Source organism: Acomys russatus, chromosome 25 (assembly GCF_903995435.1).
Source record: "Acomys russatus chromosome 25, mAcoRus1.1, whole genome shotgun sequence".
In the NCBI taxonomy this organism is placed as follows: domain Eukaryota; kingdom Metazoa; phylum Chordata; class Mammalia; order Rodentia; family Muridae; genus Acomys; species Acomys russatus.
The window spans coordinates 47,725,879-47,796,446 of NC_067161.1; the positions used below are offsets into that span (position 1 = coordinate 47,725,879).

Below are 70,568 nucleotides of genomic sequence, written 5' to 3' on the forward strand. Positions count from 1 at the left end.
CGCATCAGCTAGTTTCTATCCGTGTAACGCAACGTCACACAACGCTCGCGAGAGGAGCTCACGAGCAGAGGAGACAATATATACCTTCTGAGATGACTGGATGACTACGGAATGACTTGAAAATAGAGGTTAGTTCAGAAACAGCACAGAACAAGAAATAAAGTTTAAGGAAGATGTCTGTGGGGAACAGAAATAAAAAAAAGAGAATAATAATAATAAAAAAAAGATCAGCCATTCATAATGTCTGTGTGATAAAAACCCACAGCATGGCTCCCCAAAGCAGAACTGCTCGGCCAGTGTGACCCAGCCTCAAAAAAGTTACAGACACAGTGTGGAATCCACTCAGTGTTAGAGGAGCAGCTGGGACATGACCTTGGGGCAGCCTGTAGCTGTGAGATAACTGGACCAGGGTCCCTTGAGAGTATCCCGGGCTTTGCTGGAGTTTGGCTGTGCTCTAGTCCCATAGACGAGCACAATGGTGTCTTTGGCCATGTGTTCCATGGAACCAGGAAGGCCTTCAGCAGCCAGATGAAAGTGTGATGGGCCCTGCCTTTGTCAAGAGACCCCTGTAATTGCTGGAAAGCTTATGTTCCAGGATGCCTGGGTCAGGGCACAATGCCCAGAAGGCAGCTAGCTAAAGGAAAGGTGCTGGAGGGTAGGACTGTGGTCCTGGGTGGTAGCTCAGACTGAAAGCTCCAAAGCTTGGGCTCTGACTGTATTGGGTACTTCTCTTGTGTCTGTGACTAATGTGCCCTTTGACCAACTTAGTGACTAGGTCATTTTTAGCCCATGGATTAAAAAAAAATGATGGCTTCATCAAGTTTTGAAGTACATGATGTGTAAAAGAGTTCAAATGGGTCAACATTTTATTTTGATTATCCTAGAAAATTTAACATTTTAGCGCATTAGTAAAGGAAGAAGAAGGGCCTGGGCAAAGATTTCATGCCTCATTTTAACTGATATAAAAATGTGATGAGGCTTCATTTCCTTCTTGTGCAAAGATCTTCATGATGCTAATTATCATGAATGCAGAAACTGCATCAGTTAAAAACGTTTGATTAGAAAATTGGTACATTTTGATCACAAAGCGAGATATGGACTTTTTGGGGGGGGGGCAGGGGAGGTGAAATCTAGTTTAAGTTTATTCTTAAACATTTAAAATATATATTATTTGGAAGCGCAAGATGCATTCAATATTTAATATTTTCTTAAGATGGTAGATATTATATTTGTTGTTTTTTATTAATAGAAGTAGGTAAGGAAATATAAAGAATTGCCTTTCCAAGTCATTCATATAGATACAGACAATCTCTCCCGTGATCCTCTAGTGTATTGTACTCACATTGTCATTTTTTTCTTGATGACATAAAAATCATTGGGAAGTATTCTCAAAAATCACCTTTTTACAATTAGGAAATAATCAACTTTTTTTTCATACATGCCAGTGAAGAGGGGAAGAGGTAATGTCATGTTATTATATAGAGGAACAAGTTGGCCAAAAAAAAAATTTAAAAAAAAAATAAGAGCCAGGAAATTCCCAGAATGTTAGGAAAACAAAAAGAAGATTTCTCTCTGCTTCAACTGTTGAAGGCATGCAACTTAATTTTGCTGGCCTGGAGAAAAAGAATTAAGAGGTGAAAATTAAGCCTTGTAAAATTCAAATAAGTGTATTTTATTTATATCATTTAACATGTGAAATATGCGAAAGCGATGCAAGGGCACGAACGGCATGCCTGGCAAGGCCAAAAAGAAGTTCTGAGGGCAGCCAGGTATCCTGCTGGCTGGCCACCGTCTTTATCCACCAGCCCAAATCTTCCTTTCAGATCATCTTCTCAAATTATCCATAGGAGATTTATCCACATACTCAATAAGAAAAATATTTCTAATTATATCCAACCATTCTTAATATGAATGAGAATTATGCAGAGACGCTGGATTGCCAAGAGGGTTTTTGCCAGACAATTCCTTTTGACTTAAGAAAGAAGAGGCAGCTGCATTGTTTCCATAGCTATCCATATAAAAGAGTCCTGAACGAGGCTGACTCGTCCTGCTTTAAAAAGCTCCAAGGTAGGTGGGAGCAGGACACTGGCCACTGCCTGGGCTGCGGCTCTGTTGTTCCCTCATCGGTGAATTCTGGTGCCTTCGACTTTCCATAGCCAGTGGGATTTCATTTCTCAGCTAATCAGGTGTCTTGCTATTTTTCTCACACAGGACCCTCTTACTGCCCAGCTGCACCGTCTCATTTGCCAATAAGGTAAGGTTTGGACTAACTAGTCCCTGGAGGTGTGATGGAGAGCCTCTGGGATGGCTCTGTGTCACTTAGCATCCTTGAGAAAGTGCTTGTCTCAGGAAAAACTAACAACTGCACTTGAGGAAAGGGGCTGGGGAGGGAAAGAGGACTTTTATCCCTGCCTTGGCGACTCAGACACTTGTAGGGTGACATGTGAGCAAAATCTATTCTAAACGTTTTTTAAAGGTTTTTTTCCCCTTGGTCTCTGAAAGAAAAATAAAATCCTCTTGGTAGAAAAACTGAGATTTTTTGTAAAACTGCATCTTGCTCTTAGAATTCATTTAGTAAACATGATCTCTAAGAAAAAAGAAAGTACTTAGAACAATGGTTCTTTTAAACTTTCTACAGGCCTGTAAGAAGTCACCTTATAAAACCAAAATGTAGTGAAGTTTTTGAATATGGAAGCAAAGTGTTCAGGAGCCCTATTCCTACTGCGTAAATCTCCGAGGTGGGGGCGGGGGAGACAGAGAGGGGGCTTAAGTGAGTTCCGAGCATTTGACCCTGCAGTGACTGCAGCAGGATTCCTCTCCCACACGGCATTGTTCGGCTTGGAGCAAGCTGCCGGGGTTCTCGAGTTCTGTACAAGGAAACAGAACACTGGGAGCCCTGCCATGCGGAAGCACAAGGGTGAGCATGGTGCAAGTTGTCTCCTTCGTGAGTTCAACTTGGTGCAGTGTGCAAAGACGACACATTAGAACCGGACTCAGCATCCAACTAAAAACCGTGGCCAGGGAGGAAAAGAAACACAAACACAAAACTACTTAGGGCAATTTTGACCAAATAGCTATAAGTGGAAATAAAGTTGTTTTACTTTATATGGCCAGAGATATATGTGTCATTAGAGTAAATGACATTTTATATGTAAATAATAGCCTGAAACTTTTCCAATTAGTTAGAAGTCATTTTAGCGTTTCCTCCTCAAATATCACCCTATCCCAAGGGCTTCAAAAGACATGCGAAGAAGCTGATATTATAATCCTTGTCCTAAAGATGGAGCTACTGAGGCCCAAAATGATCAAAAGACTTAGCCAAAGTCACACAGTCCTTGGCAACATCACTCTACCTAGAACCTAATTTCCCAACTAGGATGCCAGTTATCAGAGGATGGGAGATGCTGGATGTCCAGGCCTGGGCACACATCACTGCATCCTCTTGCATTTTCCTTCTTGTGATGTTTGCTTCAGGAACTGCAGCCTGGTAGCAGTGGAATCGCCTAGTGTAGTTTGCACCTGAGACCAGCCATGGTGGGTGGGGCAAGCTGAGTCCACGTTGCCTAGCAGCAGGAGAGGGTAGCCCACAGTGCTGGTTCCAGGGCAGTGGCTCTCAGCCTTCCCAATGCTGCGACCTCCTAATACCTCTTAATACCTTTTAATACCTTTTAATACAGTTTCTCGTGTTGTGGTGACCCCAACCATAAAATTATTTTTGTTGCTACTTCATACTGTAATTTTGTTTTAAATCATAATGGAAACATTTGTTTTCTAATTGTCTTAGGTGACTTCTGTAAAAGGGTTGTTTGACCCCAAAAGATCTACTGGTTGAAGCTGGAGAAATGGCTCAGACGTTAAAAGCACACACACACACACACACACACACACACACACACACACACACACGCGGAAGATACTCATACCAATCAAATAATAATAATAATAATAATAATAATAATAATAATATTATTATTATTATAATAAAAAGATCTGCTGGTATACCAAGCAGTGCAGACTGTATGAAATTTTTTATCCCCTTTAGGGTCTGTGAGTTTAGCAGCCATGAGTTCCGACGCCGAAATGGCCGTCTTTGGGGAGGCTGCTCCTTACCTCCGGAAGTCTGAAAAGGAGCGAATCGAGGCCCAGAATCGGCCTTTTGATGCTAAGACATCTGTCTTCGTGGCGGAGCCCAAGGAATCCTTCGTCAAAGGAACCATTCAGAGCAAAGATGCAGGGAAAGTGACCGTGAAAACCGAAGCAGGAGCAGTGAGTAGCGTGCCTGGCACATCTGTGCTGCATTTTGAAGGTTTGGTCACTCACTTGACACCAATAGCCTCCTTTCCTGTTTACCAGACCCTGACGGTGAAAGAAGACCAGATCTTCCCCATGAACCCTCCCAAGTATGACAAGATCGAGGACATGGCCATGATGACACACCTGCACGAGCCCGCTGTGCTGTACAACCTCAAAGAGCGTTACGCAGCCTGGATGATCTATGTGAGTGACCCCTGCCAGGGGTCTTTACTGTCATCACCATGTCCCCCAAAAGCCTATCACTCACACCGAGGCACAAATGTGTCACATGTGTCTACTAGTCACTAGAAGTCACTAGTAGAATTACTAGTTATTAAAAGGTTCATTATTTTTCTCTCCCAAGGGAAGGCCACTGTCCTTGCTGTCTGGCTTGGCCCAACATCTGTTGCTCAAACATGCTTACATTTTCCCTTCCCTCTCTATTGCTGTTGCAGAATCATCTCAAATGAAGGAAAAGATAATAAGCACGGTGTAACGTTTAAAAATGATGTTTTTTTTTTTTAGGGATCAAATTCCATTCGTTTTCACTCTCTCTCCCCACACAACAGTAATTTGGGTCTGTGTGTTCTGGTTCTTTCACCTGTGAAGTCTTCCAGTGTCCCCAGGCAGCCTTGAGTTGTCTGTTTTGCTCCTCCTATCCCCACATTCACACTGACTGTGTTTTTCCTGGTCACTCACTAACTTCCTCATCTACTGTTTTGACTGGGAATCTCTCATAGGGCACCATTTTACTTGTGTTTTAGTCTGACATCCTTGCGGGGTCCTAGCATGTAACATGTAGCCAATAAACATCTTGAATATAATGTATTTTATATCCATATTTTTACACAGTTTAGTTGGTACTGATATTCAGCTGGGCAACACCACACAGCTGTACAAGATGTTTATGCTCCATAGCCATTTTAATTGATTGGTGCCAGTCCTTAACCAGCTGACAGTCAACTTTTAATCATTAAAGAAAGCAAAGATATGGGCTGTTTATTAGATTTAAATTGATAATGAAATGGGTACATGGTGCTATTTCTGTGCATTCTCTCTGTAGCTGAGAAGAGTTCACACTGCTTCTATACAAATTGAGGATTGAACAGAGCAGCACCCACTTCCTGTTAGTTTAGATGCTGTGTTTTACATTGCTGTATCAGTTAATATTTAATCACGATGCATTATTTGTTCTCTGCCACTCTATAACTCAAAATTATTTTACAGCGTTTCCTATTGGCACTACATCTAAATATAGTCCCATTTACTTTCGAAAGGCTTTTATCATGTTGTCTTAAGATTTTCCGAAGTCCCCAATCACCTCCTTATTGTGGAATGCATTTACATTCAAATTTATGCTCTTAAAATTCAAATAGTCTCATTTCTGCAAAGGAAATATATTTCAAACAACAAAAATCTCTCATGGTCCACACTTTAAAACAAATGGACAGACATGACATTGGTGCTCCTGTGGTGTGAAAACCATAAGTCCCAAGGGAAGCCGTAGCAACTGAATCGGTCATTGCCCTCAATTATGTTGCTATGCCAACCAACCAGTTTTCATGCTGATGCTTGGAAGAAATGCACTCAGTCAGGAAAGCCTTTCTTTTTCTTAAAATCCAACTAGTTGAGTTGCACAGACAAGAAGGGCCATTGGATAGCCATTCTCTCTTTCCTTATGCAGACCTACTCGGGCCTCTTCTGTGTCACTGTCAACCCCTACAAGTGGCTGCCGGTGTACAACCCTGAGGTGGTGACGGCCTACCGAGGCAAAAAGCGCCAGGAGGCCCCGCCCCACATCTTCTCCATCTCTGACAACGCCTACCAGTTCATGCTGACTGGTGAGTGGCTTGGCTATTTTGTATTGCTCCTAAACTTTCCATTGCTAAAGAAAGTTTTGAATCAATGACATCACTCCCCTGGAGATGATCCCCTCTCACGGAGGCTTGTGTGAGACAGTGTAAGATGGCTAATGAGCTCTTTAATGTTTAAAGGTTAATAAGGTTATCTGCAACGAGACTTGTGAGTTTAAGAATTCAAGCTTCCTTGTGTAGATTCACGCATGTGCACATAGACACAGCCACACTTACAGACTGGTTGGTTCTCTGTGAGGCAAGAAGCAAGAGAACAAACTTTGCTTTTGTGGCTTTATCCTCAATATTATAGGTTATGACCGACGTACATAGGTAATGCCTGTGCCAGAGCCAACCAATCAGATTTGAAGACGAATCTGGTGCTAGGATATTATATTGTGAGTCTACCTTTATGGTGTTTTGCTCATCAAGGTTGACCTTACACACCTTGGCCCCATTGGAAATGGCTTGGAGAATTCATTAGGCCGCGTAAGGCATCAAAACTCTTGCTTTTCATTAAAAATACGACAAACCAAGAGAACTATCAAAACTTCCCCCTTCCCGCCTGTTATTATGCCTCATAAACCAAAACGTTCCCGATGCCTGATTCATATTAGTCCTTTTGTCCGCCAAGAATGTGTCACCAACTAAAACTGTCATCAAATTGGGGTGGAAACGGTAAAGTCTAGTTTAGATATTGATTTAGTAGCACAGTATTTGAAAGAAAGCCTTGTGCCTCAGGAAACCACAGAATGCAGTCACCCCTTATACTGAGGAGTCTACATATATATATATATATTTTTTTTTTATGATAGGATTTGCCCCTTGGATAAAATGTTCTGGGAAGATGTAAGAATGGTTTAAATGGGTGTACGTGCTCTGAGTGGGGGTGTAAAAGAGAGGGAAGCGGGAAAGATGTTAGGCCAGTGTGCGCCAGGCACTAAGGCTGTTAAAATGAGAAATATAAATCTCATGCCCTCATACTGTTGTAGCCATTTACAACTGGGCTTGAAACATTAAGTGCCTGCAATTTCTTTTGCAGACCGGGAGAACCAGTCAATCCTGATCACGTAAGTAGGATTTTATGCCTTCTTTTCTTTTTTCTTCTTTAAAAAAAAACTTTTATTTTATGTGCTTTGGTGTGAGGGTGTCAGATCTCTTGGAGCTGAAGTTACAGATGGTTGTGAGCTGACATGCGGGTGCTGAGAACTGCACCCAGGTCTTTCGGAAGAGCAGAGAGTGCCCTTAACTACCGAGCCATTTCTTCAGCACTTTATGATTTCTTTTCATGGCTGTGGGAGCGGCTAGATGTGGGGCCTCCTCTGATTGTTTTGATTTAACAGTGGAGAATCCGGGGCCGGGAAGACTGTGAACACGAAGCGTGTCATCCAGTACTTTGCAACAATTGCAGTCACTGGGGACAAGAAGAAGGAGGAAGCTTCTTCTGGCAAGATGCAGGTGGGTTTGATTGTCGGAGTCCAGGCTGCTTTAGGGCTCCCAGGCAAGAAAGCCCTGAGCCTGACAAGCAAGGACTGCTCTTTCCCTCACAGGGGACCCTGGAAGATCAAATCATCAGCGCCAACCCCCTGCTGGAGGCCTTTGGGAACGCCAAGACTGTGAGGAACGACAACTCCTCTCGCTTTGTGAGTCTCATGTACACTGTGATGGGCTCTGTCCATTGGCAGAATCTGTGGCATGTTGGTGATGCAGCCATTGAATCTTTCATTCACAATATAGTAGACTGTCGTTTTCTTTGCCTTATTTCATAGATCAATACTCTGGCCTGACGTATTCTTCTTCTTCTTCTTCTTCTTCTTCTTCTTCTTCTTCTTCTTCTTCTTCTTCTTCTTCTTCTTACATTGTAAAATATTTTGCTTTTCCTTTTAAAAACAATAACTACATGTATTTATGGGACACAGTGTGATGCCTTAATATATTTATACATTGTGGGCTAATTAATTCAAACTATTTAACACAGCATCACATGATATATTTATAGTCATAAATTCTTAAGTCAAAGTTAAAAATCCTTCTACTTGTAAAATAGAAGATCGACATTTTATTTCTGTTGTAAATAGTCTCTGGCTTAGTTTTAAGTTAAAGCAGTATTGTTCCAAGTGTTTTGAGAATTTTTAATGAGTTGATATTCTTGAAAACAAAGTGGACATGTTAGTATTCCTTTCAAGGGTAAATTCATCAGGATCCACTTTGGCACTACAGGGAAACTGGCGTCCGCTGACATCGAGACATGTGAGTGCGCGCCTGTAGCACCTTTCCGTTCTGTTCTCAGGACAGCTAAGGTTGCCTGAGAATCACACCTGCAAGTCATGTCAGCATTTACAGCTCGCCTGCTTGCGATCTCCTTTCTTCCAGATCTGCTGGAGAAGTCCCGGGTCACCTTCCAGCTGAAGGCGGAAAGAAGCTACCACATCTTCTACCAGATCACATCCAACAAGAAGCCAGAGCTGATCGGTAAGAGATGTCACAGTTCCTCTGTGAAGTCACCACACCTGTCAGTGCATTGCCCAACCTGACACTCCATGTCTGAATTTTGTTGAGTTTTTTTCCCCCATTAAAAACATTGCTTTTCAAGATTAATTGTAGAGCTCTGACCTGAGCTCAAGTTCAAGTCCCCATATCAAAAAAGTGAAGCTTTGTATGCTTGTTAAAATTATATTGGCTTATTATAAAAATTGTTAAGAAATCAATGTGAAAAACTATCTCCAATTTCTACTATTAAATAACCGTTATGAACACCCAGAAAAGATAATCCTATTCACTTTCTATATGTATATTGGTATATATAGATAAATACATACAGTTTACACAGTTGGGGTAATGGCTACACTTTTATAATTTCTATGTATTTACTGAGTGTGTCATAGCTTTCTCCCCTTTCTGATTTTTAAGTAGTCACCACTATAGAGACTATGGTAATATGAGGTAATCTTTTCTTCATCCTTTGAAATTTTCACACATGCATACCATTTGTTATATTGTAATGGTGTTTAACAACTAGACAATGGCAGGGAGCACCATGACATCATCTTCAAGGTGTTTAGTGTCCATCGGTCATCTTTCACCCATATGTCATGTAGTGGCCCGGGAACCAGTCTGGAAATCGTGACTTTGCTCATTCTCGTTCTCTTCCATGTACTTAGAAATGCTACTGATTACCACAAACCCATACGATTACCCATTCGTCAGCCAAGGGGAGATCAGTGTGGCCAGCATTGACGACCAGGAAGAACTGATGGCCACAGATGTAAGTAGAACACAGAGCAATGTTTGGGATTACCCCGCAGGGTCAGAGATGTGGTTCACTCAGATAACTATTCAGGGCCTCCAAGAGAAACAGCAAAGAAAGAGTGGAGGGTGCTAGGCAAATACAGGCTCCCAGCTGTCACATGCTGTCCCTCAGCAGGCCTTTAAGATTTATCTGAGAGTTTGCTGAAGTCTTTGCTGAAGTTGAGGTGCGACATCCCAAAAATAGTAAATGTCTGAGGTTTACCATGTTTTCTCCTAAGCTTCCTTCTGACATGTGAGGAGACACACACCTGTATACCTTCATTGCTCAAGAGAGCATTCTTTGCACGTGCCCCGCTAAAGGACCCCTTGCCCTCCAATAGCTGGTGTGGTTTCCTCAGCATGTCTTGTTGGTGAGGGACGGGGACATGAGTTGTAAGTAGCAGGTCATAACCTAACACTTTTCATCTTGATTCTGTTGGCAGAGTGCTATTGACATTTTGGGATTTACTAATGAAGAAAAGGTCTCCATCTACAAGCTCACAGGAGCCGTGATGCATTATGGGAACATGAAGTTCAAGCAGAAGCAACGTGAGGAGCAAGCTGAGCCAGATGGCACCGAAGGTACCAGCAGATGCATCTTCCACCTGGCTTCATGCTTCGTTTGACGCTCGCGTTCTTAACGTGTTACTCTGAGTTCTCCTTCCTCACATGTCCAACCTGAGCTTTACAGAGCACTTAACTAATCAACCATGTAAGCCATGGACATGGTCTTGAACTCAGTGAGGCAAAGTGTATTAAAATAGACTGAGAACACCACACAGCATGCACGAAGATTAAGTTTTTTTAAAGAAAGTTGGCTTCTTTGTGCCCTAATACCATTGTATTCACCTTCCTTTTAGTTGCTGACAAGGCTGCCTACCTCCAGGGTCTGAACTCTGCTGACCTGCTCAAAGCTCTGTGCTACCCCAGGGTCAAGGTCGGCAATGAGTACGTCACCAAAGGCCAGACTGTAGAGCAGGTAAGTGTGATTGACGACCACCACCAGGGCATAAGCGCATTGTACATTCCTCATGTAACCGCAAGAGTTCTGTGTTCATCTTTCAAGGTGACCAACTCCGTGGGTGCCCTGGCCAAGGCCATGTACGAGAAGATGTTCCTGTGGATGGTCACCCGCATCAACCAGCAGCTGGACACCAAGCAGCCCAGGCAGTACTTCATCGGGGTCTTGGACATCGCAGGCTTTGAGATCTTTGATGTGAGTTGCTAACTGATTGATGGAACACCTTTATAGCAGTGAACATATTACTGAGAAAGACTTTGTGAGTGTCGGGACCCTTTCTTGCCACTGTCTGTTACATGAAAATGTGAAGGAGATTCACTTGGCACCTACCAGCCATTTCCCATAGTAAATGGCAAACAGCATGTGTAATGAGAGTCCCTTCAACTCAGCGCAGGGTGGAAGGAGTTAGATTGTGAAAGGGGAGGGGCTCTGAAAATCCCATGATGTAAAGGAAGCTAACATTAAATAGCACAGTGAAACCTAGTAACGTGTAATACATTCTGAGTATACAGTGCAGAAATAACCGAGAAATACTTAGGGAGGTAATAAAGGATGAGAAAGACTAAATAATTTAGAATCATCATTAATTAAATACAATTAACTTTTAATGCTTGTTAATATAAGTTCATGGAATAAAAATTTCTATTTGATCCTGAGATACATTTCTCTACTCACAGAGAAGATAAAAAAAGTTTATCTTCCTTCTGATTATTACAATAAAACTTGGCCTTTAACAGAAAATATAGAAAAGCAAGGAAAAGCACATAATTTACTAAGTATATCTAGCTCCTTTGACATTTTGGTAGCACTTTTAGAGATATAAATGTGTGCTGTTACATTATAAGTGATCCTTTGTGTCTTGTTTATTGCTTTCAACAATTACAAGTCACTTGAAATCCCCGCCCTGGTGGCGGTCCTGCAATACAGGCTCTGAATCGGCTTTTTATGAATTGAGAATTTGCTTTTAGATGAGACCTCTGGAAAACATAGGACAACTGGAATAAACAGGGAAGTGAGTAGAAACTCAGAAAAAATTATGTGAATTTAAGAAAATCGAAGAAATGAGTATTAACATGGACTTAGGATGTTACCTAAAATGACAACAGACAGTGACGTCCATTGGCCTCAAACCTTCCACGCTTTTCTGTTTTGTGTTGTAAAAGAGACTGTCCTGACCAGTGATGTTGACACTATCATGGAGAAGTTATTTTAAATAAAATGTTCAGATAGTTTGAGAGAGTAATAAGCAAATCTACTTATTTAGTTCAACAGCCTGGAGCAGCTGTGCATCAACTTCACCAACGAGAAGCTGCAGCAGTTCTTCAACCACCACATGTTCGTGCTGGAGCAGGAGGAGTACAAGAAGGAAGGCATCGAGTGGACGTTCATCGACTTCGGGATGGACCTGGCCGCCTGCATCGAGCTCATCGAGAAGGTACCCACCCCGTCTGCTCTGTGCCCCCTTCCCAGGTACTCTGCCGCCCTTATTTACCCAGCTTCCTTTGCCTCACCTCCAATCCAGCCCATGGGCATCTTCTCCATCCTGGAAGAGGAGTGCATGTTCCCCAAGGCAACAGACACCTCCTTCAAGAACAAGTTGTATGAGCAGCATCTTGGAAAGTCTGCCAACTTCCAGAAGCCCAAGGTGGTCAAGGGCAAGGCCGAGGCCCACTTCTCCCTCATTCACTATGCGGGCACCGTGGACTACAACATCACCGGCTGGCTGGACAAGAACAAGGACCCTCTGAATGAGACCGTGGTGGGGCTGTACCAGAAGTCAGCCATGAAGACTCTGGCTTACCTCTTCTCTGGGGCTCAAACTGCTGAAGCAGGTGAGGCTTCCAAGCCTTAACAGCTATTATAGCAGTAGCTATTACAACTGAACTATATGTTGAGGCTGGTGAGATGCCTGGGTAGGTAGAAGATTGGCATGCTAAATCCCTAATTTCTTGGGTAGCCGGCTATACTTGTTTGATAAATTCATGGTTCACCTCCCCATTGACAGGGGCTTTATCACAATGGCCAGAAACGAACCACCAGGCTCTCAACCAATAAAAAGCCCGGGGCTTCTGTAATTCTCTCCTCCTCCCCCCACTCTACTGAATGGGAAGCATCTCAGGATATTAAAGACAATATAGTGACCAAATTCTGCCTCTCAGCAGTAGCTTCCGCTGATGAGCTTTGAAGTCACTGTGTGCCAACTATCAGTATCGGAAGGCCCGTCTCTGCATGATTGGGTGGCTGCTGTTCACACCAACTCTCTACAGATTAAAAAAAAAATAAATAAATCACAGAAAAGTGGGTGTGAACTTAGTTGAAAAGGAAAATTTCTAGAGAGCCAGTGGGGTGGGAGGGACAGCAATCAGCTCGACGGAGCTCGCTGACGGCACTTGGATGACTCTGTTCTCTTTCTTCCTCAGAGGCGAGTGGTGGTGGGGCTGCCAAGAAAGGCGCTAAGAAGAAGGGGTCTTCTTTCCAGACCGTGTCTGCCCTGTTCAGGGTATGAGCAAACTCTAACAATTCCAATTGCTTTAGGAATTTGGCATGAAGTATGAGATCGCATTTTCCGGGACACATTAGAAAAGGGTGGACATTTGTGAGTCCAGTTGATCTGAAATGGAAGACATTTAAATTATTCAGATATCATCTTCTCATGCTAAGTCACCATAGGATGAAGGGCACCTCCTGGGAAATCTTACAGAGATTAGTGTTCCACCAGTCATTATTAATTTGAGTGACAGAGACCAAAGCCATGTACAGCAAGGTTAGGAAGACATCAGTAAGACTAAGGAAACTGACGGCTGTGGTGTTGCACTCCTACAATCTTGGTCTTGGGAGGCAGAAGCAGGAGGATTGAAAATTTGAGAACAGCCTAGGATACACTGTGAGAACACTTCCAAAGCACTAAGCTCAAACAAAAATGAACTAAATCAGTATAAAAATCAATAAGGAAGACCAGAGCAACCCAGCAGCTAACTTACAAAGAAGCGAATATGATACTGTTGCTTCTGGCTCACTCATTTGTCACCACCAAATTATAAAAACTATCACCTTATGGATAAATGTGCAAAACAGAAGTCCAAGGTCCAAATACAGTACAGGATTGCATTTCCTTATTGAAGAACCATCGAGCTTGGTAAAAGATAGAGGCACCATCTAATACAGTGTCCTCAACCTTCCTAATTCTGCAACCTCTTAGTACACTTCCCTATATTGTGGTGACCCCTGCCAATCGAAAAGTATTTTTGTCACTACCACATAGTTGTAATTTTGCTAGTTATGAATCATAATGTAAACATTTGAGATGAGAACCCCGAAAAGGCTTGTGACTCACAGGTTGAGAACCACTGGTCTAGTAGGTAACCATACGTTTGGGTGATCAAAGGTCAGAGAAGACGACATGGCAATGTTGTTAGAAAGGGAAAGAAAGCACACATCAGGCATGCTCACATCCATCTGTCCTGCCAACAGGAATTTAGACAGACAGACTGAGGAGGAGGCTAAGGCTCAGCAGATGCAATATTTCTTTCTTCCTTAAACAAGAGCTGGCTCTCCTGGGCCAACGACTGGTAGCTTAGTCTGTAAAGTACTTGTCTTGCAAGTGTGAGGAGGGTCTGAGTTTAGATTCTCAGAACCCACATCGAAACCCTGGCATGCCGGTGTGCATCTTCAGTCCCACCAATGGTAAGATGAGAGGCAGAGACAGGTGGACCTCTGGAAGATCAAAGCGCAGCAAGTTCTGGTGAACGTGGTAAAGTTCTATAGTCCAGTGAGAGACCCTCTCCCAACCACAAGGTAGGGGGTTGACACCCAAGGTTGGACTAAAGCTCCACATGAGTGGTGTACACAGGTGTGCATTCACACACATAAAACACACGCATTTATCCAGCCAGTCAACCCAAGCCACAGATTGATTTTTACAGACATCGCCAACGGTTCGTCCTTCTGCTAATATTCTGACAGAAGTTTCCTGATCTTACAGGAGAATTTGAACAAGCTCATGACCAACCTCAGAAGCACTCACCCTCATTTCGTGAGGTGCATCATCCCCAATGAAACCAAGACACCCGGTAAGAATCCCCAGAATGTCATCTTCAGCCTTCTGGCCCAATACATCTGACAGACATATGTGTGAGGCAGTAACTATGGAGGACTTGCTTACCCTGTCGTGGCAGAGTTGGGCCGTCGACTCTGCCTGCATCTGACTTGTCTATTTTTAGGCAGAATTCTGCTTGTGGTAGAAACAAGGACATTTTGTCCAGTGGTTTGTTTGCCACATTTGAAGCCAACTCCACAAGGAGGTTCTTTGATGTTCATCATCTTCTTTGGGCAGGGGGTGACTGTTCAGGCAGTAAACTGTCTCTCAATCATTTTTCATTTTGGAAGCTGCTAACCTGTACTTCTGGTTCACTCAGATATTTAAGTCTTTTTTTTTTTTTTTTTTTGAGACAGGGTCTCTCTGTGCAGCCTTGGCTGTCCTGGACTTGCTTTGTAGACCAGGCTGGCCTCGAACTCACAGTGATCCACCTGCCTCTGCCTCCCGAGTGCCAGGATTAAAGGCATGTGCCACCACCACCACTGCCGAGCTTCAGATATTTAAGTCTCATTCCTTCTCTAATCTCTGATGAGGTTGAAGACCAGATAGTTTACTTTTTGAATTAAGCTTAGTAGGCTAGGGGTTAAGATGTTTTTAGATCAAGATAGATGTTTTAAGTTAATAGAGATGAGATATGATAGATATTGATCTTCATTCAGAAATGTAGACCCATCAAGAAAGGAAAGATGTTTACTTCAAGTTTGCCAAATACAAATGGCCAACTCAGTATGATTGGAACATTTGTATAATTCCTGATTGTCTCATGGTTCTTCCTTCTGTATGTAGTTTAGTTTATTCATGTGTAATAATATAAATGTATATGTTAAAAAGAAACATAAATAATTAAAAAAATAAAAAGAATCCCCAGAATGAAAGCAAGAAGCCTGGCTGCTGCATCTCCTTTTTTGTCTTCTGCTGTGACATAAATATGCATTTCCAGGGGCCATGGAGCACGAGCTGGTCCTGCACCAGCTGAGATGTAACGGGGTGCTGGAAGGCATCCGCATCTGCCGGAAGGGGTTCCCCAGCAGAATCCTCTATGCGGACTTCAAGCAAAGGTCAGCCTCTCCTAATTATGATTTGTCTTTGTTATTTAGTACGAACAAGTTTGGTGTAAGTGAAACAATGTAATGAAAAGTGTGCCTCTGTGTAACTTGTCGCAAAAGGACTAAGGATTCTGAGTCTCACAACCCTTTAAAAAAGGTACTATATGTTAGACACTATATGCAAAATCTCCACTGAGCTTTCCAAGGCTCATAGATGTGTTCCCGGACTTCAGTAATTAGGAGAGCTACCCTTTTCACCACTTAATCTCATTTAACCCTCACCATCACACAGTTGAGATTTAAAACTACCATGACCTCATTTTCTAGACATATGAAGTAGGGTTAAGAGAGATCTAACTGTTTGCTTAGAGTCAGCGCTAATAAATCACTGGGTTGAGATGCTTCACAAAGAGCTATAAATAGATCACCTTCTTGTCCTGTTTGATTTCAGTTTTCCTTTATAGGTGACTTTCCCAGTATTCCCCAGAATAAAAGGGGGCTATGTCATGCTGACAACTCCCAGGTTACATTTCTTTTCTCCTCCCTGATAAGCTGATCTTGAGAATCAGGAATGAGTTTTGCGTGGCAGCTGCTGGGCACTGGTCTCTTCTAATTCAAGAGCTGATTGACAGAGAAGAGCAGTGCTCAAGACCCAAAGGCACCTACCTAATCTTTGCTCCTAGGCCATTGAGATAATTCCCTACACCTAAAATATCATCTACTATATTCCTTAACTTATTAAAATATAATTACATCATTTCCCCATTCTCTTTCCTCCCTCTAACTCCTCCCATGTTCCACGCCCCCTTCCTTCTCAAATTCATGGATTCTTTTTTCTTTAATTAATATTTTATTCATTAATTTTTGAAAAGCATGTTTCTTGGACTCAGGGTCTTCCTTTAAAGAAAATTTATCATGCCAAGAGATCACACTATATTGCATAGGCCATCTACTCTTAAATGTGAACAGATAATATGATCCTTCCTCGAGGACAGTCTGATAAAGAGAAAGGACCAGGAGAATGTGGTGGTTCACTCCAGAGCCCAGGGTGGGTGGATCTCTGTGACTTTGAGGCCAGTCTAGTCTACATGGTGAGTTCCAGGACAGCCATGGCTTTATATACAGAGACCTTGTCTCAAAAAGAGAAGGAAGGAAGGAAGGAAGGAAGGAAGGAAGGAAAGTTTGCAAATATAAAGGAAGGTACAATGGTATGAAAATATATAGCCAATAGATTGAAAAATGCAAATAATATTCCTTTGTGAACAAAGAATAATAATAATTAGAAAAAACTGAATTTTGAATAAATCATTTAAAACTTGGCTACTGTTTTTAAAGAAATCTTTATAAGCTACACTTACTTTAACAGATACAAGGTGTTAAATGCAAGTGCCATCCCTGAGGGCCAGTACATCGATAGCAAGAAGGCTTCTGAGAAGCTCCTTGGCTCCATTGACATTGACCACACCCAGTATAAGTTTGGTCACACCAAGGTAATCCTCTCAAAATCAAACCTCATGTTTCCCTGCCCCTTTGGGCTTTGTGTGAAGTGTCTGATCTGCCACACTGCCCTTACACAGGTCTTTTTCAAAGCTGGTCTTCTGGGGCTCCTAGAGGAGATGAGAGATGACAAGTTGGCCCAGCTGATTACCCGAACCCAGGCCATGTGCAGAGGGTTCTTGGCAAGAGTGGAGTACCAGAAGATGGTGGAAAGAAGGTATAAAAATTCATAGTTTGTTCACATCTTGTGCCTTCAAAAATACACCCCAGGTGGCTGATCATTAGGAATTGGCTAGGATAAGAAGACCAAAGTACAAAAGAATAAATAAGACTTCTGTGAGAAAGTGGGAGAGACGTTAAGGTCTGTCAGGAAGGAATATATCCTGAGTGTTTGGAGTGTGAGGAGTTGAGAAGCATCAAGTGGATAGATAGATCTTTCTCTATCATGAGAATGCAGACAGGTGAGTAGGCAGAGATGAATTGTTATCCTCCTACCTAGTTCCAATGATCATTAAAAAGCAGATCATTAAACAGAGGACCTTAAAACGTATAGCAGTTTCAAAAAACAGCTTTATATAGTTCATCAGTGGGAAGCACTGATGAACAACAATGCCTCTCAAAGGGCAAACTTTAATTTGCATCACTGATATCTTTTGAAATCTTATTAAAAATACAAATTTTCATGTCTATGCTGAATTATCTGAATCTGAATCTCTGGAAGTGGAATTAAAGAGTTAGCATTTTAAACAAGCTCATCAGGTGATTCTCAACCATGTCCAAGTCTGAGCACAATGCTGTAGAGAAATAAATGGTTACACATCCCTGACCATAATCATGAAATACACCTTTCCTAATCTGCAAGGTTGAATGCAAATGAGAAATAGGGTGAAACGGAGGAGGGCAGAACTTCCAACGCTCACTCCTGAGATTCACTCCCGCTTCATCAACCACACAGCATCTAACATCTAACTAGCAACCGCTGCATTCCAGGGAGTCCATCTTCTGCATCCAGTACAACATCCGCGCCTTCATGAATGTCAAGCACTGGCCCTGGATGAAGCTCTTCTTCAAGATCAAGCCGCTGCTGAAGAGCGCGGAGACCGAGAAGGAGATGGCCACCATGAAGGAGGAGTTCCAGAAAACCAAAGACGAGCTCGCCAAGGCGGAGGCCAAGAGGAAGGAGCTGGAGGAAAAGATGGTGTCCCTGTTGAAAGAAAAAAATGATTTGCAACTCCAAGTTCAGGCTGTAAGTTGGGGCTCTATCCCGGGTATCACTAATCAGGATGAAGTGCTGCTGCTTTGCCCATGATAAGTGAGATATGTGACAGACAGGGAGACTCTCATTGTAGAGAGATGGTTAAAGACTCCAACTAGACTCTCATTGCCTAATAAACACGCCCCAAAACAGTGCCACAACAGTGAGGTAGAACTCCCTGCTGTCTTCTTCTGGTCTGCATCGTTTCATAAATCTATAAGAATTGTGGCTTGAATTGTCATCTTGAAGATAGTCCTCAAAAGTGATTGACACAAACCAGTCCCATTAAGAGGAAGATGATATGGAGATATTTTTCTTTTCAAACGTCCTTGAATAACATCTTGACATCCACTGGCTTCACATTACCATGTGTGGACAGCAGGTGGGGGACAGTGTTCTACACCAGACTGTACCGAAGTATTGCTCATTATTGATCTAAAAGCCTCATGTCTGCTTGTCTCTTCCATCTCCATGGACAGTAGCCTATTGTAAAACATCTATAATTCTGTCGTAGCGTCTAAGCTGGTGTCCCTTCTCTCAATTTTTATCTCACTAAATTTACTAACTGCTCACTTGTGGGCCAGCCGTCTTAGAAATATTTCCATTGATTTGGAGTATGATTTATAGGACTAGCTTTTATTTGGGTTGAACTGACTTGGCCTATATAATTTACGCATCACAGGGCAAGTATATTTTCAGTTAAGATTGGTTTCTTCTGTCAAGCTGGGACAGTGTAGTAACTTCTCCAGGCTCACAGCAGGGGTCTTCTTTCTGCTTCCTTCAGATACACACCCAATTCCTTCCAGACATTTTCTCTCATTCCATCACTCAGCTGAATGCATGACAGGAGTTCAGCACAGTCTTAGGCATTCAAGGGAGGATGGCAGAGGATCCTTAGCATATTTATGCATAAATAGTGTGTACACATATATATTCATGATCAAACAGACAGGTATAGACACACACACACACACACACACACACACACACACACACGTCTCTCATTATCTGCCCACCCCAATTCTTAATTAGAAAAAAGCTGGTTGCAAGAAATTTTATTTTAATATTTTATGCCTCAGTTTGGGCTCAGGGCATCTTAAGTAGAATCATTCTCCAGTAAAACACACATGCACATGCACATGCACACAAACAAACAAACAAACAAAAAACTCAATTATTTCAGCATCTATAGCATCTTGCACTTTCCCTACATAAATGCATCCTCATCTATTTCCTGCTGTTTTCCTTATATGTTAATTTCTACACATTGTATTCCTACCCATCTCTCAACTTGAAAACTAATTTCATGAATGCATCATGATGTCAATGTGTTTGATGTCTAATTTATGAATTATGCTTTAAATTAGTGGCAATCTTTGAGAGATGGATATCCTAATCTATTGTAATCTATCATAAAGATATACTGTCCTAAAGGAAAGGATGACAGCATAGCTTGTTTTTTCCACATATGCAAAATGAAGTGTACACAGTAGGTGGTTTATGAAACATAAGTCCTTGAATATGTAAATAAATCCAGTAAACCAATGTTAAGCTCTTGTCATAGGAATATATTTTATTCTCTTCCCCCAATTTTTATTGTATTGTCAACTCCAGGAAGCTGAAGGCTTAGCTGATGCTGAGGAAAGATGCGACCAGCTGATCAAAACCAAAATCCAGCTCGAGGCCAAGATCAAGGAGGTGACCGAGCGAGCAGAGGACGAGGAGGAGATCAATGCTGAGCTGACGGCCAAGAAGAGGAAACTGGAGGACGAGTGCTCAGAGCTGAAGAAAGACATCGATGACCTTGAGCTGACCCTGGCCAAGGTCGAGAAGGAGAAGCACGCCACGGAGAACAAGGCACGCGCATGCTCTGCCTACACCACATGGAGGTTCTGCCCCGTGCAGCTGGGCCACTTTCTTATTGAGACCACGTGTTCTAACTTCTGTAGGTGAAAAACCTCACGGAAGAGATGGCCGGCCTGGACGAAACCATCGCCAAGCTGACCAAGGAGAAGAAAGCCCTCCAGGAGGCTCACCAGCAGACCCTGGATGACCTGCAGGCTGAGGAGGACAAGGTCAACACGCTGACCAAAGCCAAAATCAAGCTGGAGCAGCAAGTGGACGATGTAAGTTGTGCATTGCCAAGGGAATAATTTCCTTCTAAAGGAAACTATGCATCCCTTCTGACTCTAAAACTATCTTCACTTAGCTTGAAGGGTCCTTGGAACAAGAAAAGAAACTTCGCATGGACCTAGAAAGAGCCAAGAGGAAGCTTGAGGGTGACTTGAAGCTAGCCCAGGAGTCCATCATGGACATTGAAAATGAAAAACAGCAGCTTGATGAAAGGCTCAAAAAGTAAGCACGAAAGAACTGCTTGGGGCTTTGCTTCAAGTTGGCTATCAATGGAATTTCCATATTGCCTTTCTTTTCTTCAAGGAAAGAGTTTGAAATGAGCAACCTGCAGAGCAAGATTGAAGATGAACAGGCCATTGGCATTCAACTGCAGAAGAAGATCAAGGAGCTGCAAGTAAGTAAACGGTTTCCATCAGTCTAACTCATCAGGGGGAAAAAATGAGACCAAAGAAGCTGAGTCCGTCCTTTCCCACCTCCCCCAGGCCCGCATCGAGGAGCTGGAGGAGGAAATCGAGGCAGAGCGGGCCTCCAGGGCCAAAGCAGAGAAGCAGCGCTCTGACCTCTCCCGGGAACTGGAGGAGATCAGCGAGAGGCTGGAAGAAGCCGGTGGGGCCACTTCAGCCCAGATCGAGATGAACAAGAAGCGAGAGGCCGAGTTCCAGAAAATGCGCAGGGACCTGGAGGAGGCCACCCTGCAGCACGAGGCCACGGCAGCCACCCTGAGGAAGAAGCACGCGGACAGCGTGGCGGAGCTCGGCGAGCAGATTGACAACCTGCAGCGTGTCAAGCAGAAGCTGGAGAAGGAGAAGAGCGAGATGAAGATGGAGATCGACGATCTTGCCAGCAATGTAGAGACAGTGTCTAAGGCCAAGGTGCATGTTTGATAAAAGTATTAATAACGCTAATACATAGGGATACCTCAGTTTGCATAGGGAACTTTATATACACTAAGTCATTTGTTATTTGCAGGAATACAGACATGTGAGCGGAGAAATGATAGTATCTTAATATTTCCATTTTACATATGAAGAAATGGGATTCAAAGAAGCCAAGCACATCAGTTCATCGCTCTGTTAATAAGTGATTTGATCACAGGTCACCTGCTGTCTCTAGTTTAGGGTCACTCATAATTTTTTATTATATAAAAATTTCCTAGTATATGTAAAAGCAGTGAAGTATTTTTAACAACCTCTCTGAGAACAGACCATATAATTTTTACGGAATCATAAGATCAGAACCTAATCTTCAAATTTTTATATTACCATAGTGCCTAGCTTTACAATTTTCCTTCAGTAAAAGGAAAGACATTGTCTAGATTATATCATATATGGGATAATTTGATTTATTTGTTCAAACAAATATTTTTTCCCTTTGCAGGAAAATTGGCTACAATAAAGGTTAATTCATTCTCTCAAAGCATCGTCATTCATTCATATTCTCTCTGTCTCTCTCTGTCTCTCTCTCAGGGAAACCTAGAGAAGATGTGCCGTACCCTGGAGGACCAGGTGAGTGAGCTGAAATCAAAGGAGGAGGAGCAGCAGCGGCTCATCAATGACTTGACAACGCAGAGGGGACGCTTGCAGACCGAATCTGGTAATTCTTCATCTTCCACGGTGTCTGAGCATAGAGATGAGGTAGTGAAGATTAAGTGAGCGGGTGATGTGAGCACCTCATATAAGCCACTAAGGACATGGGGATTCACCGGCAGGCTCAGCCTCAGCCCATGTCCAAGGTCAGAGCTCATTCAAGCTCTGATCCAGAAAGTCCTTGGGGGTTTGTTCACAGAGGAGTTCCTGAGATCAGGAGACACTCCAGTATGATCTCAGGGTTTCTGCCTCAGCTCACATTTTTTTTTTTTTTTTTGTTGTTGCCATTCCTATTTTTCAGTGCAGGGGATCACACCCAGGGCCTCGCACATAGCAAGTAACCTCTTGTGAAGTTATGTCCCCAGCCCTACATGTCTTTTTGTTTATGTCATCATGAACTAAATCTCTGAATGGGGCAATGCAAAGTCCCATCTCTTAATTGTCTCTGGAGGGGCCTCAAGATGGCTCAGTTGGGTAATACCTCACGAGTCTGTAGTGTTGAGTTTCATCTCTAGGACCCACATGAAGGTGGGGGAAGAGAACGCCACAAAGTTTCCCTGACTGTCACACACACACACACACTCACACACACGCACTCACACACACACATAAACACACACTCACACACACACACGCACACACACACACTCACACACACACTCACACACACACGCGCACACACACACACTCACACACACACACACACACACACACTCACACACTCACATACACATGCACTCACACACACACACACACACACACACACACACACACACACTCACACACACACACACACACACACACACTCACACACACACACACACACACACTCACACACACACACACACACACACTCACACATATGTCTGTGGAAGCACATCTTTTAGATCCCTGTTTTGACAGTCAGCACTAGACTTTGCCTGTCATCCTATAAGAAAGATTTCACTAGGAAGAGGGGCAAGGACTTTAAGCTGTGTTTATTCATCTGGGTTGCTATGCAAATTTTATCAGACAACCTAGAGATTTTGCACAGAGCCTGATAATGTCAGTAGATAATTTAAATCATTTGAACTCTCAACCTGGGGTACTGAGAGTTAAATTTATTTTAAAATGGGTTTGAGAATTTTTTTCTTCACTTAGAGGCCAGCAGTGACGTTCCTCCTGTTTCCCAGGTGAATACTCCCGGCAGCTTGATGAGAAGGAAGCACTGGTGTCTCAGTTATCAAGGGGGAAGCAGGCGTTTACCCAGCAGATTGAGGAGTTGAAGAGGCAGCTGGAAGAGGAAGTGAAGGTGATTATTCATCTAAGGCTGATAGCTGCATTTTGTTCCACGGGTTGACCCCAAAATGAGCCAGTTCCATCCACCTTAAAGGGGCCAAACACTTAAATATCTAGTATAATGAAGGTGTGACCATCTCCATAGGCCAAGAACGCGCTGGCCCACGCCCTGCAGTCCTCCCGCCATGACTGTGACTTGCTGCGGGAGCAGTACGAGGAGGAGCAGGAATCCAAGGCTGAGTTGCAGAGGGCGCTGTCCAAGGCCAACAGTGAGGTGGCCCAGTGGAGGACCAAATACGAGACGGACGCCATCCAGCGCACGGAGGAGCTGGAGGAGGCCAAGTACGTGCCCGTGTGGGAGAGAATGTGCAGAAAGCTTTACACACCCTTGCCACAACACTGCAGAGTACCTTCTGTCTGCCGGACCATCTTAACAATCCCTGAATAAAACAGACACGGCTCCGCCCTGCCGACTTAAAATCCAGTTAAAGTAACAAAAACTAACTAATACTTGCTAACAAATATCAGAGCCTGTTGCTCTTTGCCAAACGCCCCAAGCTCACTGCTGCCTCTGCACCGGCTGGTCCCTCTGTACATAACAGTCCCTGTAGGTCTTCAATTATTGCTCTGACTTCTCAGCAGATCATCCCTAAATAGGTCGCGTTCTTGCCCACCGGTGACCACATCTTATTTCTCTTCACCGCACTCACATCTGAAAAGTGTTATTAGGCAACTTCAGATTTGATTGTTGTTGATTTCCCTCACTCGTTTACATTTGTCCTATTTTGATACTCTTCAATGGGGTGATAATTCATTTTTTTTTCTTTTTTTTGTTTTGTTTTGTTTTTTGTTGTTGTTGCTGTTGTTGTTGTTGTTTTGGTTTTGGTTTTTCAAGACAGGGTTTCTCTCTGTAACCTTGGCTGTCCTCGACTTGTTTTGTAGATCAGGCTGGCTTCGAACTCACAGCCATTCACCTGCCTCTGCCTCCCCAAGTGCTGGGATTACAGGCATGCGCCACTGCCTCTTGCGATAGTTCATTTTTAATATGGTTTCTTCTCCCTAAAACAATGTATGTAATCTTCCAGGAAGAAGCTGGCTCAGCGTCTGCAGGCAGCTGAGGAGCACGTAGAGGCAGTGAACGCCAAATGTGCGTCCCTGGAGAAGACGAAGCAGCGGCTACAGAACGAGGTGGAGGACCTCATGCTCGACGTGGAGAGGACCAACGCAGCCTGCGCCGCCCTGGACAAGAAGCAGAGGAACTTCGACAAGGTGCTTCCCGAAGCGTCCTCTCTCTTCTTGGCACACCTTTCTCTGTCCTTCGCAGCAGCTCACTGCTCTTGTTTTCCCAGATCCTGGCGGAGTGGAAGCAGAAGTACGAGGAAACGCATGCCGAACTGGAGGCGTCCCAGAAGGAGGCCCGGTCCCTTGGCACCGAGCTGTTCAAGATGAAGAACGCCTATGAGGAGTCTCTGGATCATCTAGAAACCCTGAAGCGAGAGAACAAGAACTTACAGCGTAAGGCCCTTTCTCTCTCAACAGGACCCATGACTCGCAGAGGCCCCTCCTCTACGTCATGATTTGACCACGCCCTCACCTGCTTTTCATCCCGCTAACAGAGGAGATTTCTGACCTCACGGAGCAGATTGCCGAAGGAGGGAAGCGGATTCACGAACTGGAAAAAATAAAGAAACAAGTAGAACAGGAGAAGTGTGAACTTCAGGCTGCTCTGGAAGAGGCAGAGGTACAGGCCACGTGCATGGTTATTCACCATATTGAGGAATAGTTAAAACCACCCGCAGAGCGAGGAAACAGATGCGCAGCACACAGATATCTGTGTGTGGCAACACTGCGGCATGCTTGTCCGTTGTTTGCTGACACCTCTTGCCGTCCTTAAGGCGTCTCTGGAGCACGAGGAGGGAAAGATCCTGCGCATCCAGCTGGAGCTGAACCAAGTCAAGTCCGAGATCGACAGGAAGATTGCAGAGAAGGATGAGGAGATCGACCAGCTGAAGAGAAACCACATTAGAGTCGTGGAGTCCATGCAGAGCACGCTGGACGCCGAGATCCGCAGCAGGAACGACGCCATCAGGATCAAGAAGAAGATGGAGGGCGACCTCAACGAGATGGAAATCCAGCTGAACCACTCCAACCGCATGGCTGCCGAGGCCCTGAGGAACTACAGGAACACACAAGGCATCCTCAAGGTAGGTGGCGCCCAGGGGTGGTCCCAGAGGAGTCAGCGGTGACTCTGCCTGGGGCCACAGGGTCTCAGTGATTGTTTGCTGCCCAGGACACCCAGCTGCACCTGGATGACGCTCTCCGGGGCCAGGAGGACCTGAAGGAGCAGCTGGCCATGGTGGAGCGCAGAGCCAACCTGCTGCAGGCTGAGATCGAGGAGCTGCGGGCCACTCTGGAGCAGACGGAGAGGAGCCGGAAGATAGCAGAGCAGGAGCTGCTGGATGCCAGTGAGCGCGTGCAGCTCCTCCACACCCAGGTGGGGCTTTGCACAAAGACCTCCCAGCAGTTCCCAGAACATAAAAGCCTGAACATTTTAATATAGCAGCCAGGCTTTAGCTACTGCCAAATTTTATTTTGTTACTGAGAAATCTCCTACTGTTTTATGTTAACGATTGCTGTTGATCCATGTGAAGGGTGCCCATACTCAACTATATAAGTAGATGTAGTCACCCTCATTATCAACACTGACCTTTTTATTGTGAAGAAATCACATGTTACAAGCATCTGTTGCAATTTCATTTATGCGTGTGGATAGTCTGACTGGTCAATGACCATTTATAAAAAAAATTATAACGCTGTTTCATCTACTTCTAATGCATGTGGAGATGCTGCCTATCCTGAAGCATCTCGATTTCTATTTATAATTATGATATATAACAAAATTCTTTAATGTTAAAGAGTGTTTCTTTTACTTAAAAATTTTTAGCTTATGTTTTTCAAGAGGTCACTACCACTAAGTTCTTTAATAAGGTAAGAAGTTATAACACTTATTTCTACTCAGAATACCAGCCTCATCAACACCAAGAAGAAGCTGGAGACAGACATTTCCCAGATCCAGGGAGAGATGGAGGACATCGTCCAGGAAGCCCGCAATGCGGAAGAGAAGGCCAAGAAAGCCATCACTGATGTGAGCAGAGGGCGAGATGGAGGGGGGCAAGCCTGAGTGCTGCTGGGACTCATCAGCCCTTAAGCAACTCTGCTTTCTCACTCACCAGGCCGCCATGATGGCGGAGGAGCTGAAGAAGGAGCAGGACACCAGCGCCCACCTGGAGCGGATGAAGAAGAACATGGAGCAGACGGTGAAGGACCTGCAGCTGCGTCTGGACGAGGCCGAGCAGCTGGCGCTGAAGGGCGGCAAGAAGCAGATCCAGAAACTGGAGGCCAGGGTGGGTCCCCGTGTTTGTTCGTTTCCGTGGGTTTTACTGAAAACCTTAGAGGATGACAGTTCTTTAGTGCCCGCCTTCCCTTTCGTAGGTGCGCGAGCTGGAGGGCGAGGTGGAGAGTGAGCAGAAGCGGAACGTTGAGGCCGTCAAAGGTCTGCGCAAACACGAGAGGCGAGTGAAGGAGCTCACTTACCAGGTAGGCAGTGGTCCTTGACAGCTCAGCGCCCTCAAGATGTGCGTGAAGACGCTTACGGTGATAGCGTGTGTTTGGGGAGTAATGGCCCGTGGTTCTTACAACCTTGCAGACAGAAGAAGACCGAAAAAATATCCTCAGGCTTCAGGATTTGGTGGACAAACTCCAGGCAAAAGTGAAGTCTTACAAGAGACAAGCTGAGGAGGCTGTGAGTACCTTCAGGATAGAGAATAGTGACGTCCTTGGATTGAGAAAAGCTACTAATGTACCACCTCCGTCAGTGAATAAGCTGATGCTCTATACGGACTCTACTTCGGGGCTTTGCACGTCTTTGTACTTTTTGCTTGTTGTTTCTAGTACCAAGAGCTTGATTTTCAAGGAAAAACCCCAGCTTACAAAGGAACTTCAAACAAAACAATTAAAAGAATAAATTATACAGGCTGTTCTCCCAGGCTGTGGTAGGACAAAGTGCTTGGGAGATAAGATACATAAGTCGAAATCCCCAGACACCTAGATGTTAACATGCAAAGTTAAAAATAACCTTTGGGGACTGGAGAGATGATGGCTCAGCAATTAAAAGGACTGGCTACTCTTCCAGGGGACCTGAGTTCAACTCCCAGCACCCACAACCATCTGGGACTCCAGTCCCAGGAGACGGAAGCCCTCTTCTGGCCTCTAAAGGCACAGACACCAAGTGGTTCACAGACAAGCATGCAGACAAAACATCTGCACACACAAAATATAAAATAAGTAAGAAATAATTCTTGGGATAAAATAGACATCACAAAAGCACCATTACCAGATTATTATTTGTTATAAACAAAATTACAAGGAAGATGTCACTTTTAAAAATATATGGAATGCAGTCAAAATTGCTTAGAGGGTTAATTCATTGCTTTATCAGCTTTTTCTTAGCATTAATCAAAATTAAAAATAAATGAATAAATTCATATCCAATCTAGAAATTAATGCAATGGAAGCAAGAAATTCTTTTAAAATAAAAGTAGAAGTTAACTGATTAGAGTGTGCTATTTTGTAACATGACATTTGAATAGTACCTGATAACTTCTGGAGAATTAATAAAACAAACACTTTTATAGCTAGTTTAGTAAAGAAACCAGAGGAAATACAAGTAGCGCATTGGGCATATGAAGGGAGACATGCCCTGTGCACAGAGCAGTATTTTTAGTTTAATATAAAAGCCAGTTCAAAGAGCTGAGATCACAAAGAAGCTGATCATTCTTTCAGGAGAATGTGAGTTACCAAGTTGGGCTAAGAAGTTACTTCAGAATTGAAAAGAACCCAGGTCCAGATAGTTCTTTCAAAATTTCAAGGAACAGATAATCCCCAGCTATGTAAGCCGTTCAAGAGCATGGGAAAAGATGCAGAGCCTTCCAATTCACATTACAAAGCTCACATAACCCTCATACCAAACCCAGTCCAAGGGAAGACGGGACCAAGAAGTGCAGGCAGCCCTACTCCAGTCACAGCACGGACACTGACTAAACACTACAACCCACACTGAAGGACTTGTTCATCTGGGTAAACAGCCTTAAGTTCTACAATCTAAAGATGCCTTATTTGAGAATCTATCAATATAATCATTATATCAAAAGCAGGAAGAAATAACCATTTCATGCCAAAATAATCTAAAATAAAATTTAGTGGGCATTTCCATGTTCTAAATGATTAAATCATGTTTAATATGATAAGGGAGAAGCAATTTCAGTCATCACCTCACACCAAGCATTAACCACCTGGCCTTTAAAAAATATTCCTGCTATCTCTTGTCTTTTTTTCTTCTCTTGCTTTATTCATGGCATACATTCATTCTGATGTTTTGGTTGTTGGGGCTGGAAAGGTGGTTCAGTCATTAAGAACACTTGTTCTTCCAGAGGAGCTGAGTTTGGTTCCCAGCACACATTCTAAGCAGTTAACAACAACCTGTAACTCTAGCTCCAAGTGGTACAACGCCCTCTACTGACCATCAAGAGTGTCTGCATGTACTCATGAAAACAGACACACACACACACACACACACACACAAACACACACAAAATAATATTCTTATAAAAAGATATTTTGGTTCCAATATGAGGCAGCAATTTTGAATCATAAAATTAATTTCAAAGGTAAGCAAAATCTTGGAAAGGGCAAGATTTTACTTCCCTGTTGATAGCAAGTCCTGCTTCTGTCAGTCTACAGAACAGCACAGGTTTATTACAATTCTGTTTTTATTCTCAGGAGGAGCAATCCAACACAAATCTGTCCAAGTTCCGCAAGCTCCAGCACGAGTTGGAGGAGGCCGAGGAGCGGGCAGACATCGCCGAGTCCCAGGTCAACAAGCTGCGGGTGAAGAGCCGCGAGGTCCACACCAAAGTCATAAGTGAAGAGTGAGCAAGGCCTGCTGCTGTGCAGTGACTGAAGAGGGCCACAAAATGTGCAGCCTTTGTCATGTCCCTGTGGGATTCTCTTGCGACCTATTGCAAGGAAATAAAGAACCCAACGTCCTTTGCAAGCAACATCCTTAGGCTGGCCCTGTCTTTTGTCATCTTCCTAAAGCAGTGTCAAAGTTAGAAAAATCTCAGTAATAGTCACATCCCACTGCTACTAAGAAAAATGCCCATATTCAGGTGTGTCTTTGGTTTATTGAGATACTTTAAGCTAATAAAGGTGTCACCAGGGAAGTCTGTTCTGAGGAACAAAACTTTGGAGGTCACTTCCACTTCCTCCTAGTTGTTCCTGGTATTGTCAAATGCTGGGAAGCATCTACATCCCATAACGTAAACCCAACTTTCACGTCTAGACAAAGAATGGGTCTAAGTATATTTCTACAGAGAGAATCCACACTAGCCATGTCATTAATTCTCCGCGTTTAATTACTGCATGAAGAAAACTAACACCAAGTATTCTTCATTAGCTCATGAAAACTCTCTCTAACACTAACACCAATGCCATGGATACTCCCACAGTGTGCGCATCGGGCCGCCCGCGTCATCAGATGGAAATAACTCCTTTTCTTGCGAAAGCTGTAGGATGCCTATCAAATCTGGATACATAGAAAATGCTGTTTTCTATGTTTTCACATTCTTTAAAGCCTTCTCTACACTCGCATGAGGAGCCTGAAGTCAGTGACTAAAAGATCAGACCAGGAATCTCAAAGCACTTTACTCAAATGCGTGTAAAAAAAAAAATAGACACGGCAGTTATCTCGATGACTGAGACATTTTCCTAGAAGAACAACACTTTAAAGCCGGAGACGGCTTTGATGCACAGCCCAAAATACAGCCTTCCTAGACAGTACCCTGTAAAAGCTAAATGCTAACTTCCTACCTAAGCCAAAAGAAAAGTGTCTTGGCTTGAGTGGCAAGTCTGAGACTGACTTCAGCCAGACATGTGGAGGCAACTTTACAGGTAAGCCCGCTCGCACTGGTCTTAGGAAGGGCACGGGACTGCTCTTCGTATTGTCCTGGCCCACCTTTCATTTTTCTCCCCCACATCACCTGTCAACACTTGGTATCATATAATTCAGTAGTAACAATAACAACAACAACAACCCAAGACCTTGCATTCTCCTTTCTCCGCCAAGTTGTTTTTTTCCAGAGTAGAACCAAAGTCCATCTAAAAATTCCATCAAATTCTATTCAAAGAATCATGAACCCATCTGCTCTGAGAACCGTTAGCCAGATTTTACAGGCACCTAATAAAGAGACAGATACATAAGAAGCTAAGTGATGTACCTGACAGAGCAAAGCAGGGAACAGTTGGCTAGAAAATCTCCTGGTGGACGCACAGGCCTTCAGGACCCTCCTTTAATCCACTCTAGGTAGAGTGTCAGCCTCAAGTGTGCTGAGCTACAGACCAATTGCCCAGGGGCTAAGCTGCTGTGGGACTGGTGGGACACTCCTCTATTCTTTGAGCTTGGTTGCTTTGTTAGGAAAAAAAAAAAGAGGAATGTGGCTCACATAGTCCCTTGCAGTAATGAAATCATATGACCATCCCAACCTGCATCTCTAGAGATCTACTTTCACATGGCAACTTGTTTTCACCACATCAGTGGAAGAGAGGTGGGTGCAAAACAAGACCCTGGGGGCTCAGCCTCAGTTGTGCAATGTTAGGGATGAGAGGGATGCAAGGCCACTCAGACAGCCAAACACAAGTTCAAATGGGGAACAATGTTCAGGTGTGGTTTGTTAGTGAAAATTTAAATATATATCACCATAGCTGTCGGAGAAGTCGAAGTCCTTGGCATTTCCAGAGATCCCATTTTTAATATTTCCTCCCATCCGTTTTCATAGGGGAAAAGGGTTTCACAAGCAACTTGATTTTTTTTTTTAGTGAGAGAATGTGTGTGTGGCTAGGCAACAGTTTTGGGGGTAGGTCTGAAATGGAAGGGGATGGTTTGGCAGTGAGTCAGAGGTGACCGACTGGAGGAAACAAAAGCAGCTGTCTTTCCTTGGCTGTTCTTCATGAACTAGCATTTTAAAATTAAGCTTTAAACCATCCTTCAAAAAGGACAATGAGAATTGAAGAAAAAAAAAAAAAAAAAAGAATCCATCTTCTCGGGAGGAAACAGCAGTGTTTGACACTGGGCTAAGAAGAAGAAAGTTTCTTCCGTGGTTTAATATTGTAGTTGTGTGGCAGTTGACAAGCCTTCCCTCAGTGAAACAGAACACTCCAGGCAACAAAGTCCAGGGATTCCCAGAACTCAGCAGTCTTTGAAACAACACCTTACATTATTCCAAGGGCAGATCGTTTTCCTATCACCAACAACTCAAATTATTTATAGGAGATTGATTCATATACTTAACCCAATGTGAGAGGGGATATTTCTAATTATATCCAAACATCTTTAATATGAAGGGAATTAGGCTTGGAGACCTTCATTGCCAAAAACACGTTTTGCCAAATATGTTTTAAGAAAGAGGAGGAGGTTACGTGTTTTCCATATTTGATCCTATAAAAGTACCCTTGGAATGGGAATGACTTGTCTTTCCTCATAAAGCTTCAAGGTAAGAGTGTGTGAGGACAGGGCTCCGCGTGGCCGGGAAGGGATGCCTGGCTGCTGGTGTGCATGCCACACATCCTGGCTCCAGCTGCCTCTGGCAGACCTTGCTGTGAAGCACCGCTTAGTCTGTAGCTATTGTAATTAGATGTTGTGGTCTTCCGAGTCATTTCCTGCTTTCCTTAGTGCTCTTCTTGGGAGTCACTAGCATTTAATCAGAAGGCATTTGCTTTTTTTTTTTTTTAATTACAGTTCTGACCCACTGCCGAGGTTGCATCAGTAAAGGTAAGGTCTTTTTCTCCCTTTTCTTCTCTCTGAGTGCAAGGAATCTTCTTTAGCATTTGGAAAGTGTCTGTTGGGTGTTGAAAAATGAAAAGCATTTCAATGTCATAGCTGATGATGTTTCTTTTGAAAAACTCTGGGGGACGGGCTTCGGAAACTAGGTCTCATTAATGCGGACCCTTTGCAGCATATGAAATGCATCCTCAGAGGCTTGGGAGCTTTGTGCACGAGGACTTCCTATTTCTAGCTTTGTAGTTTGTCTTCTAAGTGATTACAACATGCAATGTAACACAGTTTGCTCACTTAAAAAAGGCAAGCATAAGCATTCTATGGCACAGCTCTTAGCACTAATTAATAGGAACTGTACGGTGATGTCTAAATGGGTAGATAGGATGTATCAACCCTTACCTTAACAAAATGTAAATCTATATATTGTCTACTAATCTGGCAAAATAAAGTTCTAAATGGGTTCAGGAAGACGAAGCACTTTAATTTTTGATATCAGTTATCACAGTTTGAATAGAGAAATGGGAAAGAGTAGACCCAATGGAGCTCTCTCAGAAAAGGTCTCTTTTAGAATTCCAATAAAGATTATATAAGATGATTACCCACGGAGTTCATGAATGGTAAGAAGCAGATATTAATGGGAAAAGTTAAAGGAAATATTTAAAATAATATGAGTAGCAGAGCAAGAAAACATAATGAAGTTTGTCAACATTCTGATAGAGGGATAAGATAAATGATCCATAATAAAATGTCATTTTAACAAAATAACGCCAAACCAAGGTTTTCATATTTCTGCTTTCTATTCTAGAGCACAATCTTTGTAACTGCTGAGTCTGTAAGTGGGGTGGGGGAAACAACAGCAATAAAGACCTCCTTAACATACAGGAGAGTTTCTAAAACTTTAGCCACATATCCTGATTGTCCGTTTTAGCAAGACAGCCAGCTCTGAGCCTTTCTCTGCATCCAGCATGTGTTCTTAGAGGTGTGAAAGATGCCAGAAAGAGAAAGACTCCCTGTTGAGAGGTGCTGGAAACGCAACATGAAAGAAAGAAAGAAAGAAAGAAAGAAAGAAAGAAAGAAAGAAAGAAAGAAAAAAGCATAAAGAGCGAGGGAACAGCTTAACATTTTTCTTCGCTTTATATTTTGTATGAACCAATGGTGGGCAGCTTCTAGAGGTTACTATACATAACAGATGAGGTGCAGGAAGCAGTAGACAGCTCTCACAGTAGGTGAGCCACAAACAGCTACTTTCCAACCACATGATTAAGTAAGTACTTGTCAGCACTGGCAATGAACAAGGACTCTGACATTTCAACCACTCCTCAGCCAGGGAGATGGGTAGACTTGGTGCAATGCGTTCACCCAACTGTCAGGGATAGTGGAAAAAATTGCTTGTGATTCTAATAGCCCAGTTTTTAAAATTCTACCATTTCTCCCTCTGCCAAGCAGGCTCTCCCACTGGGCTGCCACCAATAGCCCGCAGCCATGAGTTCCGACGCCGAGATGGCCGTTTTTGGCGAGGCTGCTCCTTACCTCCGGAAGTCTGAAAAGGAGCGAATCGAGGCCCAGAACAAGCCTTTTGATGCCAAGTCATCCGTGTTTGTGGTGGATGCTAAGGAGTCTTTTGTGAAAGCAACGGTGCAGAGCAGGGAAGGGGGGAAGGTGACAGCCAAGACGGAAGGTGGAACTGTGAGTACAAAACATCAGGATCTGGTGATGCTACACCACTGGGGCTAGTTTGACTGACACTTGTTCCTAATCTAATATCTCTTGCTTATGGACAGACTGTAACAGTAAAAGATGATCAAGTCTTCCCCATGAACCCTCCCAAGTACGACAAGATCGAGGACATGGCCATGATGACACATCTGCACGAGCCCGCTGTGCTGTACAACCTCAAAGAGCGTTACGCAGCCTGGATGATCTACGTGAGTTCTCTTTCAAGGCCTTTTGCTCAAGGCAGTAGTTAATATGTTTCCCCCCTTAAAAAAAGTACACAATGAATGTCCCACCCAATAATTATGTCGCCTCTTTTGATGCAGACCTACTCGGGCCTGTTCTGCGTCACCGTCAACCCCTACAAGTGGCTGCCGGTGTACAACGCAGAGGTGGTGGCGGCCTACCGAGGCAAAAAGCGCCAGGAGGCCCCGCCCCACATCTTCTCCATCTCTGACAACGCCTACCAGTTCATGCTGACAGGTGAGTGACTCAAATGGTTTTCATATGAACTGTTTGTTGTTCACGATGTTCTAATGGTTCACAAAAGGTGTCAAAAGCAGAGAGGGGTAGGCACTATGAAGCTAGGGACTAAATTCAGGGGTTCTGACACATTACCTCTGCAGAGCTTGCAACTCCATCGTGCCAACCAGTGTCTTTTTCCTTGGAAGGAGAAGTGTGCTTTACTTTGCGTGTTTAAATAATGAGAAAAGAGATAGCTGGGGGACACATTGCTTGATTAGAAGTGCAGATCACCCCCTAGACACTCAGTTTCTTGTTGCTTGTGCTGGATATTTTAGAACTGCTATCATTTTAAAAGTCATCAGAGTGCGTTCTTGATGGTGGCTTCTCCTTAGAGAAGATGGTGTTTGGGGGTCCCTCATGATATAACCAGAAGTTTTCACCCCACAAGGATTCACTTTGACACATGCCTACCTGACTCTTTGACAACTGGGGAGAGGCCATTCATGGGGGTGCAGTCTGGGCCCACAGGACAAGGAAATGCTTTCTTTGTGAGGTTAATTCACCCACTTAGAAATGAAATCTTAGCCTTGGCTTGAACATCACCATTCTAACCTCTAAGGCCAGGGCACGTTATGCATCTCTAGCAGTAGCTGTTAACCAGTGGTTCTGAAATCTACAGATGGCATGGCAGGAGGAGTGGTGTCTGACTTCGGAGTATACTGTCCTTTATATGAAACCAATAGCATACTCTTCCTGTGGTGATGTAGTTAGGACAGCATTTTATGGCTTTCTTTCTTAACTTGAAAGACTAGAGAATAAATCCCATCTATAACTTTACAATAATACGGTGAAAAAAAAATTCAATGGGAAATAGGATACTTGGAGAGTCAAGAGCAATTTATGTGACTAATACATGTGCTGACTATACACTGCTTCTCTTCCAGATCGGGAGAACCAGTCTATTTTGATCACGTATGTATGTCTCTTCTGAAACTTACTGGTGTTTTACTCTCGCTGGGAAAAGGATAAACCCAAAGGGGAAACTAGGTATTACTAAAAGAATTGGCGAGAGCAGTGAGGAACTAGGAACTGTTTCAGCCTCATTGTAGGAAGTAAATTGAGTCCAGATGTAAAACAACAGTGTTGCAATTTATCCTGCTGGCCAGTGTGGCCTTGAGAGTGCCACGTGGCACTCCCAGAAGCACATAGCCTGATGAAGGCAGAGCTTAGGGGGATAGCATTACATGTTTTTTTGGGGCCTACTTGGGGAACTTCTAAGCCCTGTGAGATCTAACTGGAGTCTTATCTGTAGTCTAAGGCAGCCAAGGGATACACATCACCCAGGGCTTCTTACTCTTTCTCTTTCCTTTCAGTACATAGCTGATGAGTGGCTGCTTTGGTAAACTACTCAAGAACAGGTCTCAGCACCTCCAAAAGAGCCAGCCACATCATTTTGTCGTTGGGGTTTCTTGTTTTGGTTTTTTCTTTTTCGAGGCAGGCTTTCTCTGTGTAGCCTTGGCTATCCCAGACTCACTTTGTAGACCAGGCTGGCCTTAAACTTACAGAGATCTGCCTGCCTCTGTCTCCCAGAGTGCTGGGATTACAGACGTGCACCCCTGCACCCAGCCAAGCCTACAAACATCCATGCACCCAAACCACGTGTTAATGAATAATAAATGAGTTTTCCCCTACTTGTCAATGCAGCCTAAGAGAAGCAAGGAGAGTTGTCTGTAGACTGAAAAGAGTAACCTAATCGACAACAACAAAGAGACATAAAGACAGATGCACGAGAGAGTAAATAATTGGCAGAAACAGTTTCACTGGCCACAAAGATTAATCTTCCACATATTGTTCTTTGTTGGACAGTGGAGAATCCGGGGCCGGGAAGACTGTGAACACGAAGCGTGTCATCCAGTACTTTGCAACAATTGCAGTCACTGGGGAGAAAAAGAAGGAGGAGGCGCCTTCCGGCAAGATGCAGGTAGGTCGATTGTTACAGTCAGAGTCTTGGCTCTTCTGGGGCCCCCCAGGCAAGAAAGCCCTGAGCCTGACAAGCAAGGACTGCTCTTTGCCTCACAGGGGACCCTGGAAGATCAAATCATCAGCGCCAACCCCCTGCTGGAGGCCTTTGGGAATGCCAAGACCGTGAGGAACGACAACTCCTCTCGCTTTGTGAGTCTCTTTGTCTTCTCTGCCTTCAGTTGGAAACTGTAGGCACCAAATTCACTCCTCTGTGAGCTTCAAGCTTTGAAGCTAACGTCATCTTTTCCCCTTCCAAGGGTAAATTTATCAGGATCCACTTTGGTACCACAGGGAAGCTGGCTTCTGCGGATATTGAGACATGTGAGTAACTGGACCTTCCAACTAAAATCCAAGAATAACAAATGAGGGTCTGGAGGAACACCCTGCAGCTCCTGCTCAGTGGGGAGCCTAGGAAACACCTCTGCTGCCAAACAGGCTTTCTGTGAGTGCCAGCCTGAGGCAAAGCCCACAGCACGCCTTACCTACCCAGGCATCAGCTAATGATTCTTTAGGAAGTGCCAGGCATTCTTGGACTTGTTTGAAGTATCCTGGCTCAGAACACTTTCAAAATATTAAAACAACAACAACAACAACAGCAACAAAGTAACACTGGGATAGTTGAGTTGTCTATGGGTTCAAAGTATGAGATCCTTTCTTTTCTGAGCCCTGGTAACTATTTCCCATAGTAGCCCCTCTATTTGAGTGCTAGGCGACTCCATGAAGCTGCAGGTTCATGACTAGATTATATTCCAAATGTGAAGGATCTTTTCCATAAGCACTGAGCATTCTGATAGCCAAGTACATTTTACCTTCATTCTAGACATGATCAGAGAAAGTTCAGTGTTTGTAGAGATGGAGCAGGTGGCACCTTAGGAACACTGAGCTGTGATCTCAAGGAGTCGTAATAAGACTTAGCTGATGATCTGAAGTTCTAAAATCACTTTAAGACACTTGATGATCCTCTCCTCGGATGATGTTGATTCCCCATTACAGATCTTCTGGAGAAGTCTAGGGTCACTTTCCAGCTAAAAGCTGAAAGAAGCTACCACATCTTTTATCAGATCATGTCTAACAAGAAGCCAGATCTCATTGGTAAGAACCTTACATTCGTAGATGGGAGTTAGTGTTTTTACTAACAGTTTCTAATACTAAACATATACCCTGAATCCTATGTGCCCAGAAATGCTCCTGATCACCACCAACCCATATGATTATGCCTTTGTCAGTCAAGGAGAGATCACAGTGCCCAGCATTGATGACCAAGAGGAGTTGATGGCCACGGATGTAAGTCACAATATTATGTGTGAGCATGACAGCAATGGCCTAGTTAGGGCAAACTATAAATTCTGCCAAATAAGTACTGTCTTCTGCCCTCACCCGTATCCTCCTGTGTCTCCTCATAGAGTGCCATTGATATTCTGGGCTTCACTTCTGATGAAAGAGTCTCCATCTATAAGCTCACAGGGGCCGTGATGCATTATGGGAACATGAAGTTCAAGCAGAAGCAGCGTGAGGAGCAAGCTGAGCCAGATGGCACCGAAGGTACCAAACTCAAACAGCCAAAGCGAACAAAACTCTTGATTCAATTTTACAGGGAGAATATAGTCCAAACTCATGTCTCCTTCATGGCTGAGCTTCTAGTGGGCATACACAAATTTATCCACAAACAGAAAGTACAAAGCAAGTCTAAGCATCCTGCCTCTGTGTGTCATGGGGCCGGAAGAGGTAATGTTGGGAACCTGAATTATGTTCCTGCAGTTGCTGACAAGGCCGCCTACCTCCAGAATCTGAACTCTGCTGACCTGCTCAAAGCCCTGTGCTACCCCAGGGTCAAGGTCGGCAATGAGTACGTCACCAAAGGCCAGACGGTGCAGCAGGTAAGTGCATGTCCTCCGTGAAGCACACACTCACCCAAGACCTCCTTGACATCATTAATGATGCCAACAAGAAGTACCCTGTCTCTGAAGGTGTACAACTCCGTGGGCGCCCTGGCCAAGGCCGTCTATGAGAAGATGTTCCTGTGGATGGTCACCCGCATCAACCAGCAGCTGGACACCAAGCAGCCCAGGCAGTACTTCATCGGCGTCTTGGACATCGCTGGCTTTGAGATCTTTGATGTGAGTTGGCTGAAGCTTTGCAGCAGATGTTTGCAGATCTTGTTCTTGTAGTCACCAAGGAATGTCTATGAAAAAAAATGGCACTATAATCCAATTCATGCAAAAGCACTGAAAATCTGGAAAAGGGTATGAACTTCGGAGTTAAATTCCAGCTCTGTCATTTCTTGTCTGATAGTGTGGGTGCCATGTGCCTAGTCTTTGCACGATGTCAGTGAGGACCTGTCAATCTATGTGACACCCTCTTGCAGATCCTTTTTTGTCAGTTGTAAGGTTGCTTCAGGTAAAACCCTTAGTACACAATCAGCAATCGAGAAAAGACAGAGATGATGGTAAAATCAACAACAGCATCAAAACGCCACCAGGAAAACGGATGACCAATTAACCCAGACTTTGATATTCCTATCTGCTTAATTAGGGAGACGAAGTGTGTTTTTACACTAAGGTAACTTCTGCAGTGACCAGGCATAGTGGACAGAAATGGCAAGTAAATAAACTCAAGTATGCCTGCCTAAAAAAACCAGATGCTGTAGGATCCAATCAGTAAAAGTGATACCATCACTACTTAACAGTGCAATTTCTAACTGGCCACATTCTGAAGTCATATTTGTGAACTTTTTTTCTATGAGCGTATTGATAATGGGATGAAATTTGAGTAAGGAGGTTTGCTACAAGTGAGACAGAAAAAAAAAAAAAAAAAAAAAAAAACAAAAAAAAACAAACCCACCATGCTAAGAGCAGTTAGCCTGCCCAGCTGAGGAAAGCCTGGGGACGCTTTCATTAAGAACTGAATGCTGCAAGTAGCCAAGAAGAGACTTGATACCCTATGAGAATATATAGGGGGACGTAATCCCCCTCAGGAACAGTCATAGGGGAGGGGAATAATGGGAAAATGGGGGGGGGGGAGGAATGGGAGGATACAAGGGATGGGATAAACATTGAGATGTAACAAGAATAAATTAATAAAAAAAAAAAACACCAAAAAAAAAAAAAAAAAAAAAAAAAAAAAAGAACTGAATGCTAATTTCCTTCTCCACTTTAGTTCAACAGCCTGGAGCAGCTGTGCATCAACTTCACCAACGAGAAGCTGCAGCAGTTCTTCAACCACCACATGTTCGTGCTGGAGCAGGAGGAGTACAAGAAGGAAGGCATCGAGTGGGAGTTCATCGACTTCGGGATGGACCTGGCCGCCTGCATCGAGCTCATCGAGAAGGTGAGTGTACGCAGTTCACAGCTGTATGCTGTGTAAATGAAAAACAATACAGCTTTGGTATGTGCGATGGCAAGAGATTGCCACCTATACACGAAATGAGGGAAGCAGGCTGGTAAAACAAGGCAAGGTATTTTCTTTCAAAACATGTCCATTCCTTGACAGTTTTGTACACACATATGTAATATACATTATACGTAATATATTTTGGTTATTCCCACCCCCATCTTTTCTTCCACTCCCACCAAGTTTGGACTTCTCCCCAAAAAGTCTCCCTCCTGCTTTTTGTTATTGTTGCTGCTGCTGACCCGCTTAGTTTGCGTGAGCATGGTGGGGGAGGGTGCTTCCCACACCATGGCAAACTTACCAGCGGCTACACCACAGAAGAAAATACCCACTCCTTCCCCAGCTGTCCCTAACTGCTTGGAGCTCCTCAGAGAAGGGTGGGGCCTATGAGGGTGGGGCCTATGAGCCCTCCCACCCACGGTGGAAGGTTAACAGGCCCCATTTTGTGCAAGCATTGGGTAGATAGCCACAGCTCCTGAGTTCATCAGTACAGAGGCACGCTATGTCACCTCCAGAAGCCACTGTTTCACAGTACCCATTCCTTATCTTCTAGCCCCTCCATTCTTTCTGTCCCCTCTTTTGAGCCAGGATGCACTCTAAAGAGTCCAGAACACTATGCCCACCCAGAGTCTACAATCGAAGCCTTACATTGAAAGCTAGCTTTCCTTATAAAAATTTAGCACATATTAGAATGCTGCTATTTACTTCTCTGACATCCTTAGATTAACCACTATTGACCTCTGAACTATGAATTTTTAATGCTGTGGACAGAGGCTTTCAAACTTTAGCTGTGCTAAACTCACCCGAAACACGGAACACCGAGCAAGGCAGTGTTCCCTGCTCTCGCTCCCTCGAGAGCTTACTGCAAATGTTGAATAGGCCTTGATGTCTGCATTGTGACTTCAAGTGACACTACTGCAGCTAGTTTGGAAGCCACACTTGGAGACATTCTGCTCTAAGACTTTTGGGGGTAAAGCCACAACTCTAGAGAAAACTTAGCCCTCACCATCTTACTTTGTCATAACTAAGAGTCTCATTAAACCAGTGACTCTGACCGAACAAAAGAGTTTCCATTAGCTCTGTGGAACTGAAAATGGAATCCAGCTATTCGTGTCATCAGTCACTTTCTATAAGCAGACAGATTTCATGTGGCGTTTGTTTCTGTATTTGTTCTTTCAGCCGATGGGCATCTTCTCCATCCTGGAAGAGGAGTGCATGTTCCCCAAGGCGACAGACACCTCCTTCAAGAACAAGCTGTATGAGCAACACCTGGGAAAGTCTAACAACTTCCAGAAGCCCAAGCCTGCCAAGGGCAAGGTTGAGGCCCACTTCTCCCTGGTGCACTATGCGGGCACCGTGGACTACAACATCGCCGGCTGGCTGGACAAGAACAAGGACCCTCTGAATGAGACCGTGGTGGGGCTGTACCAGAAGTCTTCGATGAAAACCCTGGCTTACCTCTTCTCTGGGGCAGCAGCAGCTGCTGAAGCAGGTGACTTTCAATCAGCGATGTTTATTTAATGTGGAAATTCTGAGCAGAGAAACCTGGGTTCTGACTGTTGGCACGTTCTTTGCTCCCTCAGAGTCTGGAGGCGGTGGTGGAGGAAAGAAAGGGGCTAAGAAGAAGGGTTCTTCTTTCCAGACCGTGTCAGCTCTTTTCAGGGTACAAACTTCATTTTTTTTCCTCTCTAAAAGGGCTTAGGACATTAGATTTTATGCTGCTATATATAAAGGGTCTCTGTGTGGGGTGTGGGGTGGGGTGGATATTGTCTCAAAGGCTCTAGAACGGGATGTGACCCAGGAGGGGTGGGGTGGGTCAGCTGAAACTGGCATACCTGAATTTTAGGAAACATGTGCAAGTAAAGTAATAAATGGAAGGTTTGAAGCCAACACTGTGTTAGGAGCTAAATTGGACCAAATGTCTCAGTAAGTGCTCCATGTATGGATGGTGCATTTTCCTATGTTTACATTGCTGTGATACATATATAAACACACCAGGAAATTCATCAGCAGCGAGCAGCCACCTCAACGGCTTACAGGGAAACTTGCTCCTGGTGCACAAAACATAAGCTAGGAGGGCATGTCAAGAACTTAGACATCTCAGACAGGACTCTGGAAACTTCGAAACTGGGTGCTGTTCGGTAGAACTGAAGCAAAGCAGTGGCTCACGGCCATTATGTCTGTAAGTCTGAGTGTATGTGCTTGCACATATTAAACAAGGTGCCCTCCGACCCCATAGGAGAATCTGAATAAGCTGATGACCAATCTGAGGAGCACCCACCCCCATTTTGTACGGTGCATCATTCCCAATGAGACTAAGACTCCTGGTAAGACACTCCCGGTAGCTATGCAGACAAGGTCCAGTGTGTCTGCTTTAGAGCCTAGATAGTGAGATGCCTGTGTGCTCTTTCAGGGGCCATGGAGCACGAGCTGGTCCTGCACCAGCTGCGGTGTAACGGGGTGCTGGAAGGCATCCGCATCTGCCGGAAGGGGTTCCCCAGCAGGATCCTCTATGCAGACTTCAAGCAGAGGTTGTATATTTGTCACTGTGAATGGTTTTTAAGGTTTTTTTTGTTTTGTTTTGTTTTGTTTTTTTTGCTATTGCCTTTTCTTTTTAGCAATTAGAGAAGTAGGGCGTTCAAGTGACTTGAGGGATACACTGTAAAGTCTTTTGACTATACAAAGTAGAGATAAAGGGAGATTCGTTTGGTGACAACAGCTATGCCATTTATTTGGTTGGTTTAAACAGATACAAGGTGTTGAACGCAAGTGCCATCCCTGAGGGTCAATTCATCGATAGCAAGAAGGCTTCTGAGAAGCTCCTTGGCTCCATTGACATTGACCACACCCAGTATAAGTTTGGTCACACCAAGGTAATCCTCTCAAAATCAAACCTCATGTTTCCCTGCCCCTTTGGGCTTTGTGTGAAGTGTCTGATCAGTCACATTGCCCTTACACAGGTCTTTTTCAAAGCTGGTCTTCTGGGGCTCCTAGAGGAGATGAGAGATGACAAGTTGGCCCAGCTGATTACCCGAACCCAGGCCATGTGCAGAGGGTTCTTGGCAAGAGTGGAGTACCAGAAGATGGTGGAAAGAAGGTATGAACAAGGACAACATATAAAATCCATTGTTCTAGTTCCTTTGGTCTTAATTTCCATTAGAATCTGACTTTGAGCATCTCTGTTCCTGTCACAGAGAGTCCATCTTCTGCATCCAGTACAACGTCCGCGCCTTCATGAATGTCAAGCATTGGCCCTGGATGAAGCTGTATTTCAAGATCAAGCCGCTGCTGAAGAGCGCGGAGACCGAGAAGGAGATGGCCAACATGAAGGAGGAATTTGAAAAAGCCAAAGAAAACCTTGCAAAGGCCGAGGCCAAAAGGAAAGAACTGGAAGAAAAGATGGTAGCTCTGATGCAGGAGAAAAATGACCTGCAGCTCCAAGTTCAGTCTGTGAGTCTCAAAGCCTACCCTGACACTTGATGCTAAAATCTCAGCTCAGTGATCACCAAGAAGATGCCAGGATGCCACAAAACCAAGTGACTGGCTGGCTACCAGGCTGTTAAAGGAACAACTCCCTCGAGTGTTCTGTAATATTCCACACAGCATCACGGCAAACTAGTACAGCAGGAACCTTAGTTGCCTAAAAGGAAAAACAAACTGTTTTCCATTTCTCTTAGTTGCTTTTCCTGGCTGACTGAGAATAGCGAATAGGAAGGTATTTGCTTTCCCATAATCCTACCTATTGACAAATGCCCAAAGAATGGTATTATTAGTGAACAGGGAGGAGACTATGCCATAGAAATGTATCAACCTCAAATTAATATTCCAAAATTGTAACCGACAGTCTTCTAAGAACTTTCTACTCAGTTTTATTTTACAAATTTTAGACGACGTGTAGACGACGTGAGAGAACTGGACAATGGCAAGGCTTTCTATAGGTAGTGCCAACTTTTGTTCACAGCATTGAGGGATTATTCTGATGACCCAATAAATATCCCCAAACTGCTGTCGTAATCAAGCACAGAAACGTGAAAGGTTTCCTTTTAGTTTTCTGAGTTCAGATCAGGAAGCAATCAGTCCCACCGGGCCTATTTGTTCTGACTATATAACAAAATGACTCGCAAAACATGAAGGTGGCTTAAACCTTTACTGTAGTTTGTATGGACTGAGGTTTTTCCAAAATGAGAAGTTCATCATATCACCAAGAGCAAAAAAAGTATTGAAGAGGGTACCTAATTCTGGCTCAACTATATTATCAGTGTGTGTGTGTGTGTGTGTGTGTGTGTGTGTGTGTGTGTGTGTGTGTGTGTGTGTTAGCAGCATTTCATCTACAATCCACTTAGCAACTATTTCATGAGTTCCAGAGCCTAAAAATACAACTCTGCTGTCACAGAGTTTATATTCCGAATTCTATTTCTTCATGAGAAACAAGGTGGCCCATTCTCCTTGGTTCTTCCACCCAGTCTTCTAACTCCGAACCACATGCCATTGGAGGACACTCTTTCCTTTTAAGTCACTTTTTTTTTTTAAAGTCACTTTTTGATGTTCACTGTCCTCTTTGCAAGATCCCAGTGCTCAGTTCTTTATTTAAATGTCTTTTTTGTATATGAAACTTTAATAAAAATAAACATTAAACAAAGAAATCTGACTAAAAATTATATGCTAATACATTAAACCTATGTTATAGTAAGACAGTGGTATCATATTTTCACCAGGAGCCAAGTTTTACATTTTTTTGTTAATATTCAAGTTCCCAGAAAGTGATCTGACAATTTCTCTTGGTGGTAGAAAGCTAATTAAAATAAATCTGATGCCTTCAAACCTAATTTTACTTATTTGCCTTCAAAACATTAATACAATCTAAAAGCTCCAGGGAACAAAAAAATCTAAAGATGTCTATTATCTCTCCATAGGAAGCAGACAGCTTGGCTGATGCAGAGGAAAGATGCGACCAGCTGATCAAAACCAAAATCCAGCTGGAGGCTAAGATCAAGGAGGTGACCGAGCGAGCAGAGGACGAGGAGGAGATCAATGCCGAGCTGACGGCCAAGAAAAGGAAGCTGGAGGACGAGTGCTCAGAGCTGAAGAAAGACATCGATGACCTTGAGCTGACCCTGGCCAAGGTCGAGAAGGAGAAGCACGCCACGGAGAACAAGGCACGCGCATGCTCCGCCTACACCACATGGAGGTTTCTGCCCCGTGAGCTGGGCCGCTTATTGAGACCACCTGTTCTAACTTCTGTAGGTGAAAAACCTCACGGAAGAGATGGCCGGCCTGGATGAAACCATTGCCAAGTTGACCAAGGAGAAGAAAGCCCTCCAGGAGGCTCACCAGCAGACCCTGGATGACCTGCAGGCTGAGGAGGACAAGGTCAACACGCTGACCAAAGCCAAAATCAAGCTCGAGCAGCAAGTGGATGATGTGAGTGTGAAACCATAAAACATTTTTTTTTTTTAATTCTATAATGAAACAAGCAGGTGTTTCCTTATGACATGACACATATTAACAGAGCATTTCCCACATCCAAGAGCTTTGGAACATCATTGCCAATATGAAGACCAAGATAATCAACAAAGACAGACGATATCTGTAAAAAGAATTAGAGTCAATGAGGGTCTGTTCACCATGATATGTATGGACAGAACAGCCTTTAGCGCAACTGGAAACACTGGTGGCTTCAAGCACACAAGCGCGCAGGCACTTTGTTCTGAGGGGGAAGCACAGCAAGCTGCCAAGAGGCCTCATGCTCAGAGGGACAAGGGAACACTGGGGAAGGATATGGAAGATCAGCTGGCTTAACACATAATGTGATGCCTAATAGAGAATGTATGGGAAAGGTATGGGTCCAGGATGCATTGGCCAAGGTCATGGTGTGTAACCATCCCAGCGCTGCTCATCGCGCATGAGGAATACTGCCTACAGTGGATTCAGTGGGAGGGCTAGAAGCTATAGCACAACTTAGCAGACGTTACATGTTAAACACCGACTCTTTAGTCTAAGCAAACAGTACAGAGACAGGCCTGATGAGACATAGCTTCCTGATTCACAAAACTGCCAGAGAGCATGCTGACTCACTATGAATTAATGTCATCAAGTTTAACCTGGGGCAAACACTGTGTTGGTCTAAGGACTATATTCACGCATTGCTAACTTTTAGCTTGAAGGCTCTCTGGAACAAGAAAAGAAAATCCGGATGGATCTTGAAAGGGCAAAGAGGAAGCTGGAGGGAGACCTCAAATTGGCCCAAGAATCCACAATGGATGTAGAAAATGACAAACAGCAGCTTGATGAGAAGCTTAAAAAGTAAGCCATGAAGAAACAGGTGGGGGCGGGGTGAAGGGGGCGGGGCTTACTATCACCGGCTCTGTGACTGACACAAGGACTTCCCCTATAGGAAAGAGTTTGAAATGAGCAACCTGCAGAGCAAGATTGAAGATGAACAGGCCCTCGGCATGCAGCTGCAGAAGAAAATCAAGGAGCTGCAAGTAAATAAACGGTTTCCATCAGTCTAACTCATCAGGGGGAAAAAATGAGACCAAAGAAGCTGAGTCCCTCCTTTCCCACCTCCCCTAGGCCCGCATCGAGGAGCTGGAGGAGGAAATCGAGGCAGAGCGGGCCTCCAGGGCCAAAGCAGAGAAGCAGCGCTCTGACCTCTCCCGGGAACTGGAGGAGATCAGCGAGAGGCTGGAAGAAGCCGGTGGGGCCACTTCAGCCCAGATCGAGATGAACAAGAAGCGAGAGGCGGAGTTCCAGAAAATGCGCAGGGACCTGGAGGAGGCCACCCTGCAGCACGAGGCCACGGCAGCCACCCTGAGGAAGAAGCACGCGGACAGCGTGGCGGAGCTCGGCGAGCAGATTGACAACCTGCAGCGTGTCAAGCAGAAGCTGGAGAAAGAGAAGAGCGAGCTGAAGATGGAGATCGACGACCTCGCTAGTAACATGGAGACTGTCTCCAAAGCCAAGGTACAAACATGATATAAATGTCAGAGAAATTTCTGCAGGCAGGTGTGAACGTTGACAAGTCGTTAGGAACTGACAGGGAGTCCTGGCAACGCAAGTTGGGACTAGGGAAATGGGGGGTAAGCCTGGTGTGCTCACCCGAAGGGAGAATAGCCATACCAAAGTAACAGAAGAAGTGAAAACTTGAACTCCTTCAGAAAGCAAAAAATACTACTTAGCTATACATATAAAAATGCCTTATACCAAGCATGGGGCTTTTCATTTTTCCTTTAGGCTTAAACAAAATTTGCTTTTCACAAACATACCATGGGTTCCTCCAGGCATCAGTATCCCATACCACAGCTAAGAAAATCTAGAGAAGGTGCTGGATTGACAAATAACACAGTAACAGCATGCTCAGGCCTCATGTTCTTTTTATTCTTCCTGTGACATCTGAGATATGTTATTATCTTTGTCTATAAAGACAGCTTAATCTCAAACCGACAGCTAGGCCTGGATCACGGTAAGGTTCTTTGCTTGAGTGGCTTCTGCAACTCTTTGAATGCAGGGAAACCTCGAGAAGATGTGCCGCACTCTGGAGGACCAGGTCAGTGAGCTGAAGACCAAGGAGGAGGAACAGCAGCGGCTCATCAATGAGCTGACAGCTCAGAGGGGGCGTCTGCAGACAGAGTCGGGTAGGCTGGTTCCCTGGAACACAAACTTACCATGGGATTTCAATTGGCTGAAAGTTTACTATGTTGCTTGAGGTCCTATGTTACCTTCCTTGGAGGCATCTTATCCAGCAATGGCATCAGGTTGCTTCTTTCTTTCTTTCTTTCTTTCTTTCTTTCTTTCTTTCTTTTTCTTTTTCTTTCTTTCTTCTTCTGAAGAAGATAGGTAGTTCAGTATGTAAGTAGATATATAGGTAGATAAATTGGTTGATACATTATCTTTTTTGCTTTGGACATCTAGTTGGCTGTTATCAAAGGGTTATCAAATGTAAGTTGGGCATTTGGGCACATCCCCATAGTTGTGGTCCCACAGAATTGAGGTAGAAGGATGCAGGATGCTAAGTTTAACATCAACCTAGCAAGCACTGTGAGCTTCAGGCCAGCCTAGGCTTGACCTCAAAACAAAGCAATCAGAATTATCAAGTACAAAGCGTATCCCCATCACAACCCTTCACTTTCCCAACACCATCACAAGCCGACTATTATTTCTCTTTCTCATTAGCATGATTAACATTGTCCCTGTCTGGAGATGACACATCATGGGAATGATGGAGTACCTTGCCTAAGTACAAATTGCAGGGAATGAACACAGTTCAGCCAGGAAACAGGCACACAAGTGAAGTTTTATTTTTGGCCACCCAGACTGAGAAGTCTCTGCGTGAATTCCTCTGACTTGCTTGACTTTCTAGTATAGTTACATTGCTCCTCCTGCGACACTCAAAGACTGTATCATTGTTATTAAGGTGGGCAGGCCATCCCGAGTAAAACAAAAGCTAATCTCAAGTTAGGACACTCCCTGAAAGTTTCCCTCATCAGCACATGCTTTTATTCCTTCCAGCAGTACGATATTTAAAAAGTTAAACACGTGCCTCTTAATAAATTTCCAAGCAGGTGAGACTTGTAACTAACTTTCCCAGGGGGTGCTGAAAAAAGCTCTCCTTGCCTTGCATTTTGTGAACATGTTACTTAAAGAGTGGAAGACAAACTTAAGCACCATTTGGTTTGGGAAACTGTTTACTATTTAGAACCAACTTATTCTGGGGACAGAAAGACAATTGCTTGTCTCCGCCATTTGGTCATGCTCCCCAGAATCTCTTCTGAGCATCAGTCCTGATTACCGGGCCAGTTATTTGAATTCCTATCACCCCCCCCACCCCAAATTGTTTCAGGTGACTAACACAGTAACTTGTTAGCCAGAGAGCATCAGGTGCTTCCCACTGCTTTCCACGTGTTCCACTGCCTCTATCAACTGCAGTCAGATCATGTTAAATATCTTCCTAAACCTTCTTAGATGCTCATAAGCAGAGCTTGGCTCAAAGTTCCCCACATGTTCATTCTGCATAGATTTGTTCATCATCAGTGAAATGGATGATGGGGGTTTGGTATAGCCTGTGCTGCTCCCCAACTTTTAGACTCGGCGCCCGTTCTGTGTCTAAAGCCAAGCTGAGTTCTCTGGACCTGGGTCTTTTCAGGTGAATATTCACGCCAGCTGGATGAGAAGGACTCGTTAGTTTCCCAGCTCTCCAGGGGCAAACAGGCGTTCACTCAGCAGATCGAGGAGCTGAAGAGGCAGCTTGAGGAGGAGATAAAGGTGAGCCAGCTTCTCGTTGTTGGCATGGTTATCATCCTTTTTGTAGTTATTTGTGGTTTTGTGTGTCGTTTCACCATGTCCGGATTTTTCTCCCCCTTTTTTGCTGGTGGTCTCTAAGAGCTTAGAGAATAAATATCAGTTTAAACACATAAAATTAAATCACTAACCTCTTGCTTTTCAGGCCAAGAGCGCCCTGGCCCACGCCCTGCAGTCCTCCCGCCATGACTGTGACTTGCTGCGGGAACAGTATGAGGAGGAGCAGGAAGCCAAGGCTGAGCTGCAGAGGGCCATGTCCAAGGCCAACAGCGAGGTGGCCCAGTGGAGGACCAAATACGAGACGGACGCCATCCAGCGCACGGAGGAGCTGGAGGAGGCCAAGTACGTGACTCACTTGGTTAGAATGGCAATACATCTATTAACAAAGTGCCTGGACCAGGAATTCTCTATGGGCAAAAAGGGTCCTTGCTTTCCCAAAGCCTAAGAATGCTGGGGGAAATGTGCACATCACTCCAAATGGGAAATAAGAATACCCTAGTAGCCCGTGGAAGAAATGACAGAAGTCCGTGGCAGACAGAGGAAAGCTGCAAGGAAAGAGGAAGCCAAACAGTAATTTTTCAAAGGGGAACTTTTGACCTCATTCTGTCTACACAGGTGCAGATAGAATTATTATAATAACTCATTCAGTTAATTATATGCTCTCATGTGTTTCTCCTCTCTCTCTCTCTCTCTCTCTCTCTCTCTCTCTCTCTCTCTCTCTTAACCACTAACAGAATAATTGGCCTAAGGGTATGGGTGCAAAGAGAAAAATAATCTGGATTGATAGTATCTTTTTCTTTTTATATGCAAAAATGTGACTGTAGGAGGAAATAGAAATATGTGGTTAAGACCAATGTGGTGTACAAAGATGCTGCAGAAAGGGAGAAAGCACACTCTTTTATAAGAGAATAAACATTCAATGCAATTCAAGAGTTCAAGCCTGAATTTTTGTGTGACAGGACCTAGGTAGGAAAGACCTTACTATATAGTCAGTTTAAGGTGCTGGTAGGCATTCATTCTTGGAACCACACACAACCTATCTACCAATGAAATTAATGATTTTGAAATAAACCACCATAGCTACATTTATATTAACCTTGGGAAAGACTTTTAATTGACAAATTAACAAACAGCTGGCAAAAAGGAAGAGATAAGTTATGCAGACCGAGTCAATGGTGTTTCATTTGAATTTGACATAGTCAACATTTGAGTACTTATTACATGTGCCGGTCTGTAAGTACACAAAGTTAGCAACATATAGATTCTACCCTCTGAGCATTAAAACCAAGTGGAGATGCAGACACAAATGGCAGTAGGCTCTAAGTTCTACAAAGGAAGGAAGAGGAGTCAAGTTGGCTCAGGCTCCATAAAGTGATGCTGAAATTTGGTTGTGTTTAGCAATTGGTGGTAGGAGAGCAACACTGAGTTCCCAGAGAACCCACTAGAACAAATAAGCTTCAGACACCCCGATAAGGGAAGCCTGGCTGTGGAAATGCTCACCTGTAGCCATTTTGAAATAGTTCTGCTGATAACTGCTCCCATCTGCCGTCCATATTCTCTTCCAGGAAGAAGCTGGCTCAGCGTCTGCAGGATGCTGAGGAGCACGTAGAAGCCGTGAATGCCAAATGTGCGTCCCTGGAGAAGACAAAGCAGAGGCTGCAGAATGAGGTGGAGGACCTCATGATTGATGTGGAGAGGACCAACGCGGCCTGTGCTGCCCTGGACAAGAAGCAGAGGAACTTCGACAAGGTGTGCTTCCAGAGCCTTCTTTTATGTCATCAGCCTTCCAAACAGCTGGAGCACTGCCTTTAGCGCGGCTGCCCTTGTCCATTGGCAGGGGCTGTGTGAGGGGGTACTCCTGGCTTTGTTATCTGTTCTTCACAATTACTTTTCAATCCAAGATCGCTTGGATCAAACTCAGAGCTTCTAGAACACACGGCTTCTACTCCATCAAGCTTTATCTGTGACTTTTCCCCCCTCATCCTTTGCTATTCAGATCCTGGCAGAATGGAAGCAGAAGTATGAGGAAACCCATGCTGAGCTTGAAGCCTCCCAGAAGGAGTCGCGCTCTCTCAGCACAGAGCTGTTCAAGATTAAGAACGCTTATGAGGAATCTTTAGACCATCTCGAAACCTTGAAACGGGAGAATAAGAATTTGCAACGTGAGTGCATCTCACATCTTCTTTAACAAGAGATTTGAAAGAACGCCTCCCGCCTCTATACACCTTTATATATGTATGTATTCTTTTCTCACTAACAGAGGAGATTTCAGATCTCACTGAACAGATTGCAGAAGGAGGGAAACGTATCCACGAACTGGAGAAAATAAAGAAGCAAATTGAACAGGAAAAATCTGAGCTCCAGGCTGCTCTAGAGGAAGCAGAGGTAGACATTCTATTTATTATATGCCTCACCACACTTACAAGAGGAATTAGGCTCTATCGGGTACAAAGATCGGTTAACCAAGGACTGAAAATTTATTCTGTATTCCTTCCACCGAGGGTGAAGAGAAAGAATAGCCACGAGTACGAGCACCATAAGTAAACACTAAGAAATGTGGTAGAAACAGGAAAAAAAAAAAAAAGGTCAATAAGAGGAGGGTCCCTCCTTAAGCGGGATCACCTGGCTGGGGAGACAGACGCACATAAACCAACAATTACACACATCAGAGATTTCTATAACAATGCATATAAGGATGTGTAGGTAGCACAGAGACAGACCTAGGATGACTTTGCACACTTCTGTTCTCCTGCTAACGTCACCTCTTGCCATCCTAAAGGCGTCTCTGGAGCACGAGGAGGGAAAGATCCTGCGCATCCAGCTGGAGTTGAACCAAGTCAAGTCTGAGATCGACAGGAAGATTGCAGAGAAGGATGAGGAGATCGACCAGCTGAAGAGAAACCACATTAGAGTCGTGGAGTCCATGCAGAGCACGCTGGACGCCGAGATCCGCAGCAGGAACGACGCCATCAGGATCAAGAAGAAGATGGAGGGCGACCTCAACGAGATGGAGATCCAGCTGAACCACTCCAACCGCATGGCTGCCGAGGCCCTGAGGAACTACAGGAACACACAAGGCATCCTCAAGGTAGGTGGCGCCCGGGGGTGGTCCCAGAGGAGTGGGGGGGGGTGACTCTGCCTGGGGCCACAGGGTCTCAGTGATTGTTTGCTGCCCAGGACACCCAGCTGCACCTGGATGACGCTCTCCGGGGCCAGGAGGACCTGAGGGAGCAGCTGGCCATGGTGGAGCGCAGAGCCAACCTGCTGCAGGCTGAGATCGAGGAGCTGCGGGCCACTCTGGAGCAGACGGAGAGGAGCAGGAAGATGGCGGAGCAGGAGCTGCTGGACGCCAGTGAGCGTGTGCAGCTCCTCCACACCCAGGTGGGTTTATTAGTAAGAAGGGGAATTCTTCATCGTATCTTAGTACTGTTTGGAAATGTATCTGCAACGTTTTATGAAAAGCTAAGTTTAGCATGTTTAACTGGGGAAGGGTATCAACATTTTCATGTATCTAACCTATGACATCCAGAATTGACTGTCCTTTAAAAATAGGCTGTTACCTCGGATAATTTATGGACCCCCCCCCCCCGACAAATGCGAGTTAATAACTGCTTTACAAGCTCATTTGGACACCTTGCATTCTAACATTCTCCTGCAATATTTAATGTTTCTGTGTTTGGTATTTTAACCAGAACACCAGCCTCATCAACACCAAGAAGAAGCTGGAGACAGACATTTCCCAGATCCAGGGAGAGATGGAGGACATTGTCCAGGAAGCCCGCAATGCAGAAGAGAAGGCCAAGAAAGCCATCACGGACGTGAGTAGAGTCACATTTCTGCCCTCAGTGAGCAATGAGACGGCCTGATGCCAATAGCTGTCTTGGTTTCCTACTAAGGCCGCCATGATGGCGGAGGAGCTGAAGAAGGAGCAGGACACCAGCGCCCACCTGGAGCGGATGAAGAAGAACATGGAGCAGACGGTGAAGGACCTGCAGCTGCGTCTGGACGAGGCCGAGCAGCTGGCGCTGAAGGGCGGCAAGAAGCAGATCCAGAAACTGGAGGCCAGGGTGGGTGTCTTGGTCAACATGAGTTCTTCTCTGTCCGCTCTAGCACATGACTTTCAATTCCTAAAACAGCTAAGACATCGTACGTAAGGCACCCAGAGAGGAAAGGCAGATAGTGCCTCTTGCCTGCTTGCCTGACAGTTTACGTTCGGGCACTTTGACAAAGATGTTAGGATCTACACATAAAACCGAGGGCCACCTGAAGAAGCAGAAACTCACCGACGCATTACATGATAGCAAATATTTTTTTTTTTTTTAAATCTTCCGTTGGGGGCTGATGAGAAGGCTCGGAGCTTCAGAACACTTGCTGCTCACACATAGGGCCCAGGTTCGGTTCCCAGCACCTATATGTGTGTAACTCCAGTGCTGAGGGATCTGATACCCACGTCTGACCTCCGTGGTGTACATATACACATGCAAGCAGACACTCACACACATAGAGTAGAATAAACAAATCTAAAAAAAAAAAAAAAAAAAAAAAAAAATGAAATCCACCTATTTCTTTTTTCAGGTTCGTGAACTTGAAGGGGAAGTTGAAAACGAACAGAAGCGTAATGTGGAAGCTATCAAGGGGCTGCGTAAACACGAGAGACGAGTGAAGGAGCTCACATACCAGGTAAGGAAAGGGGCCTCTCTGGGGCCCCTACCCTTACCTTCAAGGCATTAAAAAAAGCCATACATGCATACAGGTCAGGTATAACTTCAGGAAGCTCACACTTTCAAATCTTTCAGACTGAGGAGGACCGTAAGAATGTTCTCAGGCTCCAGGACCTTGTGGACAAGCTGCAGTCAAAGGTCAAAGCGTACAAGAGACAAGCTGAGGAAGCGGTGAGTCTGGAACCTCTGACCTGACTGGTACCCTGCCCCGCCCCGCCCCCCAGCTCACAGACACCAGGAGGCCAAAGCAGTTAAAGGAATGAGATGAAAAAAGATGAGGATAACAAGGAAGGGTCAAAGGGAAATGACCTAGCGAGAATCCAAGAATGTGTTGCAACTGGCCACTTCATAAGAGCAAGGGAAATGTCCTAGGGAGAGTAAGGATGGGAGAGAACGTGGGCCTAGCGTCTCTGAGACCCCTGAGTCCAGCTGTAAGCATCAAACCCAACCAACCAAGGCATAGCCCCAATAGTATTCTAGAGAGAGAGAAAACCCTGAGTCCTGTTGAAGAAACAGAAAGATCGAGGAAGAGAGAACAACGAATGTCCCTGGGGCTAGAGAACCAGGTGGAAGGCAGGTCACAAGCTCTTCTGGGCCCTAGAAAGAAGCCTGCATTTTAATATAAATACAGCCAGGCCACAGAAGCCAGGGTAATGTTTCCATCCAGGCCAGACATGGCCCAATTTTTATTTTTAAAAGTGTCCGTGCTACAGTGTAGAGAAAAGACTGTTGGGTAACCCAAGTAAGTGCAGAAAGGTACGCCGGGGAAATTTCCCAGGTGGGTCTGTGGCTTACATTAGGACAGGAATAAAACAAAGAGAATTGGTGAGATTCAGGACTCGTCCTGGAGATAGAAAGCATTAAGTCTGCCAGTAGAGGCAACCTTTAGAAATAACTGGAAGCAAAGCAGGAAAAGTCCACCAAATTGTGGGGTGACCAGCCAGGTGGGCGACGTGAGCACGACTGAAGTGGGACCAGAGGATCCAGGTGAGAAGGAAATAGGAATGCTACTTCAGTTACATCGCAAGGCATTGTTGCGTACACAGCAAAGAGACCCACTGAGGAGCTGAGGTGTCGTAATATGGAGGCTGGAAGGTTCAGCAATGCTCCAACCAGTGGGGGACTGCAGCCCTACGCCACCATGTGAACCCTTCTCTGAGTCATCTTAAGGAGACAAGTATCCCTTGCCTCTCTGTGAACAGAGGAGGTGGCGGCTTTTGCCTACCCCCTGACTTCTTAGCCCTGAGATGAAGAGAAAGGGGAGGAGAACAGCAAGGGAAGAAGAAAGCACACATGTGCATGCACACACGTGCATGTTGCACCCACACCCTGGTGAGCCACTCAACTCTCTCCCCGCTCCAACACTTGCTTTCTTCTACTGTGAGAGGGAGATCCGAGGGCTTTTCTGAGCTACCTTACTTAAAGTGATTCTAAGCTTCCTAAATGTTCTAAATCCTAATGTCACATTTTGTGAGAGTTCTTAATGTTTTAAAAAAAGAAATTACTGGAGACTAAATTAAAACTGGCCTTTCCAAATTCATTGCTGCACCTACAAGCACAACCAGAAACCATGAGGACCATTTTAGGGAATAATAAATGTGTTTAATTTCTAAATTTTATTAAGTGGGGGATAATTTATGACCCAAGTGGCAATAATTTACACTCAGTTTGGTGTCATAGAGATTGCTAGTGTGAGTCTCATCCATCCTCAGGGTTCTCAGCAGCAGCGACAACAATGCCTGGGAGCCTGGCATAGTCATAATAACATTAGTTTTCCTGGAAGATCAGAGACAGTGTTACCTGTGTTTATCAATGAGTTTATGAAACACAAGGAGGGGTTAACAGAACAAACAAACAAACAAAAACACTTTACACCCTTCTTTAGCCTTCTTTGAAAATTTACTAGAGCGAATTGGTTTTAAGTAAAAGGGCATGCAAGAGGCACTGACCCGAAAGCCTAGAAATGTGAGATTCTTTTTCCTTATAAATGTGCTCCCACTCACAGGAGGAACAATCCAACGTCAACCTGGCCAAGTTCCGCAAGCTGCAGCACGAGTTGGAGGAAGCCGAGGAGCGGGCAGACATCGCCGAGTCCCAGGTCAACAAGCTGCGGGTGAAGAGCCGGGAGGTCCACACCAAAATCATAAGCGAAGAGTGATTGACCCAAATGCAGGAAAGTGACCAAAGAGATGCGCAAAATGTGAAGATCTTTGTCACTCTGTTTTGTATTAATGACTTTTGGAGATAAAAAATTTATCTGCCAAGAATTAGTGGGTCTCTTTGTTCCTCTTTTTTGTGCCAGTTTATTGTTTGGTACATTGAAGAGAGAGAGAGAAGTGTTTTCCTTACATTTATGGCAAAATGCCTAGTCGTGGGGGCTGAACATGATAGAGAGAAGCCAGGCCAAACCCAGAAAGTTCCACACACATGCTTGTGAGAAGAAGGTGAGCCTAGGGGCGGCATGCGCAGAAGCCCCACCTGGCCCCTCAGCTGGCTTCTGTGAATGAGGTCCTCGATCACCTTCATAAAGTGATTTGAACCGTCCCATCCTAAGAGGGAGCAAAAAATAAAGTGGCAATTACATACATACAATCAGAGCAAATATTTTAAAAATGTCTTTAATTTCTGTCAAAAATATTTAGTATGAAAATCCTTCACTATAATGACATGAGTCCACAGGTGGTGTTAGGATTCCTTGACATAGTAGACTTCACGTGGTCTTTATGTAGAGACTTTGTGTGGACTTCGTTGTCTACAGATGCTCAGATGCTTGTGGATGGCACCTGCTCCTAGCTTGGCATTTAAGAAGGGCAAGGAAGATTTAAAAATGATGCCTCTTGTTTCTTCCATCCTCTGGAAACTGCCACATCTTAGTCCTCCTCCAGGCTGAGACAGCGCTAGGTCAATTAGCATATTATGTTGTACCTTTGTATCAGTTACATACATACTGCAAGCCACTTCTCTATTCTCAGTAGCACACACACACACACACACACACACACACACACACTCACACACTCTAGCTATGGTCTAGCATTATACAAAGCCCCTTAACGATGGTATAGTTCAAAAGAGTTCTACAACTTGAAATGTGACACCTTTGACTACGACAAATCTTTTAATTGCCATAAATTTGTTTAAAAGCACACATTAAATACAGGTTTGACACTCTACTTTCGAGAACCTCAACACCACAAAATGCGTAGACTACACAGTACAGCTGTGGAAAATCTGGTTACTACGCAAGACTCCACTCACACTAGCAGCGCATATTGACTTAGAAATCCTAGCTTTTGAGCTCATGAGCACCTCTGAAATTTAATGTATTGCAACAAATAAAAATCACAATATGTAATTGAAATTTTGGCTGAAACTCTGAAAAACCTAAGTATTTCAGATAAAAGAAGTGCTTCCGACACTGCTGTGACAATGCTATTCTGATTACCGTAACCACACAATGCTACCCGTGCTGAGATAAGAGCCGGCCTTCTATTTAGGTCAATTTTAGCAGAGAGTGAATAAATAAAATAGTAAGTGCCTTTATTAGAAATACAACAAAGGTCTTTTGAGGACAATGTATAACCAGTTAAAAAGGAACAATACACAATGAAGCATTTTAAACCTTATCACCGAGTAGGTTAAGTTACGCAACACCTCTACCTCAGATCTTAGAATATTCTCTCTAGGCTCATATGAACCACTGTTTACTTGGAGCCAATGGGTAATCGTAAAAACAACTCACAAGGCAGCTTACACAGTCCTTTCTATCCAATTTTCTGCCAAAGGCTAATACGTAATGCCATAATCCCGTTGCTATTTCATCTAGCTATTGACTTATATTGAAAAGCCAGACAGGTAAGTGGACAGATGCAAAGAGGCAGGAGGGGAGCACAGGACCTGGCTGTGCTGGAAAATCTTAGCTGAATCTTAATCCTGACTGTGCTGAAAAGCACAAGATGTCTCCATACTGTTGACACTACCTTACCCACAAGCTGAAGTTGAAATCTGCAGGTGCTCTTTTCCTGTCTCTCTCCCCTCCTGTCTCTCTCTCTCTTCCACGTCTCTCTCTCTCTCTCTCCATGTCTTTCTCTTTTTTCTTCCCCTCCCCCTTTCTCTCCCCCAACTCTGTCTTTCACTCCCAATCACCTTCTCCTTTGCCTTCACTAGAAGTAATACCTCTATGTATTGCTAGTGCTACTTTTAGATTTTTGAGGACTCCTGTCTTACGCCATGGCATCCTGTACTATTTTTTACAATCCAATTCATGGTCTCTGCTTTCAAGTTGTTATTGTTATTTAGACATATAAACAAAGCCTCCCAGTGCTGCTTACCCTCTGGCTCTTCCTTCTTTGAGGCCCATGTTGCTCACCTGTTCCACAAACTCAATTGCTGCCATCCGCTGGCCTTTTGTTCAGGAAAGATTTTAGCACCTGCTTTTGTTGTACTTGATTCTTAGCATGTTCCCAGGGCACTTTAGTGTCTGATGGGTAAGTCACCCAACACACTGACTTCTGCCTCTGTTTCCTTCTCTCTTAGCCTCCCCCTCCCATGGCCTCACGCTAGAACACACCATAAAAACCTCTCAGCCTCCAGAGTCACTAAATGAAGCATCTCCCCGGTGACTTCATAGCTTTCTGGTTGGACAGGTCCAAGCATTGTGCTTCTTCACCTCCCTTGGTCTCTCTGTGTTTATACTTTCCCACACCTCTCATAGGCATCACATGCCGTTTTATCTTTACTTCTCCTCCCAAGTAAGAAGAATTCATAACCTAGCTTTATGAGCACTTTGCTGTCATGTCCCTAAACCCCTTAGTCATTCTCTGCCCCTCCCCTCCACTCCCCCCGCCCCAGTAGGAAGTCAGTTTCTGAGACAACTCCAGCGGTCATCTTCTCCTCCTTCATTAGAAAATGGTACCGTTATAAATTCATGGATACTCACCCCTGAGTGCTAGGGTTATGTAGTAAGCTTGTTTGACTCCCCCCAACTTTTTGAGACTTGGTTCTTCTGTGTAGCCCTGGCTGTCCTGGAATTCACTCTGTAGACCAGGCAGGCCTCAGTCAGAGAGATTCACTGCCTCTGCCTCCTGAATACTGGGATTAAAGGTATGTGCCACCATTGCCTTGTTTAACCCTCTTAAGAATTGCTTCCTATTTAAAATCTCCAATCTCCTTAAAACCCTGCTTTCCTCTTTGGCCTCAACAAATGATCCCTAGTCTGTGAACAAGGGAAAAAACAGATAAGGACACTAGCAGACTAGAAGTGCCTGAGGCTTATCTCCCCACAGCAATTAATGGGGCACTGATAGGAAGTGAAATCCCGATAGAGTCTAAACCTAGGAGGACTGTTTCAAAAGTGTAGGCTCATTCAGTGGTAGAATCACTAGAATTTGCCCTAAGCCCTGAGTCTGAAGCATTTCTGTCCCCTCTGAACTGGGCTATTGACTTACTTGGTTTTGGTCCTCCTACCAGAACCATATGCCATGGGATGCAGGAAAGACAGACTCACTAATGTAAGTCCTGGGTGTGGATGCTGAAATAGGACTGCAGTTCAGCTCCAGTACCTCTGAGTTACAGGCTGACCAGTGGCCCACGGAAAGACATACCTACCTTTGCCTACAGAAGCAGGCTTGCAGATCCCATCTTCTTCTCTGAACCCCAAAGCACCCTTGATTCCATTCCAGCCCTTCTATGCTGTATTCAGTGCTGGCACTGCCTTCTTAGGGAACTAACTACTTGGTGGCCTAGAAGAGCCTTTATAGGGACCCCTCAAAACATATCTCCTAACAAGCACATTAGCTGTGAATTATGAAGCATCCGCCCATTGATCAAGGGTTCTAGAGTCTAGTCAGTCTACCCAGAAACTCACATATCCTTGAGACCCTGTTAACAGAACTGCCAAATGAAGGCCACATTATAGACCCCAAAGCAGTCACAGAATCTAGAGCTAACACCACCCAACCACAAACCCAGAGGCAATCCTATGAGCCCTGGATTGAAACAGCATAGTCCCTTGGCTATTTGTAAAGATTGAAGCTTACATTTGTTCTTTTATGTATACAGACACCAAGATAAAGTTTACACAGAAAATGATCAGGCAGTTGCAGCACTGGGGAAGGAAATAAGGAAAGCTTCAAAAAGCAGCCAGAGAAACAGACATCAATGAACACTCTGAAAAAGAATTCAAATACTCATCTTAAAGAAGCTTACTAAAGCAGAGCATTTTACAATTCAGGAATAGGTAACTGAATGAAATTGGGGCAATAATTCATAAACAAAAACAAGAAGCTTAATAAGGAAAAAGAAATAATAAAAAAAGAATAAAAGAAAAACCTAGGAGCTAAGCATACAAATGTAAAAGGTCTCTAGATCTTAGCACAACTGACACCATGTTAGAGGCACTAATCTTATCTTAAAGCCCAGCACGTAGGCCCCAACGCCTGCTAAAACAGGAACAAAGACCGCATCCATCAAGGGCCTAGTCCACGGTTCCAGGGCCCAGAGAAGGCCCTAAGTGTACTAACCTTGCTTTTGGCTTCTGAAGTTTTGATTTTCTCTAACTATTCTTCCTAACTGAAGTGTGTCTGTGAGGATATTTTATATATAAATAATACATATACATATAATAATAATAATAATAATAATATATATATATATATATATATATATATATATATATATATATATATAAAATAAAAAAGGATCGGGGCTGCATTATTTGGACAAGTTCCCCATGCAGCCTCCCGCCAGTGACAAAGACTTTCATTTGAGCTTTATGTGTGCTCTCTGGTGGCCTTAACCTCAAAACACAAGGAGAGAATGGAAAGACCCAGTTCCAATACCAAACTCAGTCATGCAAAAGAAAAACTAGTGAACTCCAAGACACATCATTTAAAAGCATCCTGTTATAAGAGAAGAAAGGAGAAGTGAATGAAGAAAGAACAAGGGATTGTGGAAGCAAGTATGCAAATGTATGAGCCACGGGAGTGCCAGACAGAGAAGAGTGAGAAAAGGGAACAAGATGGCAATGTAAAGAAATGCTGTATACATTTTCTCAAAACGTTAGAGGAATGTAGACTCATAACCATGAAAGTAGAAGGACCCCCCCCCCACACACACACACACAAGAGGATAACCCAAAGAAGACTCTAAGACACATTATAATCAGGTTGCTAGCAATTTTAAAAGCTACAGGAGAAAAGTGATTTTTCTCTTGGGAGCTTGTAGGAGGAAATCTGTAGAGGGCTAACAGTCGACTTCTCCATAAACGAGAAAACTCACATACTCAGAGTTCTAAAAGAAATAACCAGGCAAGAATGCTGTCCACAGAAATACCAGCCTTAAGAACTGAATGGAAAGGAAGACTTTTCTTTCTCCTTTTTTTTTTTTTAAATACTTTTCTAGGTAGACAAGCGTTGAAAGAATTCACCACTGTAAGTATGAGGCATAACGAAGAAAGTCTCACTAGCTAGCCTTTGTTTCCTCCGCTCCCTTCCAGTGATGTCTCCAGGATCCTTAGTGGTTTAGTTACTTCTGAACCAAACACTGTGTCCTTAGTTAACTTGACTTTTCTCTTCTACACAGAATGCCTCTGACCACCTTTTCCTCAGATTTCTAAGACTCTGATCTTCCCTGGTTATCTTTGTGCTTCTGTCCATCTCCTCTCTCTCCTTTGTCACTTTATCTTCCTTTGCCAAATCTCCAGATGCTCCTGGAAGCTCCATGTGATGGACTCAAGTCACATTTTAGGCTTTTTTGTTTTTTATCATATTTGTATCACATAATTTAGTGGGTTAATGGCTTGATACTGTGTGACTGTTAGATTAATCAGTATGCAGCAAATGCTGCCACAGTTTCACTCTATGGCAGGCACTCTTCTGCCTGCTGTGTCTTTAAAAGGCTCACTTGTTACAACACCTCAGTGAAATGGTAATTTTTTTCCAGTTTCCTAGTGAAGAACTTGAGTTGTTTGAACCAAGTCCTGATTCTAGGATCCACATTTACTCTCTTGCCATTCAGAAGAATGAATATGAGATTAAATTGGAAAAAGACATAGACTGTGTTTTGGATAAAAATCCCCCATTCCCTGCAGGTGGTTCTTAAACCTATAGGAGGAAAATTTAGCCTTTACTTTCTCAGAATGAGTCTCTCCTAACTCCCATTTATTGCACCACTCCCTCATTTCTCCACCCCGGCCCCACCCGCTCAGTTATAACATCTTGCCTTGTCTCTCCCGTTCCACCTTAACTCACCTCTCCTCTTCAGTCCTCTGTCATCTCAGTCCTGTTACTCCAAGCAAGTCCACATTTTAGACTGATGTCTGTTTTACTTGTTTAAGTAAATGTAGCTCTGTTTAGTCACATTTATTTCCAACAACAACATATATTTAATAAAAACACATTTTTTAAGTATCTTCTTAATTTCAACACACTTAACCAATTAGTAATCATTTACACAGTAAAATATATAGACCCCTGACATACCCACAAGTAACTGGTACATGAAAACTAAAATACCAACTCCACTCTCCCCTGCAGTGGCATCTCAACTCTTTACAGCCATCTCTCACAGATGTCCTGCCATTGGGGACTATAGTGTATTCTCTTCCTCTTCTTCCAGTTCTGTGGTGGAAGCCAGCTGCCAGCACTGGTGGAAGTGGCATCCTGGTACTTTTTTCCTGTATGGAAGGTTTCCTAGTGCCATACCCAAAACTCAAAGAGAAAAGTTAAGTCCTAGAGGTTACTTTGGCTTTTAACCTCCAAGACATCCTCCTGGATCAAAACAACAGAGCAAGCCTTGCTGTCTAGCTGGGATGAAGCAGGCAGGGACTGAAGGGGACCTGGGCTGGAATTAAAATCATCTGCTGATTTATTGTCATTACAGCCCATCAATACACGGGAAATTAGACTCTCAAACACCAATTATTCATGTTACCTGGCTAGTGGGGACAGCACATGACTCTTCGGGTCTGAAATGTCAGACAGCGAGGAATGAAACAAGATCAATCTACTTTTAAATACCGCACCAGAAATCAGTGGGCCCCTGAGGAATGAAGCAGGCCTTTTGCTACAAAACCCTAAGCATTCCGTTCTTCCTCTCCCAAGACTTGTTTCCTCAGACGCTGTGCCCCTGAGTTAATTATAACACCTAGCAGGTGCTTCTCCCTTTTCGCACAGTGGAAGAAGGAGAAATGCAAGCAAGTTAAGTGATGAGTGAGTCAAGCTCCCACACATGCCGGGGCCAAAGGATGGATATGTCACCAAGATAGAATTTTCCCATTTATATCCAGCAACATAAGAATGCAAGTCTTGACATATTTCTGTCTTTCAGGCTCATGTATTTTCCATAGTTCTGTGTGTCGTGTTATGGTTTTAGTTTATTTATAGCTTCCTGGTTTGGGAAATGTCAACTTCTGGTGGGTGAGTATATGTAATAAGACATCGGAGTGATGATGGGACACAGGAAAAAGAGGAGTGGGGGAAGGGTTCGTGAAAATAAAGTGTGTCGGAAGAAGATATACATGAACCTATGGTCGTGCAACTCGGAGTGAAAAATATGATAGGAAAACACACCTAATATTGCAGGACAGGGAAAGGCAGAACAAACTGAAGGCGAAGGCAAGACACCACATGTTGGAAGAAATGTGTAGACTGCAATTAAAAACTGACACAAGAAAGAATCCATAACTTTCCCCAGGAGTGATGTTGTGGGAGTCTCAGAGTAATTTAAAAGAGAACAAATACCAATTGGACTTGCTGGGTTTTAAGAAGTTTTATTGCTATGTTTTCATGGCTGGACAGCACAAAAGCTAAGCTAAGAATAGCTACAGTCCAAGTTTCAACTTTTACTAATTTGTATAATTTATATAAAAAACAGAAAACAATCAATTTACTAAGCACCTACAATCGTTTATAGCCATTTAACTCCTTCGGAGGTTCAGAAGTCCCTGTGCAACTGTGACCTGTATCCCTAACGGAGGAATGTGTGCCTCAGCGCCCCCTAGTGACACTGCCCTGAGCATTTTGTACAGAATTATGTTCAGGAATGAGACTATATACCAATTCACACATAATGATATAATTTAACACAATAATTTATAATACATAGTTGACTTTTTATGACCATGTAAGGTTAGAACAGTGTTAGATTTCTCCCAGATTTGTTTGCAGTAGATAAAAGTACACCAAGTCTCAGTAACCTGTATTTCCTCATCTGTGAGGGTAATGGGGGTGGGGGTGGGGTGGGGGTGGGGTGGGGGCGGTGCCAGAGAGAATAGTTTATCGGGCTGCTGATCAGTGCATCCAAAACATGTTCTACTTTGGGATAAAGCAGTCCTTCCCACATGCATGTCATGGTAAAGACCTACATGAGCACAAGGGAGCGCAGGTTCATTTCCCGTGTTCTCTATGTAGACACTCTTGGACAAACAAGCCCAAAGGCTTCACTCCTCTTCCCTTCCTGTCCATTGTGTTCTCTGATGTATACTATTGTGGTCTCTACTAGTTGTCACCATTGTGTCATTGTGTTTCTGGGGTACTCAAGATTGGAACTGATTGAAGGCACATAGTCCCTTTAGCTACCAAGGTACCAACATGCTCTCTGTCCTGGTCGTCTTCATATTTTCTTCTTTCATCTCCAAATATATTTATTAAATACTCATTATGTCTATAACAGTGATGACAACTCCCAAAAGAAATGTGAAAAAATGGATTGTGAAAATCTTAGCAGAACAATTTTCTTTCTGGCTTTGAGCCTAACTCTTTGGGTAAGACACTTACTTGTGTGGGTCGCTGCCATGAAGGTCAAAAAAGAAGAAAAAAAGTAACCCAATCACCTATTTTATAGCATTACACCCAAAGACAATGTAAGTGTATAAAAAGATTTAGCCTGCCAGCGTGTGAAAGACCAGTTGTACATAATAGGATTATAAAGCAACCATCTACTGAATTAGCAATTTAAGTCAGGAGACCATGGTTGGAAATACCACGCCAGATCACAGGGACAGTTAGAGTAGATTTCCTGTCATATTCAGCAACAGCTGTGCATGTATCAAGTTAGTCAAATCTAATTTCTGCCTTTCAAGGGCATGTGTGGGGGTCAATCCACCCACCTTCTCTGTCCGAGGGGAGAGTTTTGCGGACAGCATGCCTTCCCTCCCACCTTAAGGAAAAGTATGCAGCACCCACCTCGTTGGAGCTACAGCTAGCCTTGAGCATGTGCCCATGCCCTAGGAATTCATCCTTCCAAGATGCAGTAGAAACATGCGTGGGGTATTACCCAGCAGCCTGTGGCCGCTGTAGTAAAAGAGCGAGTGGGAAGCATCCGTGGCAAATCCTCCAGAAAGGGAGCAAACGGGTTACATCTGTGCTAACTTCTCCTCATCCTACTCACTGTCCCATCACCACTGTCTAATCTAGGAATCCACTTTCTCCTTCATATTAAGACCTTCGGACTTTTAAAAGAATCTATCACCAATCTTTCTAAAACCTTAACCCTTGCCTAGGAATTTTGTCTTATCATCCTTCACTCAGTGCTTCCAATCACAGTGTCAGATCTCAAGCTCATTCCAGACTCCTTAACGGCTCTAAGCACCAAGTCAATCAGCCCTACTCCCCTCACACCAGGCTCATCCTGCCGAGACAGCTTTATAGGCGAGAGAGTAAGTAGGAACCTGGCCTTGAAATCTGTGGTGAATGATACAACATCCAAGCTGGAGAAACAGCCTCCAAAACACTGGATCCCCATCCCCTATCAAATGCCTATAAAGAACCCTAGATCATCCTCTGTCAAATTATTTATAGGTGACAAGAAATATTTCTAATTATATCCATTCACAGCCACAGTCAGTGAATATTGTGCAAAGAGATTGCCAAAAATGGTTTTGCCAAGTAGGTCCCCAGCTAGGACAGCTGAGGTGGCTGCTGTGTTTGCAGAACAGCCTCTATAAAAGTGGAGCCTGGGTGCCTCTGTCCTGTCCTTCCTCAAACCCTTAAAGGTATGTACGTGTGGCAGAGCACTTGGCTATCTGTGTACTCCTGATGGGAGTGAGTTGTCACTTGAGGGAGATGGCTATCCCTTCCTAAAGTTTAAATACTGTCAATACCCCTGAGAAAGGCATGGCGTACAACATAGTTCTCCTATTTTGTGATTAAACGGGGAAAAATGCCCAGAGTCTCTGTTTTTTTCTTTCAACAGTACTTGTCTGCCTCCAGCCTTCCTCCTTCGTCTGGTATCACAAGAGGTAAGAGAAACTTACTATTACTTTCCAAAGAACAAAGGGCTGTCTCTATTGGTATGTTTTAATGAGTGACTATTTACTTACTAGTTTATTATTAGGCATAGGAGGAACTGGTCTTTAAAAAACAGCTTCTCATGAAACTGACTTTTCAAGCCACCCAATCAAACAGAATTTTATGCAATTTGTCTTATGTAATTTGTTAGAGCTTAATGAAGACGGCAACCCTCACGTACATTTAATGTAAACCGCCATTGCAATTTGACCAATGAAAGAGGCTACATAGTAAAATAAAAGACTGTTGCTCCAGAAGTCAAAATTTCTGGGTGCCCATCCAGGCTGTTCACTGATTGCAGCTCCCTGGGCCACACCGGCTGGCTAGCTTTTACGTGTCTTCAAACACATGTGTTGCAAGGGCAGTAACACTAGACCTGCATTGAGATAGCTGGGCTCATAGCTCCCCACGGCCACTCCCCACCTCAGTGACCCTAGACGGCCCTTTGCCTTGCTGAACCTTAGTTTCCTCATCAGTAGGAGGAGAAGAGCAGGTTTAAGTGAGCTGCTAAGGGTCCTTTGGCTTTTGCCCTCCAGGATCTAAGCCAGTGGTTGCTAAGGCATCTTCCATCAAATCAAAACACGCAGAGGGTCTCCCCTTGTCTGCGTGTGCAGAGGTATGTGAAGAATATATAAAGGGAAGAAAACCTACTATGTATTAAACAATTGGTTTAAGTGAGTTCATGTGTAATACATTCGCTGATTATCAGGTTAGTAAGAAGTAGGAAGTCTATTGCTTCCAAAGGGAATAAACATTACTTGTTGACACTGGAGGTGATTGCCACTGTGTGGACAGCTCCCAACGCCACACAACAAAGTGGAGGCTCTTTGAAAGCTTGTGACCCAAAGGTGACTAAGCACTGCTAAGACAAGAGTAGAGGGACGATGCCCTTTCTGTGTTCTAGGATCTAATGCAGAACAGCAATCATTAGGGCATGGTGTGTGGTTGATTCAAAAATGGTTCATGAAAAAAAAAAAAAAACACAAAACACAGAATAGCATTTGAAGAGAAAAGTGCTAACATCCAATGTTTCAATGTCCAATGTCCCTTGAAAGCATTTCTCAATTTCCATGTCTCCCTATCAGCCTTTTATCTACTATAAGCTACAGTAAGTATGTGGGAGATTTCATATCTAACTCTAAGCTGAGAAGTTCACTGCTTATAACAAAAGGCCAAGACTTTTTATGGAAAGTCTATGAAGGATAGAAGATGCTGTCTTCATTGTCACTAGCAACCAACAGGCTGCTCTCTGTACCGTCCCCTCCTCCACTCCAGAGGTCACAGGCGTTTACTCTGGCCAGAGAAGGGGTTGTTTTATTTGACCAGGATTTCTCAGTTGGAAAAACCGATGTGAATTGGTTTTGGCTTGAAACCTCACAGTGGCTGTCAGTTTCGGGAGAAAAATTAGAAATGTGATATTTTCACACAGCAAGGCGGTGGTGGGGGGAGAGAGGGAGATCATGAGCGTGACGCAGTAAGGACCAGGCAGAGACAAGTGGGATGCTGAACCCAGTGAAAACCCAGGGAAAGGCAGCGGGACACTGACAAGCCACCACTGGGGAGTCTCATTAAAATGCAGGTGCTTGTTTTCCTCAAATAATCCTCTGGAGTTATTTTTACTTCGATAGTAGTGAGAAATTGTGCACAGTTTTTAAAAGGACAGAAAGGACTTGATTTTGACCTAGGACACAACCGTTTGTTGTTACTTACAACTTTTCTTACATTAATGTTGTATTAATATCCATCGTGCTTATTTTCTCTTTACTTACCTAATTCTTGTCAGTTAACTAGAAGTTTGTGTGCATTAAATAGTCAACCTGAATCTAGATGTTTCTTCTTACTTTCAAGCTTGATAATTTTGAGATGCAATTTTAATAGTTTGTGACAAGGGGAAATGGCTAAAAAAATTTTTTTTGAGACGAGATCTCGCTGTTATGTAGATCTGGCTGTCCTGGAATTCTGTAGACCAGGCTGGCCTCAAACTCAAAGAGACCTGCCTGCCTCTACCTCCCAAGTGCTGGAATTAGAGGTGTATACCAACACACCAAGCAATATTTGGCTTTCTAAAAATAGGTTTATTGAGATGATAAAGTTAGAAAGAGAATTTCCATTTCTTTGTATCACCACAATGTAAAACAAAAAAGATTCTGAGCACACACATAGCCTGACAAGTGCAGTTGGCTGGGGATCCATCCCTCCACAGCCCTCAACTGCTGTTTACAATACAGAAGTACGAATCAAGGCTTAAAATGTCGAAGAAAAGTTAAGCTGTCAACACAGGGTTAATAGGTACTCCCTGTCTTCTCTTAGCTCCCTGGCATAGGCCACAGGAGGAACCCCAAAAGACAGAAGAGAATGACAAACAAAGCCTGTGAAAGTGAAACCCACAGGTCAGGATCATCGTTCCACGGTCATGTCTTCCTCTAGGTGCGCCTGGCCCTGAGCTGCCCCCAAATAGCCTGCAGCCATGAGTTCCGACGCCGAGATGGCCGTTTTCGGCGAGGCTGCTCCTTACCTCCGGAAGTCTGAAAAGGAGCGAATCGAGGCCCAGAACAAGCCTTTTGATGCCAAGTCATCCGTGTTTGTGGTGGATGCTAAGGAGTCCTATGTGAAAGCAACGGTGCAGAGCAGGGAAGGGGGGAAGGTGACAGCCAAGACGGAAGGCGGAGCTGTAAGTAAAAGCAAAAAGGGGGAGATGTAGGGACGCGTGGGTCATCTTTTTCTGTTGCTTTGTTGCTACCAACTGGATCCTTCCCTTCTTCACAGACTGTCACCGTCAAGGAAGATCAAGTCTTCTCCATGAACCCTCCCAAGTACGACAAGATCGAGGACATGGCCATGATGACACACCTGCACGAGCCCGCTGTGCTGTACAACCTCAAAGAGCGTTACGCAGCCTGGATGATCTACGTGAGTGACCCCTGTCACTATTCATCAAGTCTATGTACTTTCTGTTGTTGAGATGTCACATTACGCCCTGTTGTAACGAAGCCTCCTGAGGACCCGCACTTCCTCAGTCCTCTCCCCTTGCTGACACAGCATTATTTCTGAGTTGGATCAATGAGCTGATTGCTGACTGGGCAACCTTGTCTTTGTCCACAGACCTACTCAGGCCTCTTCTGTGTCACTGTCAACCCCTACAAGTGGCTGCCGGTGTACAACCCGGAGGTGGTGGCAGCCTACCGAGGCAAAAAGCGACAGGAGGCCCCGCCCCACATCTTCTCCATCTCTGATAATGCCTACCAGTTCATGCTGACGGGTGAGTGCGGCATCTGTAATCACAACCTCTGTAAGCACTAGAGAACACTTGCAGACTTGTAGCACGGACAAGGTATGGCTAGCACCTTGAGAATGAAATGGTTTGCCTACGTTTGATAAGAGTAATGATGCAGGTGAAAAAGCAACTGATTGAGGAGATGATGCACCAATAACAAACACATAGGGAAATTTGCTCAGACTTCTATGCTAAAATCCAAATTTGTTGGTGCTAATTCCAATTCCATTTAATCAAAGTTAGGATCAACTCTGAGTCTTAAGTATACCTACTGTATTAGCTCATTTAAAGTAAGCTTTGAGATTTCATAAGCACTATAGGAAATGCACCCTTGGACATTCAAAACATGGCAGGATTTTGAACTATGAATTAGGAAGGGACATGAAACTGTCAGGCCACCAGCTATGTGGTTGTTTCAGATTAATGATGACACCGTGGGATAACAGGCACACCTTTACAGTTAGTTCTTCAGACTTGTGAAGGGCACACATTTAGTGGCCCTGTGCCTTTATTTAACATTGTCGTCTGTGGCTTCCCTTCACAGACCGTGAGAACCAGTCCATCCTGATTACGTACGTACACGCCATGCTTTCCTTCTGCTGAATTTTGATTGCTAGGGCAGAGCCTTCTTCCTCACATTCTGACTTTTCATCCTGTCCTCACAGCGGAGAATCCGGGGCCGGGAAGACTGTGAACACGAAACGTGTCATCCAGTACTTTGCAACAATTGCAGTCACTGGGGAGAAGAAGAAGGAGGAGGCGCCTTCCGGCAAGATGCAGGTGGGCACGTCTGTCTTAGGGAGGAAGGAGGAATACCAGGCTTTGCAAAGTGTGACTGTGGCATGTTAAAACCATGGCAACCGGATGCCGGTGATATCAGCGTTTAGAAAGCAAATCTCGGAAGGGCTTCGAGAGGCAGGGATGTGCAGGGCAACATGGTAGCAAGCTGCAGGCCTGAGTTCCCACAGCCATTTCTCACAGAAGTCATGCCCAGCCCCCTCCAATGTGGGTACCCTTCCTCTTTCTAAGGCCTTGCCTAGCCACAGGATGCAGCCTGTAGGGCAGGAGAGAGACAGATGAGAAGCTATTTTAGGACATACAACCAAGGAAACCCAAGCTTTACCTTCCTTTCCCACTTCTCTTAAGGGGACACTTGAAGATCA

At 44.1% G+C, this 70,568-nt stretch overlaps 3 protein-coding genes across 3 annotated transcripts in view; all 3 read left to right on the forward strand.

The window, feature by feature from the left end:
- Positions 1-2,097: 2,097 nt before the first annotated feature.
- LOC127208402 (myosin-2) lies at positions 2,098-29,458 on the forward strand. The gene is made up of 39 exons (XM_051167845.1): positions 2,098-2,254; positions 4,043-4,266; positions 4,354-4,497; positions 5,978-6,134; positions 7,189-7,216; positions 7,490-7,604; positions 7,697-7,789; positions 8,333-8,396; positions 8,520-8,618; positions 9,308-9,411; positions 9,878-10,016; positions 10,295-10,413; positions 10,501-10,650; positions 11,720-11,890; positions 11,978-12,287; positions 12,876-12,955; positions 14,438-14,525; positions 15,492-15,609; positions 16,964-17,087; positions 17,175-17,311; positions 18,085-18,340; positions 19,964-20,206; positions 20,299-20,475; positions 20,559-20,704; positions 20,786-20,876; positions 20,965-21,354; positions 21,949-22,075; positions 23,241-23,359; positions 23,492-23,688; positions 24,432-24,615; positions 24,696-24,861; positions 24,963-25,087; positions 25,242-25,550; positions 25,637-25,840; positions 26,366-26,491; positions 26,580-26,750; positions 26,839-26,943; positions 27,053-27,148; positions 29,185-29,458. The coding sequence occupies exons 2-39, from the start codon at positions 4,063-4,065 to the stop codon at positions 29,335-29,337; spliced, it is 5,829 nt and encodes a 1,942-aa protein (XP_051023802.1). The 5' UTR covers positions 2,098-2,254; positions 4,043-4,062; the 3' UTR covers positions 29,338-29,458.
- A 2,379-nt stretch (positions 29,459-31,837) lies between these two features.
- Myh1 (myosin heavy chain 1) lies at positions 31,838-56,097 on the forward strand. The gene is made up of 40 exons (XM_051167846.1): positions 31,838-31,952; positions 32,198-32,230; positions 33,683-33,922; positions 34,018-34,161; positions 34,276-34,432; positions 35,359-35,386; positions 36,281-36,395; positions 36,494-36,586; positions 36,694-36,757; positions 37,430-37,528; positions 37,617-37,720; positions 37,840-37,978; positions 38,195-38,313; positions 38,404-38,553; positions 39,593-39,763; positions 41,006-41,318; positions 41,410-41,489; positions 42,066-42,153; positions 42,240-42,357; positions 42,576-42,699; positions 42,787-42,923; positions 43,021-43,276; positions 44,740-44,982; positions 45,071-45,247; positions 45,984-46,129; positions 46,221-46,311; positions 46,400-46,789; positions 47,334-47,460; positions 48,969-49,087; positions 49,269-49,465; positions 50,689-50,872; positions 51,120-51,285; positions 51,384-51,508; positions 51,903-52,211; positions 52,301-52,504; positions 52,816-52,941; positions 53,020-53,190; positions 53,699-53,803; positions 53,920-54,015; positions 55,850-56,097. The coding sequence occupies exons 3-40, from the start codon at positions 33,719-33,721 to the stop codon at positions 56,000-56,002; spliced, it is 5,832 nt and encodes a 1,943-aa protein (XP_051023803.1). The 5' UTR covers positions 31,838-31,952; positions 32,198-32,230; positions 33,683-33,718; the 3' UTR covers positions 56,003-56,097.
- A 9,631-nt stretch (positions 56,098-65,728) lies between these two features.
- The window catches only part of LOC127208401 (myosin-4), a 24,135-nt gene continuing 19,295 nt past the window's right edge, over positions 65,729-70,568 (forward strand). Inside the window, exons 1-8 of the mRNA XM_051167844.1 lie at positions 65,729-65,836; positions 66,037-66,082; positions 68,559-68,802; positions 68,898-69,041; positions 69,234-69,390; positions 69,950-69,977; positions 70,071-70,185; positions 70,552-70,568. The exon at positions 70,552-70,568 is cut by the window's right edge and continues 76 nt beyond it. Coding sequence (XP_051023801.1) covers positions 68,599-68,802; positions 68,898-69,041; positions 69,234-69,390; positions 69,950-69,977; positions 70,071-70,185; positions 70,552-70,568 — 665 coding nt within the window. The 5' untranslated portion in view covers positions 65,729-65,836; positions 66,037-66,082; positions 68,559-68,598. The remainder of the gene's footprint in view (positions 65,837-66,036; positions 66,083-68,558; positions 68,803-68,897; positions 69,042-69,233; positions 69,391-69,949; positions 69,978-70,070; positions 70,186-70,551) is intronic.

Coding starts and splice junctions, on each gene's coding strand:
- LOC127208402 (XM_051167845.1), top strand. CDS start 4,063: ATGAGTTCCGACGCCGAAATGGCCGTCTTTGGGGAGGCTGCTCCTTAC. Junction 25,088..25,241: donor CTGCTCTGGAAGAGGCAGAG/GTACAGGCCACG, acceptor GCCGTCCTTAAG/GCGTCTCTGGAGCACGAGGA. Junction 26,751..26,838: donor TCCAGAAACTGGAGGCCAGG/GTGGGTCCCCGT, acceptor TCCCTTTCGTAG/GTGCGCGAGCTGGAGGGCGA.
- Myh1 (XM_051167846.1), top strand. CDS start 33,719: ATGAGTTCCGACGCCGAGATGGCCGTTTTTGGCGAGGCTGCTCCTTAC. Junction 36,587..36,693: donor ACGACAACTCCTCTCGCTTT/GTGAGTCTCTTT, acceptor TCCCCTTCCAAG/GGTAAATTTATCAGGATCCA. Junction 42,358..42,575: donor TATGCAGACTTCAAGCAGAG/GTTGTATATTTG, acceptor TGGTTTAAACAG/ATACAAGGTGTTGAACGCAA.